The sequence below is a fragment of the Nansenia antarctica genome (genome assembly GCF_963989245.1).
Source record: "Nansenia antarctica genome assembly, chromosome: 16".
Classification (NCBI taxonomy): Eukaryota; Metazoa; Chordata; class Actinopteri; order Argentiniformes; family Microstomatidae; genus Nansenia; species Nansenia antarctica.
The window spans coordinates 20,820,239-20,891,251 of NC_137686.1; the positions used below are offsets into that span (position 1 = coordinate 20,820,239).

The 71,013-nt window shown below is 44.5% G+C and overlaps 6 protein-coding genes across 6 annotated transcripts in view; 5 read left to right on the top strand and 1 right to left on the bottom strand.

Annotated features, from left to right (window-relative positions):
- Positions 1-5,941, top strand: part of mtcl1 (microtubule crosslinking factor 1) — a gene marked incomplete at both ends in the record, with an annotated part of 43,872 nt that extends 37,931 nt beyond the window's left edge. The window contains 2 exons of the mRNA XM_080547016.1: positions 486-2,046; positions 5,708-5,941. Coding sequence (XP_080403142.1) covers positions 486-2,046; positions 5,708-5,941 — 1,795 coding nt within the window. The remainder of the gene's footprint in view (positions 1-485; positions 2,047-5,707) is intronic.
- A 9,521-nt stretch (positions 5,942-15,462) lies between these two features.
- On the bottom strand, positions 15,463-25,710 carry acss2l (acyl-CoA synthetase short chain family member 2 like). The gene is made up of 18 exons (XM_080546637.1): positions 25,457-25,710; positions 24,917-25,112; positions 22,993-23,084; positions 22,398-22,501; positions 21,288-21,360; positions 21,009-21,084; positions 20,529-20,613; positions 20,254-20,391; positions 19,580-19,750; positions 19,315-19,448; positions 18,615-18,747; positions 18,316-18,372; positions 17,687-17,767; positions 17,382-17,490; positions 17,158-17,226; positions 16,577-16,753; positions 16,344-16,418; positions 15,463-16,247 (listed from the first exon to the last, which is right to left on the bottom strand). Exons 1-18 carry the CDS (start codon positions 25,587-25,589, stop codon positions 16,120-16,122), a joined length of 2,031 nt encoding a protein of 676 aa, XP_080402763.1. The 5' UTR covers positions 25,590-25,710; the 3' UTR covers positions 15,463-16,119.
- Positions 25,711-26,959: 1,249 nt separating this feature from the next.
- ndufv2 (NADH:ubiquinone oxidoreductase core subunit V2) lies at positions 26,960-31,587 on the top strand. Its single transcript, XM_080546224.1, has 8 exons — positions 26,960-27,068; positions 27,610-27,672; positions 28,882-28,944; positions 29,222-29,338; positions 29,474-29,642; positions 30,277-30,386; positions 31,071-31,147; positions 31,406-31,587. The coding sequence occupies exons 1-8, from the start codon at positions 27,027-27,029 to the stop codon at positions 31,497-31,499; spliced, it is 735 nt and encodes a 244-aa protein (XP_080402350.1). The 5' UTR covers positions 26,960-27,026; the 3' UTR covers positions 31,500-31,587.
- A 13,092-nt stretch (positions 31,588-44,679) lies between these two features.
- ankrd12 (ankyrin repeat domain 12) lies at positions 44,680-56,665 on the top strand (the record flags this gene model as incomplete). The annotated part of the gene is made up of 12 exons (XM_080546401.1): positions 44,680-44,739; positions 45,303-45,453; positions 46,672-46,743; positions 47,160-47,309; positions 47,512-47,715; positions 47,854-47,996; positions 48,320-48,467; positions 49,789-54,428; positions 54,572-54,670; positions 54,788-54,931; positions 55,066-55,161; positions 55,386-56,665. The coding sequence occupies 12 exons, from the start codon at positions 44,680-44,682 to the stop codon at positions 55,569-55,571; spliced, it is 6,093 nt and encodes a 2,030-aa protein (XP_080402527.1). The 3' UTR covers positions 55,572-56,665.
- Positions 56,666-58,858: 2,193 nt separating this feature from the next.
- Positions 58,859-65,918, top strand: twsg1a (twisted gastrulation BMP signaling modulator 1a; the record flags this gene model as incomplete). The annotated part of the gene is made up of 4 exons (XM_080546249.1): positions 58,859-58,984; positions 63,235-63,334; positions 64,915-65,178; positions 65,737-65,918. The coding sequence occupies 4 exons, from the start codon at positions 58,859-58,861 to the stop codon at positions 65,916-65,918; spliced, it is 672 nt and encodes a 223-aa protein (XP_080402375.1).
- Positions 65,919-67,270: 1,352 nt separating this feature from the next.
- The window catches only part of ralbp1 (ralA binding protein 1), a 7,169-nt gene continuing 3,426 nt past the window's right edge, over positions 67,271-71,013 (top strand). The window contains exons 1-4 of the mRNA XM_080546235.1: positions 67,271-67,322; positions 68,594-68,896; positions 69,617-70,066; positions 70,412-70,761. Of these exons, the coding sequence (XP_080402361.1) occupies positions 68,650-68,896; positions 69,617-70,066; positions 70,412-70,761 (1,047 nt within the window). The 5' untranslated portion in view covers positions 67,271-67,322; positions 68,594-68,649. The remainder of the gene's footprint in view (positions 67,323-68,593; positions 68,897-69,616; positions 70,067-70,411; positions 70,762-71,013) is intronic.

Here is a 71,013-nt window from a genome sequence, read left to right on the forward strand (position 1 = left end):
ATGATCCAAGTTATCGCAGTCTGCTGTTGAATAATTCAGCCTTTTTTTCAAGTGATCCCTTCTGAAATGAAAATGCATTAAGTCGCCTAAAAAAAGCAGGCATGTTTTTAAGCTTTTTGGGGGAAATCAAGTCGCAACAGTGAAGAGTGAGGAGACTGTAACACATTGTTCAGACAAGAGAGATCACAGACATCCCCCACCTGTGCAGAATGCCTCTATGGATATGTCACTGCGCCGGGCGATATCTGTCTAGTAGTGAGAGAAGAACACGAGACATGCTTCTAACCCGTCTCCCCAGCCTCCACAACAGGGGGAGGCTGGCTTAGCTAGAAACCGGAGGCGGTGCTGATTGTAATGCATGGAGGGAATGAGGGATGGTATCAAACATACCCTTCCTCATTGCGTACCATGCATCACAATGAGCCCGTCCTCCGCTGCTCCACATGATGCAGACGTAACTGTACTGTCTCTGCTGTGTCCTCCAGGGCCAAGTCAGTGTGCTCCATGAGTGACTTCCAGCGGTTGATGGACAGCTCTCCGTTCCTCCCCGACAAGAGCTACCACGGCGACAGGGGCGGGGACGACGTGACCCCGCCCCTGTCCCCGGACGACCTGAAATACATCGAGGAGTTCAACAGCAAAGGCTGGGACTTCCCCTCCGGCCCCTCCGGCACGGCTCTGGAAGCCTGGGCGGAGACCCCCGGGGAGGGCTGGGGGGGGAACCCCACTTCAGAATCATTCCAGCAGCCCTCCTGGTTCCTCACCACCAGTGCCACCCTGACCACCAACACCATGAGCAGCCCCGAGCACTGCCAGAAGTCCCCGCTGAGGGGCAATGGAGGCGGGGTTCACGTCCTCCTCAGCCCCACCAGGCTTGGAGGTGCTGAACGCCCCCCCACTGCCCCTGACATGGACCTCCTCTACTCCAAAGGGACCAAGGGCAGAGGGGGCGAGATGATGGGAGCGGGGGTGGGAGGGGTGGACGAGGTGTTCAGCGGCGGTAGGTGGCACCATAAGGACCTGCTGGAGAGCGGAGGGCTGCGTCCCCCTGCCGTCCAGCCCCCCATCTGCCCCACGGTGGGCTACGCCGCCTCCCTGGAGCTGCAGCTCTCCAGGAACCTGAGCGACGACATGAAGGAGGTGGCCTTCTCCGTGCGGAACGCCATCCGCTCCAGCCCGAGCCCGCCGGTCCGGGACACGGCGTGCCAGACCAACGGCTTCACCACGCGGGGCACCCAGACCACCCAGACCATCAGCGTGGGTCTGCAGACGGACGCGCTGAGGAACCTGACCAGCAGCCCCCACCGCTGCCTCACGCCCAAGGGGGGCGGCTCCACGCCCATCTCCTCGCCCTCCCGCAGCATGAGGAAGATCCAGTACTCGCCAGTGGTCCAGAACAAGTTCGAACGCCCCTGCTGCTCCCCCAAGTATGGCTCGCCCAAGCTCCAGCGGAAGCTCTCCACCTCCAGTAAAGCGGACCTGCCCGCCCCCCCCCCACCACGGGCGGCCACCCCCACCACGCCCCAGAAGGGCAACAGTGAGTCGGCCTGGGCGCGCTCCACCACCACCAGAGACAGCCCCGTCCACACCAGCATCAACGACGGCCTCTCCAGCCTCTTCAACATCATCGACCACACCCCTGTGGCCTTGGACCCCTTGCTGAAGTCGTTCACCAAGTCGCCCAGCCGCTCCCGACCCGCCGAACACCCCAGCCCTCCGGGGTGGCCCGAGTGTCCCACGGCGGACGCCAAGACCATCGGCGCGGTACAGGAGTTCCTGAAGAATGTGCGGGGGCGGTCACCCAGCCCCGTCCAGTTGATTGTAGAGACCCAGGGGGAGAAGACCCCGGAGGTGATCAGCATTAGGCAGGACCTATCTGCTCCTCCGGGGTACACCCTGGCTGAGAACGCAGCGCGCATCCTCAATAAGAAGATGCTGGAGCAGGGCTTCAGGGAGGAGAAGAGGCTGGGGGCCGGGGCCCAGGGAGGCTACCCCAGGGAGGGCAGGCAGACCGAGGGAGACAGAGTCCAGTCTGCAAGTATGGAGGTAAATACAGTGTTCATCACTCATTCACTTACTTACTTACTTACTTACTTACTTACTTACTTACTTACTTACTTACTTACTTTCTCTATCAACGTGTTCAAATGGAAATTCATACTATACGGCCTTCGAACATTATAGGGCCTTGACAGCCTTCTTAGTTTCATCACACATTTTACGATACAAAATAACAGCAGCACGTCACTCTAATATGTGGATGATAATTCCGTGCACATGTGTTTTTCTCAGTTCAAAAATATATTTAATAAGGTAGATATACTCTACAGCATATTTCGGTTTCTTTCGTTCTTCTCTATGCTCAGAGTGCTGTTCTCTGGCTCCTGGAATCACTGTGTTTCTGCTTCTTCTCACCGCCCGTTCACTAAGCAGGGTTATTAATGACAGGTGATCGAACAACAAAGACAGTGACCAGAATAGCTGATCATTTTTCAAGTGATGATGACTTAAAACTTAAGTGGATGAAAATTAACTCAGTAAAAGACTGAAATACAAGGGTCCCTAGTATTTAACATCTGGAAATACTGTTCCTATTGCACTCTAAAAAGGGATGGCACTATCTGTTGATCCTTAGAGGCCAATGGGTGTATTGGGTTGTCACTCAAATTAGGTTAAAATCCATTTCAATCCAGTACTGGATTAGAAGACACACTGTACTGTACATTAAAACAGCATAGACACTAGTTTGAAAACACAGCATGCAAGCATTAAGCAACAATCCTACACATATCAATTGTCTGACGTGTGTAGTGTAGCCGAGAGCGTGAAGTGAGATGTTTCCACTGATCTGGTCTAGACTGCGGGATTAGCTTCGTCTGATCTACGATTGTATGGGTGTCTTTGTTTCAGTTTAGCCTTTCCCTCAGTCCTATAGAGTGGAAGATTACTCTACATAGCTTTAATGTACATCACAATGAGCTCTTAAGCACGCAAGATGAAAATAGTGAGTGATAATAATATCTTGAATAGATATCTTGTATTCCCTTCAATGGGTGGTGATGGCGGTACTGTCCAACCCACTACTCCCTGGTACCCCTGTGTGTTTCTTCCAGGTTGTACAGTGAAGGGAGTAGATTTATTGCAGTCTGTGTGGTCTGCTGACTGAGTCCATTGACCTTATCTTTGAAAGGGAACACCTCTGCCTTTGATATGCCAGCTTTATCCTGTGTCCCACTCCTTCTCTCTGTCCTTCTCTCTCTCTCTCTCTCACCTCTGCTGATAAATATCTGCTCCTCTCTCCCCCTCTCTACTCCTCCCCTGGGCTATCCGTCTCCCCTTCTCCTCTCCTCCCCATGGCTATCTATCTATCTCTCTCCCACTCTCCTCTCCTCCCCTGGACTATCTGTCTATCTCTCTCCCTCTCCTCTCCTCCCCTGGACTATCTCTCTCTCTCCTCTCCTCCCCTGGGCTATCTCTCTCTCTCTCCTCTCCTCCCCTGGGCTATCTCTCTCTCCTCTCCTCCCCTGGGCTATCTCTCTCTCTCCTCTTCTCCCCTGGGCTATCTCTCTCTCCTCTCCTCCCCTGGGCTGTCTCTCTCTCTCCTCTCCTCCCCTGGGCTATCTCTCTCTCCTCCCCTCCCCTGGGCTATCTCTCTCTCTCCTCTTCTCCCCTGGGCTATCTCTCTCTCTCCTCCCCTGGGTTGTCTCTCTTCTCCCCTGGGCTATCTCTCTCTCTCCTCTCCTCCCCTGGACTATCTGTCTATCTCTCTCTTCTTCTATGGTACATTCTGATCTAGAACCACAGTGTCATACTAACTGCTCCCTGGGGACTCTAACTCTGCTTGTCTCCGTGATGTAAGTTCCTCTTCCTCTTCCTCCTCCTCACTGACCTCTGACCCCCTCTGGCGGGTTCACAGGTCACATGGAACTCTCACGTCACCCCCCCATCAGACCGTGCATGCGTCACAGGACTACTGCAGAACTTGTGTGAAGCTGTCGGGAGTGGTGTAGATCGATGTTGTTATGGTCATAACATTTGTTTGTGTAGATGTTTGCATGCTAAATATTTGTATGTATTGATCATCTTTTTTTCAAGTTCTCAAATCAGCTCAAGTGACCAAAAGAGTCATCCGACTCTGTGATTGTTCCCGATTATGAATAAGGGTCAGTTGTGAAATCACAGAGACAATATGATAGCATCTGCTTAACATATTATGAGTTTCAATTTGAACAATATACAAAAGAAACAACCATCTTCTTGCCGCGAAAACTAGAAACCCAGTCATATACAGTAGCAAAGAGATGTTGCCAACCAGTAATCAAAAAGACAGATGACTCTGTTGGTCATGTTACACTTTTGCTGCCATACACTCCTCTGGTAAGGTTGTTGTCGTCGTTTGGGGGCGGTGTATGGCCAAAGGTTGAATGTTATCTAACATGACACCATTGTATTTCTAATAGGTTCGTCTGGCTGCTCTGTCTCTGTGACCATGTTTGCTAATGTATGTACCATGATGTTTTTACACATATTTATTGCTGCAGTATGTGCTGCTATTTTCTCCTCTTTTACAGTTTTCTCACCATTCCTCTCACACTAACAACCCTTCTAAAAGCCTAACTGACGACCGACCGACAGCTCTAACACTTCTCATTGGTCGTCTCTGTGCTCTCCCCTCTATGGGCTGTCCTGTGACGTCTGCTTGTGTCTCAAATTAACTGAATGTCCGAGTGGTTCGTACTTAACTAGGCTGCATGCGTTAGGGGGCGGAGTCAATGGGATGAAAGCAACATTGTTTGGTCACATGCTGTTTTCGGTGGGCAACTGGATGCTGACTCCCTGTACATGTAAATGGTGCATGCGAGATGGCAGTTCTATCATTTGACGAGTCACTCGGTAAAACCCAACCTGTTATAATATGGTTATAAATGTGTAATGTAGGCTTTTTATAACAGCAGGTCATTTTCTCAGGTCACTTCTTTTTCTGTGTGTCCATCGTGTGTGGTAGCATATACGCCAGTGTCCCAACTTCCTCCACCACCGCTTCACATCCTAGTCATGTTACTGTCACTGCTGAGTATTTTTAGCAGAACTAGATTTTGCTTTGTGGATTCGATTTCCCCCCCCCGACCCCATCCTTCCTTCAAGATGAAACTTAATGCCCGGAGAAAATGGACTAATTTTAAACCAGGCCAGTGGAGTGCAGTTCCTGTGTGATCACTCACCCAAACTAGCCGGGTACCATGGTGTCACATCACAGTCACACTGTGACCTCACTCTATGGGGGGAGAAATAGTCCACCTCATGCAGATAAAACTCATAACTTCTATGTCTTTCTTATTTTCTCTGTTTTTAACTCATCATTGTCATCACATCATTGTTCATGCTTTGTTTTCTTTTCCTGTCATGGGTAACGGGTTATGTTCCCATAATCATCTATGTCTATAGATTGGATTCATATCACCTGGTCATCATTTGGTTTATTTGATTGTGTTTATTTTAAACTGAGACGGGAACATTGCTAGATGATATATACTCTAAGACTCTCAGTTACTCTCAGTATCAGTTACTCAAATGTTTCTGGATTGGAATAAGGCATACAGTAACTACTACCTTTAACATGAAGCCTTGTCAAAGCCGTCTTTGAACGAGTTGAACATGTTGTCGTCTCTGTCTCTTCCTCTCTAACATGGCGTCTTCTCTTTGGAAGGACCTACCACGCTCTCCGGTGGCCCCGCCCCTGGAGTCCTGCTTCCTGAGACCCGCTCGACCTGCCAACCGCCGCCCCCCCTCCCGTTGGGCAGCACACTCCCCCTCCTCCTCCCCCAGGTGGACCGCTGACCCCCCCCCAGAGCGGAGGTTCACCTACCCACTGACCACAACCACCAGTAAAGCTTTACTGGAAAAGGAGGAGCAACTAGGACAGGAGCAACCTCCTGCATGAAACCCCTCATCCCCTCCTCTTCTTCCTCTTCTTCCTCTCTTCCTCTATCTCCTCCCTCTCTTCTTCTTCTTCTTCTCCTCCTCCACCTGCCTCTCCTCTTAGAGCCTAAACAGACCCAGTACCTCAGAGACCCCCTCTTTAAGACTCAGAGGGGGGAGTTGTAAGGGGGGTTGATACCCAGTAGCACCAGCTGATCAAGAGGAAAAAGAACTGGAACTTTCTAAGAAAAGAACCTGGAATGTACCGTACTGTAACAACAACAACAACGATGACAACAACAACAACAACAAAACATTTCCATAAGAGGTGCCTGTACACACTTGAGTTATTCATAGTCCCATATGTGTGTATATATGTATGCAATACATATATATTTTAATCATATTATAAACATCTTTTCAGGTGTTGAAACAATACTACAGAACAGCTATTGTACTACATAAAGGTTTACACATTTTCTGTCTTTTTACGTTTTCGTTGATTTTTTTACATATACATATTATTTGTTATATTATGTCCCATGTAAATAGGTGTTAAAACTATTTTCTTATGTTGAACATACCTTAATTTCTGTTCCTAGCCTTGGAAGCTTGAATTAAGAATACTAAGTTGTATTTCTAAGAGATGTAAGACAAAAAACTACTTCATCTGCTTCATGTTTGCTGAAGCAGGGAAACATGATGTCAATTACGATGCTGATGTATTTAATTTATTTCTATGTTCAGATGAATGTTCAACTGTGTAAACAAACACTTAGAAGAGGGGAAATGACAACTGAATAACCTTATGCATATTTGAAAGGCAGTTGTACAAATATCAGTCAAATATTTGATCTGCATGCCTTTGGAACACTTAGCATGTACATACAAGCTGTAGTCATCTGTGATCACTCTGGGCTCTGATGTAAAAAAGACAAAAAAACATTGTAAGGGTTACCACGAGCTGTCGTTTTGTTGTCACTTAATTTGCATTGACTAAAGTAAGAACACTTTATAAGTAAATTATTGTATCTATTACGCTGTCTTTGTACAGTTGTTACTATGGACATATAATTAACTTTTTCTTTCAAGAAAAAGAAGGGATTGTGGGAAAAAATGAATGTTTTAAATCAAAAAGTCTATGTCAAAAGTCTAATGATCTATAGTCTGTTTAATTGGTAATAAACATGAATGTGTATTTACAAGACCTTCTCTGATATCGTTTATCTACTGTGAGAGAGCGAGACTAAACTGAATGGGCAGAGTGTAATGGCTTTGAATAACAGAGCTGAAAGTAAAACAAACTAGATGAAGCCATGTGGCTTTAATTATTCTATATTCCTATAATAACTATGCAATAAAACACTCAGCAAACACACGGCAGATAATCTGGCTAGTCTTTCCATGATAAATCAAAAGCCCTATGCCTGAGATGGTTCATTGTGTGTGTTCCTGGCAACAGAGCCTCTGTGCCTTGGCGGTAGAGAGCCCATCCTGCCCGCCTGAGTGGAGCGGCTGTGATGTGTGTGTGTGTGTGTGTGTGTGTGTGTGTGTGTGTGTGTGTGTGTGTGTGTGTGTGTGTGGATTACAGTGCCGATCACAGGATTACCATGGGTCAAAGGGAACACACAGACACAGGCAACGTGAATAAGAAGATTGTGTCCTCCCGCTGAAGTGAAATCCTCTTACATCATGGCTGTACATGTGCTACCTTGCCCCTAATATTCCATTTGTCACACTGGACACATGCAATCTTACCCATGGTGATTTTATTAAATGGAAAATGTCATATAGAGTAAATTTAACATTGGCCACTGTAATCAACACATAGCACCATGCTAGAGAGGTGTCTATAGTGTGTGTCTATATCTGTGTCATAAACCCTTGACTGGACTAGCCTTTTTTTTATACTTGAAGGCTTTCATTGGTAAACTTGAAGCCTTGAAGCCACTAAGAGAGATAAAGAGATAGAAAAAGAGAGAAAGATAGTAAATGGACTGCACTTACATAGCGCCTTTATCCAAAGCACTTTACAACGGCCTCTCATTCACCCATTCACACACACATTTACACACCAATGGCTGCATGTAACCATGCAAGGCGCCGGCCCGTTCACTGGAAGCAATTTGAGGTTCAGTGTCTTGCCCAAGGACACTTCGACATGGAATGGAATGGACTTTATTTGTCATTGCTACAGTACAGGTACCAAACAACGAAATTTAGGAGGGGTGGCTCCCCTGGTGTTAGGAAAGGAAAAAGAAAACACATTTTAGAAAAAGCATAGATGCATAAAATCACAAGAAGGTAAGGAGCTGGTTTACATCAATAAAGGCTATGTACACAATCCACTGTACTATACTGCACAGATAGTCAACTAGGGTTGTCATATTGCACAAAAAGTATTTTTTTTCACATTATTTTAAAGTGTCACAGTTTGCAGGCTTGAAAATGTACATGTTTGTGCCTCAGCACTAGCTGCCATACAATCCGTCCGGACTGTCCTGGGCCCAGAACTTAGGCCTTTTCTGTGTTCAGGGCCTTGACGGCCCTGTGGTAGAAGCAGTCCTTCAGTCTGTTTGTCTTAGCGGCCGGGGTCCTGTACCTCCTGTTCGAGGGCAGCTTGACAAAGTGTACGTGCCCAGGGTGGGTCGGGTCCTTGGAGATCTTGGAGGCCCTCCTGAGACAGCGTTTGTTGTACAGCTCCTCCAGAGAGGGGAGGGGGGCGCCGGTGATCTTCTGTGCTGTTCTCACGACTCTCTGTAGCTCGTTTCTCTCCGCTGTTGTGCAGCTGTGGAACCAGTTGGAGATGCCGAAGGTGAGGATGCTCTCCACTGCGCCGTGGTAGAAGGCCACCAGTATCTCCTGTTTGTTGTGTTGTTTCCTGAGGCATCTCAGGGTGTATAGCCGCTGTTGTGCCCTCTTGATGGTGCCTTTAGTGTTGTCCTTCCAGGCCAGGTCATCCCGCATGTTGTGTCCCAGGAATCGGAGGGTTGAGACTCTCTCCACGCTCTCTCCTTCGATGAGCAGGGGCTGGATCTCGGACTTTTTCCTCCTGAAGTCTACGATGAATTCCTGGGTCTTTGACTTGTTTAGCAGCAGGTTGTTAACCTTGCACAGCTTGCTCAGTTGCTCTACCTCATCCCTGTACGCCGCCTCGTCCCCCCCCGAGATACATCCCACATGTGATACATCCAGACATGTGGCTAGCCGGGGCTTGAACCACCGATCTGCCGACCGTGCGATCATTAGACGGCGGCTCTACCTTCTGTGCCACAGCCGCCCCAAGATGTGTGGGAGAAGGCTGACGAGAGGGGTGGGGGGCGGAGAGAGAGAGGAGAGGAAGGGATGAGATAGAGAGGGATGATAGAGACAGAGAGAGAGAGAGAGAGCTGCAGGGGTTACCTTTCCTGGAGTTATTAAGGTTAATAATTAATGTTACTCCAGATGCGTGCTGGGAGATGTTGATGGCTGTGAGCAGGTCAGCAGAAGGAAGAGGACAGCTTTTACTTCCTCTACGGGGAGAGAGGGCGGTGAGCTACCACTGAATAATTTAACCTGCTGTGAATCTCTCCACAGACAGAAAGACCTCCCAGGCAACTGGCTGTTTGCTTTCCTCAGAGTCAGTGGACCTCGATTTGATATCACTTATCGTAAGGCAGGGGTGACGCCACAGGGGTACAGTGGATAGAAGACACCCCTAACCCCGGATACAGGATCAGATATTACCTGTAACCCACTGGTGTGTTAAGGTTAGGATCAGGGCGTCGGTCAGAGAATCTGATTCCAGATTTGAGGTTAGGTTAGATTTCTACCTTTGAGCAATGACAACAACATCTGTCAGCTCTCTCAGGGTGCGTTCAGTCAGCTGCTGGACTGAAAAAATCAGGTGTAGTGCTGAGGCACAAACATGTACATTTCAAGCCTGCAAACTGTGACACTTTAAATAACATGAAAAAATACTATTGTGCAATATGACAACCCTAGTTGACTATCTGTGCAGTATAGTACAGTGGATTGTTTACATAGCCTTTATTTATGTAAACCAGCTCCTTACCTTCTTGTGATTTGTTTCTTTTTCTAAAAGTTTTTTTTCTTTCCTAACACCAGGGGAGCCACCCCTCCTAAATGTCGTTCTTTGGTACCTGTACTGTAGCAATGACAAGAAAGTCCATTGATTCATTCATTCATTCATTCATTCATTCATTGTAGATATGCTCTGGAAATCTGCTCTGAGGGCTCAGAACACTCTGGTTTCAACTGAAATCAGTTCATTCTCAACGTTCAGAGAGCATCCCGTGTGTGCTCTGGCGCTCTCAGAGCGTATTTACGAATGCACCCTCAGTATTGCATCCATCAACAGGGGCCTGCCAGTATCTTTGAATCGTAATGGCCGCCGTCCATTGACTGAAGGCTGAGACTGGGACCCCTGAACCGACGGCGACAAGTCAAGATGTTGTTCCACATGGTCTTCTTTTCATCTTCTTTTCAGGTCCTTCTCCATGGGAGGACTGGCTCATTGTAATTCCATTACAATTTCATGCATTAAATGCGCCTGTCCTCCGATTTCTACCTACACCAGCTTCCACTGCTCTCTGTGATTCCACTCTGTCCATCCAGCCCCATTCCTAAACTGCAGAGTTAACTGAAATGCCATTACTTCCTCATTAGGTTACCGTTCATACATAGGCCTACATGATGTCCCTCTGGAGAAAGTTAGTGGCGTTTATCAGCCTTCCCTCTGAGAAGAAGCACTGAATAGAATATCACAACATTACACAGCTGTGTAAAATAAGATTATGTTTCGATTTATTACCAACAACATTACTCTATTTATTTAATCCCTGAAATTACATGGCGACTTAAAGCCAGAGCCATTTTGAATAAGACCCAATTAAATGATAAGACACCCGGAAGTGAATTAGGCCGCCCGTCTTCAGATTCTGATGTTTTCAGTTAAGGTTTTAGAAATGAGCGTTGATTGGGATGTGGTTGCCTTTCCTTTGACTTATTGTCATCCTCACACATTACAGTCAGATGATTTTGTCATAGCATTTATAGGGCCATAATAAGCATATCCACTGCCTTCTAATAGGGAATCAAGGGGCAGAGAAATTATTACCCTACAAACAAACACTCACACACACACACACACACACACACACACACTCACACACACACGCACGCACGCACGCACCCATGCATGCACACACACACACACACACACACACACACACACACACACACACACACACATGGCTGTTATTGCTGCAGTGAACCTGATGTGAATTCAAAATGTGTCACTCAGTGAATAATTCAAACCGTAGGATCTAAACACTATCTCATGTCCCTGTGTGGAGTGCACAGTTGAGACCAATTTCAGTCAGCAGGATAAATCCTGCCTGCATATTCTGTTAGAAATCAAGTTCTCTTGGAGGAGGGAACACATTTGACAAATAGATAAGGGAGGATTTTGAAGTGTTTCTCCTGAGTTGAAATGCGATTACGATAATTGTTTGATTTACCACAACAATAACAGGGCAGCTGCGCCTGTATAAATGTGCCAATGTTGTATTATCGGTACTGACATGGTACACACACTTGATTGAAATGTATTAAGAGCACCACACGAGAAACACTTCCACCTTCTCTCAGAGTGATAAATAATGCAGGGTGGTCTGGATGTGGCCTTCATCTCATTTCAAATGTCCTGATGAGTTACGCCTTAACCAATCTCTGTTGGTTTGAAGTGAACAGATGCAACATATTTTTGTCTTTATTTGTGTATTCCTGTGTGAATATGATTTACAGCTGCAGTCTAAATCAGAGCAAATTATGCAGGATTCAGAGTGAAAAGAGATAGTTAAGCTGTGCAATTCTAGGGGCAGACCGAAAGGCAATAGGATGGCTGTATATTTCATATATGCATTTTACAGGTAGTTCAACACCACTATATTGTTATGGTATAAATCTGATTTTTAAGAGACACCCCAGATTCTGTCTCCAGCGTATTTCGAGTTCCCTTCTCCTGCTCTTGTGTGGCGCTGAAAGGGTTAACGGTTTCATGGTTTTCACGCCGACCTGCTCAGCATCCAATCTGTTTCAAAATGTCTCTGAACAAAAACACAAACTGCAGCTGTGTGCAGAGATTTTCAAAAGACTCCCAACTGACAATACAACGCACAACAGTTTTCGGTGGTGCGATTAGCCTGGGGGTTGTCATGCCAACATCACAAAAAGCCTCACTCTCCATCCACCAGGCAAAAGGTTGGGCCCGAGGAGAATTCCCATTGAGAAAAGGCTTTGCCTAGAGGCAGGGTTAGGCCTCCTGGTCTCCTGAGCTTCAGTTATGTCATTAGATGTGGAAAAGGCCTGTTGTTGAGACTTCCCAAGCTCTCCTATGCAGACAGAACTGAAGCTGTGGAGGATGATGCTACAGTGTCCAAATTCTGTGGGAGCGGCACTGCAGAGGCTGGGTGTCAAGTTTTTTGGGTTTCCACTTGATGATAAAGACGCCATTGTATGACAGAACAGACAGCGCCATTGTGGAAGAGAGGGGAGACCGTTTGAACCGTGAATTGAACTGTTGTATATAGAGTCCCGGCTATTCCTCATCCACACACATAACACATAAATATGTCCACAGACATTATGATTTCAGTAAAGCAAACATTTATGAAAAAGATGTACTTGTATGTACTGTAGATCTTCAAAGATGTAAGCAAGAAGGGGTTTGAATAAGAATATGTGGCTGTAAACTATGGGATTCTTATGAGAAATGGCTTGACATGTTGTGAGTGAGGGGTTGATTTCAGTGGGCCTCTATTTCAGTTATACCATCTGTCTCTTCTGAAAAGAAAAAAATAAATGCTACTATCCATTTGCCGCCTCCTTGACTTGTCTTTTGTCTGGCTAATTTGCTTTGGACGTGCCCAGTGTCCTCTACACACAGTCATACAGACACACGCTGCTTCTTCTCGCATTGGGGCTCACATGTTGTTCTCTCTCTCTCATAGACACACACACACACATACATACACACACACATACACACACACACACACACACATACACACACACAAACACACGAACACAAACATACACACACACACACGTACGCACGCACACGCACATGCCCACGCACATGCACATGCACACGCACACACACACGCACACGCACACGCACACACACACACACACACGTATACACGCACATGCCCACGCACATGCACATGCACACGCACACACAAACACACACACACACACACACACACACACACACACTCACCAGGGGGCCTTACACTCCTCTCCCTCTCCTTATGTTGGGATCAGCGGTGCAGCCTGGATGTCTGTGAGCAGCTGAGGCGGTGGAGGAGAATAGCAGAGCCTCTATTGGGCATATGAAAAACAATGACAGAGGATTAGGGGCCGTAATCCTCTAGGGCTTGGGGGGCAGGGGAGATTTAGCAGAATAACGCTGTGCTTTTTCTTCTATTTGCTCAACAGAATAGGATGTAATCTGGGATATGTTTCTTTGGTGCTGTTCTGGTGCTGTGAATGATCCGATGTCTCTGACTGCAAAATCAGGAAAATACATGGGTTTTAAATGATGCCTGTGTTAAACATTTTGAATAGAACACTCTATACTGTTCCTCTGGTTATGACAGCTTGAGTTAGTGAATGGTGTGGTTGGTTGAATGTCAATCTTATTGCATCTACATTTTCTCTAAGGAGATAACCAATTATCTAATTTTCTCATCAGGAGGCACTTCAACATTGAAAATGCCAGCCTTTAGCAAAATCCGGAAAATCTGAATGCCCTTGATGGCTTGCATTGACACACACAGACACACACAGATACACACACACACACACACACACACACACACACATACATACACACACACACACACACACACACACACACAAATATAATCCAATCCTGTTTAATTGAATAAGCGGGAATTGGATTTCACTTGTGAATTTGAATTTCAAATGGTTGGTGGTGGCAAAATAAAAGCATTTTTCTGCTGACAGGGCTGTCCTCTGACAGAGTGATATCCTCATGGGACACCAGCACATACACATACAGGAAACAGCAGCTAATCAGGTAATCACTACAGTTTGTAATATCCTACACTGAACAAGGCAGCACATTTAATGCAGGATATTGCATGTTCTGTGATCAATTCCACCCTTTGCTCTAGGGTACTGACATGATATACAGACAGACCTTGAGATGAAGGGTCATTCCCTGCCTTTTATTCTCCTTTAGAGTGTTAGTTCTTGGTTTAGCCCTTCAATCAATCAAACAACAACATACAGTGGAGATGCCATGTAAATGGAAGGTCCATGCATCACACGTCATATCACCCCATATATTGTATGTGAAGCAACAACAAGGTAACGTAAATAATATTGATCTACGCAGCTGTTTGTTGTGGAGATGCGTTGTGTGATGATTTACAGTTGTGTTTGACCAGGAGGAACGGTGAAGGTGTCTCTAGGGGGGGGGGGGGGGGGGGGTGAGATGGCACCTGATCCTGCAGCCAACATGGCAGATGGGGTGCTATACTGCTATACTGTTGTCATGGAGGAAAACCTCTGCACACACTTGTTATGATTGGGGACGGGCCAGGGACTGGGGACTGGGGGGGAGGTGACAAGACATCACCATGGCAACACACCTCTGCTGATAGAGGTGATGTAATATTGCCCCACGTGATGATGGTACTATGTACTGAATCTCTCTGTGACTTGAAGGTGTGTGTGTGTGTGTGTGTGTGTGACACAGATTAGGCCTAGTCCTGGACTAAATCATATTTTCAATAGGAAATCTCAATTGATTACGCATTTTAGTCTAGGATTAGGTTAAATTGATGTCTGGTAGGGGCGCTTAGGTGGCGTAGCGGACAGCCTCGACCATGAAACCGCAGGGTTTCCGGTTCGATTCCAGCCGTGGACATATCCTGCATGTCATCCCTTCTCTCTCTCTCACCCATCCTTCCTGTCATAATCTCTACTATCTCTATCACAATAAAAAGAAAAATATGAGTGGGACTGCCACTCATATTTAAAAAAAAAATTTGATGTCTGGTAAACCAGCCCATTGAGTTTGAGCAGTAAAACGCCAAATCTTTAGAGAATGTTCAAACTGCTTCCTGACACACTGATGAAATGCCTCTCAAACAAAGTGTTTACTAGTGTTGTTACTATCAGGCCTCTTCTCTCTCTCTCTCTCTCTCTCTCTCTCTCTCTCTCTCTCTCTCTCTCTCTCTCTCTCTCTCTCTCTCTCTCTCTCTCTCTCTCAGCTGGACAGATGTGTTTCATTAGTGTCTCTATACAACAAAGGGGTGAAGAGCTGTGGATAAGTAGAGGCTTGTATAGTGAAAGTGCAGCGCCCCTCTGAGTAGTAGTTCTACCACAAGAGGGTGTCTGTGAGACTCTCAGAGTTCCTCCTTGACTGTCCTGCTCTTGGTGTCTGCTGTGTTTCAAAAACATCATTGCAACTCTATCAAATTAATTCAGACAAGGAAACCATTTCAATTATACACTTTATCAGAACTTTTTGAGGTAACAGGAACATGTCATAAATTGGAAATACATGTTAATGTGCAAATACATGTCATTGAGGGAACTGTGCAAAGCTGACTTGTCTGTCTGCTTAAAATATTGAGGGAATAATAGCAAAATGTCCTTCATCATTTAGAAATAACTCAAGTGAAAAAATCAAGTGTCTGAGCAGCATTTGAAAGGTAAGATGTAATGCAAAAAACAGATTAATCATTTGGAAGACTGAGAGAATGTTATATAGGTCACTGACAAGGAAACAATCTAGAGAATCTGTGTCCAGCTAACCTTAATGTTGGCCCACCTATTATAAAATGCAAATGACATTGCAACATTACAGTAATAATCACTTGGAATTAGTAGGTTCATGTCAACTCAACTCTAAAGAGTCAAAAGAGTTAAAGAAGTGAGAAACTTCTAAGCAACTGCTTCAAGTGGGATTATTCACGGTTGGCATTTGAATTGACTGCTGCCTTTCTCTTTCCTACAACTCAAAGTCAATACATCTGATCTAGGTTCAGACATCTCCAACCCTAATGCCATCACCAGTCCATATCGGAACGCTGAAACTGATTCAGGGACAGCGCTTGGGAGATTCATCAGCACCATTAGAAGGGGGACACTGCCATGGTCTCAGGCTGCAGCCTCACACCGCTGGCTGAAAAGAACCTCCACAACGTTGGGGTCCGCCAGGGTCGAGAGGTCGCCCAAGTCCGTCTCGTTCCGAGCGATCTGCCTCAGAACTCGCCTCATGATCTTTCCTGCAGGAGAATCGTTTAAGTCACAGTCGACGAAAAAAGCACATTATTTGCAATGGGAAAAAACTTGACCTTTCCTTCTCAAAGGATAACACTTACCAGAGCGAGTCTTGGGGAGTCCTGGAGCGTTCTGAATGAAGTCTGGTGTGGCAATTGGACCGATCTTTTCTCTCACTACAAATAAATGATCACATTTTTAAAAATCCATAATGAAAGCCATATGAAATGAAATCCTATCACAAGCACACCTCGTGGCCTACGAAATCTCATAACGACAGATGACGATTAGATAAAGATCCCTTTTTAGCGATTCAATCAATCGTAAACCCCACCTCGTCTCTTGAGCTCCTCCACCAGAGTGTGGTTGAACTCCCTGCAGTCTTTGAGGGTGACGAAGCAGTAGAGACACTCCCCCTTGACCGCGTGGGGCCGGCTGACCACTGCAGCCTCCGCCACTGCCCCGTGCTCCGTCAGAGCAGCCTCCACCTCCGCCGTGCTCATCAGATGACCTGTGGGACACAACGCTCAGGGTCACGTCACTGACAGTGATGGTTGTCTCTCCATTAGTCTAAGAAGAAAGGACAGCCCTGTCAGCAGAAAACTGCTTTTATTCTGCCCACCAACCACTTATTCAATTACAAATAGGGTTGGACTATTTGTGTGTGTGTGTGTGTGTGTGTGTGTGTGTGTGTGTGCGTGTGTGTGTGTGTGTGTGTGTGTACACAGTATGTGTGTGTGTGTGTGTGTGTGTATGTGTGTCTCAATACATCACTAGCAATATCCCAAAAGATTAAGAGTTATCTGACGCTATCACCAATACAATATTGTTTGAACAAATGAGTATGAGTTATACAGTAGCAGAGATACCAAGCATAACTCATAACATGTTGGAAGTGCAAGGTTCAGCCCTGACCTGACACGTTCAGCATGTCGTCTATCCTCCCTGTGATCCAGTAGTATCCATCCTGGTCCCGTCTACAGCCTGACCAACAACACACCAAGGCCATGTGATCGCTGAGGTCACCATCACAATATGTTCTTTTTTTTTTATCAATGTGACTGAATGAAGTCAGAAATGAACCCACCCAATGAAAGAGTGTTAGGGGGTGTTTGTAAGAAAACACTTGATAGGCTTACCGTCACCGGTCACGTAGAACCCAGGGAATTTCTTGAAGTAAATGTTCTCGAAGCGCTCCTGGTTTCCGTACACGGTACGCATAATGCCAGGCCAGGGTCGTCGGAACACCTGTAACGATATCAGTCCATGTCTCTTAGTTTACAGGTAGTTATCAACTGTTGAGAGTATAACACACAGTTAGTGTGTGAGTCTGTAGTAGAGTATTCCAAGATAGTAGGAATAGAAGAAAACACAAGAAAATAGACAACAAGAAATATAAATTCACCACACAGTCCTGCTCTGTACTTCATCCGGCTGTACCTACCAGATAGCCCTCAGCCTCGCCTTCCAGTTCCTCCCCGTGTTCGTTGAGAATGGCGGGCTCCACCCCAAAGAAGGGAAACGTCTGAAAGGTCAGAGGTTTTTCATATGACATTTTTTGAGACATTTGATCATTTGATGTTCTTTGTTCCATTTTTTTTTCTTTGTTTTCCAGGACTTCCCAATCAAAATCATTAGATTACATGGCGAATAAGGTTCGATAATGAGCTCTGTATCGGAACAACAGTATTTTGCATTGTTCACTTCATATATGTTCCAAAGTCTAACCAAATCCTACGGATCTATGGTGGCAAGTCAGCGATTCTAGTCACAGGTATATGAGACATATTACACTGGCATATGACAGCTTCTTAAGGAACCCTTGGCCCACCAGCCTTGCCTTGGAAGTACTAACTTTACGAGTGGATACATAGTGTAAGTAATGTTCAGTGAGAACGAAATGTTCAGTGAGAACGAAATCGTAAACGTCACAGTGCAAATACAGCAGGGATGAAAGAGGCCTTCGTGTAAATAATACGTCCAGCGCGATACGTTTCGGCATCAAGCCTTCTTCGGCACAGAGTATTACACTTTCTCAAACCAGACACATATTATAGAGGCTTTGTCACTTACTGCTGCGCCAGGCTTCAGGGGAGTAGCGGCGGGCAGGGCAGTTAAAACATGACCCCCCTGGAGGAGAGGTCAATAACACAGCAGGTCAGCAAACTTTAGCTTACCAGGACAAATAGACTTAACAACTGAAAATCATCCACTTCTGTATTTCTTGTTCTGTATTCCTTGTCTGATAAAAATAGATTGATTTATAGAACACCAGTTTGATGTTGATTTTGCAATGCCAATGTCCACTCTACAAAGAGAGGATATTGAGAAAGAGAGCCATTTCCAGGAGGCTGTTGCCTAATGCTGCTCACCGTCTCTGTCTGCCAAAACGTGTCGACCACGGGACACCTGCTCTGACCAACCACCTCGTGGTACCAATGCCAAGCCTCAGGGTTAATGGGTTCACCCACTGTACCCAGAATCCTCAGACTTGTCAGGTCGTACCTAGGAGAAAGGCCAGGGAGAGGAACGTGCTTGAAAGTTGTTGTTCTGATGCTCAGATCTAGGATCAGATTACAGCCCCAACAATGGCTATCTTGACCAATAAGGGGATCATGCGAAATGATCTGGCTCTGTATCAGTGGTAAGTAACAACCTCTACCTTCTCAAAGCAAAGCACTGCAGACACGACAGTTCAGGTTCACCAAGAGTGTTGTGTCTCTTATTATCCAATAGATGGCACTTGTAGTGCAGTGTAGGGTGGAATTACACTGCAAAGTAATGGGCCGGTTTTCACACACAAGGCGTAAGCCTAATCATAGACTAAAAATCCTCTTCAATGGAGACTTTATATTGAACGTCTGATTTCGTCCAGGACTAGGCTCAAGCCTTGTCTGTGAAACCGGCCCATTACGTTCACATCTGCACATTTTCCAATGCAAACACATGTTGACCATGAAACAAGCAGACTGAGACGGGGTGTTAAGAGAAGACTGGCGTCGTTGTGGAGAACAAAGGAGAAGGGAGGGAGGCACTGGACCACTGGGATGTCTGTCAGGAGGACGCTCTTACTTCTGCAGTGGTTCTGCTCCATACTTCATGAGCAGGCGAATGGCCGTCGGGGCCGTGTAGAACTTGGAGACTCTGTACTTCTCTATGATCTCCCAGAACCTGCCCACATGAGGGTGGACCGGGATACCCTCGAACTGAAGAACACACATAGAGACATGATAATCAGTACCTACTCAATACTTTGTGTGTTGCGTCTGATATGACGGAATGTCATTGAGAACTGCAAATCAACAATAACAACGACAGTCAATTACTGTGTACTCACAAGTACGCTAGTAGCTCCATTGGCTAGAGGCCCGTAGGTGATGTAGGAGTGTCCTGTGATCCAGCCGATGTCCGCTGTACACCAGTACACGTCGTCACGGTGATGATCAAAGACGTACTTGAACGTCAGCGAGGTGTAGAGCAGGTAGCCCGCGATGGTGTGGAGAACACCCTGTACCGTGCACAACCACAGGAACGCAAACGGTCACATTCTCCACTTCCACCTAGTCTGTGCCAGTGCCTTCCTCTCTCCCTCCTGTCTGTCTGTCTCTGTCTGTCTGTCTGTTTGTGTTGTGTGTGGGTGTGGCCTGCCAGCCTGCCAGCCTGCCTGCCCACACTACCCGCCTGCCCTACCTGCCTAGTCTACCTGCCCTGTCTGCCCAACCTCTCCCTCATGTGCCCCACCTGCCTGCCTACCTGCCAACCTGCCCTACCCCATATGCTGTTCCACCCTGCTTTTCCCTGTTCTCTGCCATTCCCTCATTAAATACCCTATTTACTTTATATACTGTACATGTCCTGACTTTTTCCACTGAAGAGGATTAGTCAACACTAACTGTATGATAACAGAAAAGCCACTCCCAAACTGCCAGGCAATGTGGACACCTGCCTGCGTGCGTGCGCGAGTGCGTGCGTGTGTGTGTCTGCGTGTGTGAGTATCTGTGTGTGTCCTACCTTAGGCTTGCCGGTGGAGCCGCTGGTATAGAGGATAAACAGGGGGTCTTCAGCGTCCAGCCATTCAGGCTCACACTCCTCAGAGGCTCCCCTCATGACATCATCCCACCACAGGTCACACTCGGCATCCCAGGGGGTCTGCCACCATCAGGAAGTAAACAGGTCAGATGACATCATCATCATTTGGACCAACCAATGATGACCACGTCATCAGAACACAGATAGCAGAGTCGATCTGTCAAATTGTTGTGATAACTGTATTATACTGTGTCTACCTGCAGTTTGTTGCATGCAGCCCCACTTTTAATCTTCAATGCTGGGTGTTTCACAACGAGACACCTGTTAACTGACTGTGACGCTCTAAGGAGAGAAGAGGGCGGATGTTATGGTCCCCTTTTGTTTTTGACATTTGCTACCGATAGCTGACAGTGGAACTGGGACTGGTATTAATAACCATTCATCACATTATTGTGCTTATACCCATCGTATGTCCCCTGCGATGGACATCAACAGATGGGGCTTTCCCCTGATGAGTCAGATTCATTCAGTTGCTCGGCAACACTTGCCTTGGAGAGAGAGCGCGTTGCTTTCTCTCAACGGTCCAGATAACATCTGATAACGTGTGCGTGCGTCTATGCAGAGTGTATCAGGGCTGTGACTCATATCACTGGGTTAGGTCTCATTACCAGTGGCTAATGTAAACAGCGGCAGTCATAAACGGGCAGGATACACGTAGCACTGTAAACAGGACCTACCTTTCTCTGCACTTCTCCAGAGCCTCATCTGCAATCTGTTTCAGGTTGATCAGCTTCTCGCCCCTGTACACACCATCTGGCGAGGCAGAGGAAGGAGGGAGAGAGGGGTGGGGTGGGGAGATATTGACATGTTCCGTTTTCAAACAGTTGGGGGACCCAAGCCCATACTTTAATTGCTTTACAACTTAAAGTGCCACAACTCATCACGCATGGCCCGTTGTCGTACCCGTAATAGTGGTTAAAGTCCACATAGGTAGAGTCATGTTAGCCACGTCTTACCTGCAGTCACCAGGATACTGCACTGGGAGTCCATGATCCTGTCACACAGGGACTCAGAGGAGAAGCCTGCAAACTGAACACACACAGAACACAGCAAATCAGCTCAGTGTATTTCATAGGGTGAGAAGAATAGTCATGAGTCATGAGTCATTTTTCCAGGGGAAGAACTTGATTGAGCAACACTCGTTTTTGGCAACGTTTTTTGGCATCGAATATCATTGTCACTAGGGTCTGTATGAACAAAGTTGTTTTCCAAACAGGCACTTTGGCACTAGATAAGATTAATAGTTCATCTCGTTTGACAGGAAATGTTTATATTATGACATAGACTGTGGACTCTACCCCAATAACAATACTTAGCAAATGCCACAGTGTATAAAGCAGTTCTATCATTTACCTTGTGTGAAAAAAGTGATGACTAGCAAATGCAATCACGTTACCCAAGAAAAGCAATAGGATAGTGGCAATAACCAAACAATCTCTGTAATTCTAATTTTGTGTTCACCTTCATGATGAACAACGATCCTCCGAATACAGCTGGACAATGGCTCAGGAGGAATGGTGTCACTTACGGTACCAGTCAAAAGTTTGGACAAACTTCCCCATTCGATCCCCCTTCAAATTAAAAATAGCCTTGGGCCCTTGATAAGAATTAACCTTGAGAGCACCTTGAGAGCACCCAGACAGTATTTATATATACTGCATCACTAACCTTTACATAGATATGTACGGTTGAAAGACTAAAATAGTATTTGACTCAAGTGAAATCATGCTTACTATGATCCCAATTCCGAATTGCATACTGACAGTTATAGTCTGACCTTTATTTCAACCCTTGGCTAGAAGAGCTGTGAACATTGGCTGGGTATGATTGAACCACTGGTGTGCAGGTGCTATCCCCCCTTGTTTTTCACAGACTGAATAGCTGAAAACTTTGCAAGAGAGGGGCAGACAAAACTGACAAGAGCAGGTAACTATGAGAATGCAGGTGTTTTTTCAGGTGAAGGTAGGGCAAGGAAACAAACACAAAGGTGTATGCAACTCCGGAGGAATGGGGAAAAACTAGCTTTCCTTATTATGGTGAGGTGGTGTTTGGAGGAATGTTCTTACCACAATGGAGTGAACAGCTCCTATCCTGGCGCATGCCAGCATGGTGTAGACAAGCTCTGGGATCATAGGTAGGTAGATGGCCACCCTGTCTCCTTTCCTCACACCTTTAGCATAAACAAAAGACAGAGGTTTTATAAAGGCTCTACAACACTTGTGAAGGGTGTATGTATGAAACTGTTCATGATCTAATTATACACTTCTTTGTATACTGTATGTTTTGTGTGGACCCCAGGAAGAGTAGCTGATGTTTGATCAGCTAATGGATCAAATCAAATAAAAAAAAATCGAATCACTAAGTGTAGTGTACAATCAAAAATCAAATCACTAAGTGTAGTGTACATGACAGGGCATAATTATGAAAGATACTGTATGTGGAAACGTGATATTTTTCTAATGTCATAGTGAAGAGGACTCCAGTCTGCACTGGGCACTTTACACCCTGCACTAAGCACCTTATTGTTGTACTGTATTGTTGTTTTGTTTGTATTGTGGACTATGTTTGTTGTGTGTGATACTACAGAGAGAGATGAGGCTGAAGAATGTCATTGTATTAATACATATGACAATAAACTTGAACTTGAACTTGAACTCTTACCCATCTGTTTGAGGACGTTTGCACACCGGCACACCTGGCTCAACAGCTGACTGTAGGTAATAGCCATGTGGTGATCAGGTGAGTTCCCTTCCCTGGAGGAACAATACATTTCTTTATTTTAATATGTATATGCATATATGTTTTTATTTAAATTTTAAATTTAGTTTATGGCATTTCTCCTTTTATTGGGATATAGACCGTAGAGACAGGAAGGATGGGTGAGAAAGGAGGGATGACATGCAAGATATGTCAAGGGTCGAAATCAAACCAGGAACCTTGTGCTATGGCCCCATGCAACCCACATACATCTTGTATACCCTAAAAACATACTTCACTTCAAATACAAGTCTCTTACCAGTCCACAGAAACAATAAAATAATAATAATCAAAACTATTACTTCATTGAATCCCCATTCTTCATATACGTAACCCGCTGTTTCCCTCATCATTCAACAGTGTAATGAACAATGAAGCAACATTTTCTGTGATTTCTAAGAGGAGAGAGATAGGGTGTTCCTGTTGTCATGTTCTGTCTGTCTGTATTAGGTTTGGATGCTTGTCAAGGTGTACGCTTGTACAGTTATGCAGCACAATGTTGCACAAGCCATCGACAAACCAGTCACACCATGGCAGTATGCCTGGTCAAAGCTGGCCTAGTCTGGGATTCTAGTTTGGGATAGATAGCCTTCCAAACTGGCATCAACTTGATACCAAGTCTGTAGACAGTGAATTAAAGTTATACTACCTAACATGGCATTCTATTACTATAAAAACAACAACATACACTTTTATTAACACCTATCCGAACAATGCAACAAATGGAACATGGAAGCAAAGTCTTGGCAATTGCAATTATTGCACCTGGCACCCTTTTTAAGTGAATTGGTGACAGGCTGGTGACAAGATAAAGTGTTTCTAGTCTTCGAAACTCACAGATATTACAGGCTCACTACAACTCATACCCTCATAAACAGTTAACAGTCACATCAATAGTTACTACGTTATTGAATGAGTTTTCAATGAATTTCATTACTCAAACTCAAACTCTTTGTTCCTGTGAGTAATGTGAAAGCTCTCCCTCACCTTTTTAGTTAATAGCTAACACCTTCCTGGTCAGACCCGCATGATCACAATGATCCTTGGCACTAGTAAGGAAATAGAGGCTCTATTTCTTGTGAAATTCACAAACCAATAGGCAGACACTATCTATGATATGCTTATTGTTGCTAACACCTTTATCCAAGGCCACTTACCATTAACACATATTTTGGGTAAATTCATATGACTCTAGTGTTACCATGTACCATGCACCAACCATTGTTGGTCTCTCTGAACCATCCAGTCAAGCTAACGTGACTAGTGAGGATTTTCTTCATGTTGAATCCTTTGAGTTTGATAAGACCATCTCACTGTGAGTTTTTTTGTTTGTTGTTGTTGTGATAATGTGGTTGGTGTGGTTGCGTGAAACAATAAGTACTTTGAAGAAATGTGATTAGTTTAACAGCTTTATCAATTTGGGAGTGATGAAATATCCATTGATAAGATGTTGAAACCAGATTGCATAAGTGCCTGTGTGTGCTGCTGAGCTCAGTATATGAATCCACGTCCCCCGCGGACAAACTGTGGGAACAGGTATTTCTTGTCTGTAAAGTTCTTAAGTCCACAGGGCAAATATCAATGACACCCATTCAAAGAGGTTAGCATACAGTCGATATACTGTACCAACAACTGCTTGAGTTCGGGCACTGTAGTTAATAAGAGACATGCTCTCTTAAGCTGGGGCACAATTATAGGGGTCTATAGTGTTCTGTAGTGTACAGGAGACAGCCCATTGACATTGACTGGAATACTTCACATAGCTTTGTCACACAGTCAGTATTTCATCAGGACATCCATTTACACAAAGTGAACCATGTCACCTTACCAGTAATATGCAACTTGTTCTCCCAGGTTCTTTTCTTGTATATTTCTGTCGAGGACATTGTAGCACATGTTGGTTTTGGCCCCCTCCATACATTTGATATAAACACTTCCTTTAGTCACATCAAAGTTATATTGTAGAATTGGTCCGGTTGGAGGTTTCTTCCAATAGAACTCTCCAGCAACCTCTTTCCAGAACACTGTAATTTAAGAAGATACACACACACATTTTTCTGTAATTTCATAGTTACTGCTTTCAGTGTCTCTCTGTCTCTGTCTCTGTCTCTGTCTCTGTCTCTGTCTCTGTCTCTGTCTCTGTCTCTGTCTCTGTCTCTGTCTCTGTCTCTGTCTCTCTCTCTCTCTCTCTCTCTCTCTCTCTCTCTCTCTCTCTCTCACACACACACACACACACACACACAAGCGCACACACACACACACACACACACACACACACACACACACACACACACACACCACACTCATGAAGGAAGCACACAGCTTCAATTCAATTTCAAGCATATACAATCCTAACTTGTTGACCTACCCTCTGGCTCTTCAATAGATCTTTTGTACAGAGCTAGATAGGAATTGAAATCAGGCACATGTGCATCCTTCTGCAGATCCTCAGGAGGATGATACACTTTCTCCTCAATGTGGCGAGATCCAGGGACAACCATTGTTGACAGACAGACAGACGTACACTACCAGAGTGAGAGAGGAAACTGGCTAATCCGGAATCTCACCACCACTGAGCTGACAACCCTCCAGAGGTAAGGAAGCTACAAGCCTTCAGACATTGGAGCAGTCCTTTGTGCCTGTGTATAGGACCCACCCATAATCCAAGGCTCTGTGTCATTTCCACAGTCTGCTTAGTGCCTAGGCACCCAATGAAATTACTAGTTTTGGCACTCCCACCTTTTCATTGGTCAAGCAAACCCTGGTGTGTTGATCACATTATTTGCCCGCCCAGCAGTAGGAGGTGGAATGCAGTAGGATGAGCCCTGTGCCTAGTGGAGGAGAAGCACAGGGAGGCCAGTGTATTCCTAGAAAAAACACCCTCCCAATGCCATCAACATTAAATTCCTGTGCCCCAGTCAACCTCGTGGGAATATAGCAAACTATTAGCATCCTGAGATTGACATTACATTTTCACAGTAGCATTAGTTTATTTTTGAATCTTGCTATTTAACATACTTTTGAAATAGTTATGATAAACATCATCATCGTTGTTGTTGTTGTTGTTGTTGTTGTTGTTGTTGTTGTCGTCGTCATTATAAGGACAAAGGGTATACATTCTTAGAGACGGCAACACTAGTGTGAGTGTGTATTAATGTGTTAATTAATAATGTTTCATAAACTATTCTTCATAGCAGCACCTTCTTTTGTGAACTAAAGCTAGTAGAGCCAGCCATCTTTTGGTAACCTACCCCCAGTGAAATTATGAACCATTAACCATTTTAATAGTTAAGTCAGTGGTCACAACTGTTCATAACTGATTCAAAGGTTATTAATAAAAACATAACTGTCTAATCATAAACACTATACAAACCCCCCAAGAGGATGCCATAATATAAGTGTTTCTAAGAAGGTGGATAGTTAATGACACACTCACACTACTGTAGATACTGATTTTGCTTCAGGTTTGTTAAAAAATCATTTTTAATCCTTCTTTTTTTTTTTTTTGCTATAACAGATTCAAGTTTAAGTATAGTACTTATTGGAAGAGTTCAGTATACTGAATCAGTATTTATGACAAAACAGTATATGCTGCATATTCTATCACTATAATCTACGCAACACAAGCCAAACATGCTGACGAATGAGTCATTTGCGAAAGTTGACATCAATAAAGGCAGAAAACAAATATATTAATATTAATATATATTATATATTATATATATAATTAATAATTAATATTATATAATAAAACACAATATTCACAATCATTAAAATCGTGTCAATCAGTGATTGATTTACTTGCCTTTAGACGCTTTTCAGACGTTGCGTAAGTAAGTAAGACCATCTCAATCGAGAGCTTACGTTGAAACATCGATCTGTTGATGTCGGCCATTGAAGCCCTCCTCAGTTCATCGGGACAAAACTAAGCAGTGAAGATGTTTTTATCTTCGACAATTCGCTCTGCTGTATCGCAAACGGTATGGTGATAACGGGGTACTAATATCAACGCGTCAGGAATTAATAATCGCTTGCTAGCTCACGTTACTTAGATGAACATTGGAGAGATGTGTTTCATGACACTTCACAAGGGCAAGTTGAGAACGTTAGCGGCCTGTGCTAGCTAGCTAGCTTGCTGGGTGACAGCTAACCTACCAAGGTAGTCTGTTAGCTAGCTTTCATGTTCAATCTATGCAAACTGACCACTGTCAAATGGCAGTGACCCACATAACTGTACTACTCATAGATGTTAAAGCAAAGGGAACATTAGAATCTCATCATGCCCTTGTCAAATACAAATAGGGCTAGAAACGGCTAACTCTTCCTGTCTGAAATAAGCTTACTTAGTGTACTACGGTTCATGTTATTATACCATGTCTGCCAGAATGTTGTATTGACTTAATACACACTAATGACGTATGCACAGCACACATGGAGAGAATGTCAACTGTCTGCATTGGTATTTATTGTATATAACTTCCACCTTCTAGTTCTAACCTTTGTTTTTCTCCATGTTCACAGGCCAGGCAGGTCAGGAGCTTGCATCGGTCTGCTGCCCGGGCTGGAGCTGGTGGCATCTTTCTGGTAAGTGAAGTATATTGCAAACTTCCTAATAGGAGGAATGATACTGTTGGCGTTTGCAATTCAACTGCAGGGTTTCTGGATCAGTGTCTGGCTGCTCTGTGTCCCCCAACTATCATGCCAATATTGTTGAATGAACCATAAAAAAAAGCATTGTTGAATAAAACATTTGACTGTCATTGAGCCATGTCAACCTGCAATGAATATACGACTTATTCTGTTGCCAATTTCATAGGCAAAATGTCTGGTCTATCTAATGAGCCAGTCTTTGATAAACTTTCCATAAACCCTTTCATAATGTAGGCTAACGATGTAACGAAAACATCACATGGTTGTCACACCCAGGTGATGGAAACATGGCATGGTAACTGTCCCTAGATAGAAACGTATGTGTTTACAGTGTGATCTTGGACTAGCCTCGTCTTGCTTTGAGAGTTGATTGACATTAGAATGAGATCCAAAGAGGATCTGACCTGTTTTTACAGTGATGTGTTCGAGACATAATTGAAATGGGAATGGAATAGTATGTCCAGTTCACAAGGGGGCAGTATGTACAGAGTCAGACACAACATCATGCACTAGCTGCCTATGGTACCTCTGTGTTGTTGGATACAGCACTCCCACAGGTTTTCAGGGGAGATGCAAAATAGATCTGGCTATGTTATTTACATTTACATTTTTGGCATTTAAGCAGACGCCTTCATCCAAAGAGACTTCAAACAAATACATTTGTTTGAAGTGAATCATCTATCCATCAGTCATCGCAAGAAAAAGTAGGCTAATCTATGCTCAGGCTAGGGGCCATTGACAGTCATAATGCTAGAAGAAGAAAGAATTAAGTTGTCTTTCTTTTTTTTAATTCTTCTTTATATATATTTTTTTTATATATATATATATACAGTAGAGAAACTGTGGAGGGGATGGAAAGGTCTCAGGAGGGGCAGTTATGTTATCTGTATTGTGCTACCTAACTCTCATAGGTCTTATGGTCCCCCCTGACCATCCTAGTTTGTTGTTTGGGGAGTGGAAGCATTAAACCACAATACCACTTCCTCACAAATCCCTATGGATGTTGTCCTTTAACGTCCAGGTTTTTTTTGTTTACAAAATGATTTCAGTTAGCTGACACTGGTCACTTGGACATAAATGAGTGATTAGTTTGTATTTTCATCAGTGAAATAACTCTTTGACATGTTGTTCTTTCTCCTTTAGCACAGAGACACACCTAATAACAATCCAGACACTCCGTTTGAGTTCACTGAGGAGAACAAACAGGTGAGTGAATGACATCACAGATGATTCTTCAAGACATACCGTACCGAACAACTAGACAAGCACCTACACTATAAAGTGATGGAGAGACTGAGAGCACCGAGCATCACAATAGAAATGTAACACATCAATTTGGTCATATTTTAGGCCTACGTTCTCATTCTAAAAAAGGAAGCTTCGTAGGCATAACTGTTTCTATCCTTGTCAACAACTTCACACCCTCATTACTGAGCAACTGTGTTGTTTATGTTATTCAAACCTCGTCTGCTTCTTTTTTTAGAGGATCGAGGCGATCATTTCGATGTACCCCGAAGGCTACAAGGCCTCAGCCACCATCCCCGTGTTGGACCTGGCTCAGAGGCAGTATGGGTGGCTCCCCATCTCAGCCATGAACAAGGTATCGAGAAGCTTTTGTCTGTTTTGCCAGTTTTTATTTTATTTTACCCATAATTTTTTTATGTAGAACAGAACTAGTGTATGCCATTCACTAGAGAGTGATTGCTTGAATGTTATGTGTCATCTTTCCCCCCAGGTGGCAGAGGTGCTTGAAATTGCTCCAATGAGAGTGTACGAGGTAGCCACGTTCTACACCATGTTTCTGCGTCAACCTGTGGGAAAATATCATGTTCAGATCTGCACAACAACACCATGCATGCTCTGCAACTCTGACAGCATCCTGGAGACCCTCAAAACCAAACTGGGTAAGAGAGCCACTGTTCTTTTCACAGCAGGCACCAAATGAAAACAAAGATGAAAAAAAGATACTTTATATTGTGTTTATTACAGATACACAGATGCGGACAAACATTCAGTACTTACTGATATTTAAACATCAGTGTCTAGCAATTAATTTTGCCCACTAAAAAAGCAAGATGTAGATGGACAAGAATGCATTTTTAAAGCCAACAGAATTCTTCTACTGATTGACCTAGCTGTGAGATCTAGGGAAATTCTATTAGTTGGTGATACTGTTTATCATAATATAGGTAATATATGCCATTTAGCCAGCGATTTTATCCAAATCGACTTACATTGCAGTGAGTGCATACATTTTTCAGTGAATAAGGTCCCAGCGGGAATAAAACCCACAATCTAAGCGTTGTAGGGGGACCATGAGGACCATGACCATCTATCTATCTATATTATATTATACTGTTTATATTTTGAAACTATTCCTATTTTAATTTACCATAAATAGTTATTTTTGTACATTTACAATTTACATGTGTAATAGCCAATGGTTTGGTGTTTTATTGTCAAGATTGTTTCAATAACACAGTTCAAAAGTTGTTCAATCCATGAGGCTAAACCAATTGTTCCCATCATTTCCTTCAGGCATAAAGGTCGGAGAGACCACGCCAGACAAGATGTTCTCACTGATAGAAGTAGAGTGCCTTGGTGCTTGTGTTAATGCCCCCATGGTCCAGATCAATGACAACTATTATGTGAGTATTCTGAGCTTCATTGACTACAACTGTGCTGTAGGGGTGGGCATCGACGATCGATAATTGATCGATAATTGATCGATAAGGATCTTGGTCGATCACAAAATAAAACATTTGGTCGATTTTTTGTGATCGACCAAATGTTTTATTTTGTGATCGACCAAGATCCTTATCGATCAATTATCGATCGTCGATGCCCACCCCTACTGTGCTGCATGAATCACTTCTACATTGTATATGAACAAATGGGTACAATTGAAATACACACTTCTAGGCTACTATCAGCTGTCTGCAGAGAAATGTAATTTAGACGATAGACTCAAATGAACCTGATGAGGATGCCCCCAATTACCTCCCATGGTTGTTCTTGACCAGAATGGCTAATGAATGAGATTCATAAGGGCTCTGATAGACTATTTTAAGGGAAGGCTCCTCTGGTCCATAATGAATGTAATATAAATGCATCCAATGCAGCTGTATAAAATGCACTACTGTATCAATGGCTTTAAGTGCTGAAACTCAAGAAATCTGCAATATGCAACAATTGCAATGCATATTGCAAATATGCAACAATAGAAATGAATTCCCCTTATTCAGGAATGAAGAAGATCATGTTATACTTTAGATCAGGAAACTGTCTGAAATAGGATAGAGTTTAATCTGCTGCTGCCCTCTTGTTGACAGGAGGACCTAACTTCTGCGGACATGGAGCAGATAATTGATGACCTCAAGGCTGGGATTATCCCACCACCCGGCCCTAGGTATGGAAGTCTATCTTAAGTAATTGTATTTGTCAGACAACTCATTTGAGCAGGCTTTTAAACTGTAATAATGCTGTAATAAATACAATAGGATCACATGAAAGAGCACCTTTATGACATTGTTCTCAGTGAATTATGAACGACTAGGCTACTAGCCTCGATGTTACTGACTCTTTCACAAGTACACCCAAGATAGTATCTGTACAAACGCAGCTACAACAAAAAAAATGGATTTCCTTTGTTGTTGACACCTCTCAGGAATGGCCGTTTCTCCTGTGAGCCTGCGGGTGGATTGACATCCCTGACAGAACCCCCCCCAGGGCCTGGTGTGGGTGTGAGAGCAGACCTGTAAAGGAGTACGGCAGACTTGCACCTCTAACTTCACTGTCATGTTCAAAGTGAAAAATAATGTGTAAATAAAATATTATTCATGTACCTGTGCTCTTGGTGTCTGTGTGTATGTCTCTAGCTGGAGATGAGGATGTGATGATAATATTCTCTCTATCCCAAGGTAACATAATGCTGACTTATTCATACATGAGTATAAAGTGGAGGCGTCAATACAAGCACAGCCAAGAATATTATATATATACAGACCAAGGAACAATGTAACTACTCTTGGAATCAAGCTGTCCTCAGCTGCCATATATTGCAGACCTTACTGCTCAATCAACCAGCTAACTGATTTGATTTATTTTTATTGAGAGAAGAAAAGAAAAAAGCTATATTTATAAACATAGAAATACAGTAGGCTACACACCTGCAATGAACTGCAAATCTGTGCAGCTTTAAATGATGCAGTGCTGCTTCGGAGGGAGAGACAGATATGCAATCTCCATATTCAATCCCCCATATGCACTGAGAACCCCCACAACATCCCCCCTCTGTCATTTCCATTCAAGCAGTGATGGCTGGTCGCTATGTCTAGCCACTGCCCCTCCCCCACTACACATTTCCTCTTGTGATTTTAGGTCTGTTCTGCAACAAAAAAATATTCACAACCGCGCATGCGCTGTTAATCCTACATAATGCAAATGTCACTGCGCCACAACAACTGCGAGATAAAAAAAAAAAACATGATGATGCAACACATTTACGGAAGTAACCGAGGAATTCAGGCCCGGCGGAATTATAAAATAACCTTTGGGTGAAACGACTTTTAATGCACCCCACTCCACTCCCAAACAGCCCATAATACCTCTGTGCTTTATTCATCCGACATGTTCGAGAACGTTCCCAGTGGCCGCAGCGCAGAGTGGAGCGGAAAAGATGACGTCAAGTGCCGAGCGTCACCGCTCGCTCCCTCTGCTTAGCACCCCCAGTTCACAAGCAAAATATCCCATCGCACGCTCACTAACTATAAACTAAAATTGTCACCACTATACATTATAAATGCTGACCCAACGCAACAATTCTGGGAGTTATTGATATTTCTAATGGTTTCGAAGTATTTTAAAAATGAGATAAACAGCTTGACATACCATCTCTATCCAGCAGACGTTAGACCGAGCTCGGTAGGGCTCAAATGACCACGTGACTCACCTCCGCCAATCAGATGGACGTTTGCATGACCACGTGACTTCCCTCCGCCAATCAGATGGACGTGTGCTGGTTGTTATGCTGCTGGGCTTTTCTTGGAGACGACGGAGCTCTGAGTGGGGATGTTTTCAAAACCAGCAATAAGCTGGGAAGAGACGTCACGCAGCCCTAGGCTACTGTTAATGTTCAATATTTTAGGAAATAACTGTTTATATAGTGTACTATCTATTTACGGTTGAACTCGAATGAACAGGCGGAACCGAAAAAGCGTTGGAAAGGTGAGCATAAAGTTAAGGAAAAACGGTTTTTGAATGCGCATGAATTAGGAAAAACCCAGTTAGCTTAGCCTAGCTATCTGGCTAGTACAGTTGGACAGCTAGCTAACTTTGACGTAACTGAAACGTTCAGTGAAAATTGAATGTTTTGCCATAGCGCGTGGGTTTATCGTTGTATGTATGCCACGTGTTTCAGATACATGTTTAATAACATGTGTTTATTTACAAGTCATTTGCTGGGGGAGGGAGTGGCGAAGTTGAGTTTGAGTCAAGAATGCCCACTAAAAAAAGCAAGATGTAGATGGACTAAGAATGCATTTTTAAAGCCAATAGAATTTTTCTACTGATTGACCTAGCTGTGAGAGATCTAGGGAAATTCTATTAGTTGGTGATACTGTTTATAATAATATAGGTAATACCATTTAGCCGTGGAGTGGAGTGGAGAATTGTAGCGTGCGCGACTCTATATGTGGAGGGCGAAGCTGAGTGACAACTGGCTGGATAGGCTGCTGGGTCTGGGTGGACAGGGAGGGGAGGACAGGGCTCTCTCTGCTAGCTTAGCACGCTAGCTCACTGGGGAGGGGGGTAATGGGGATAGGGCACAGAGCCTCAGCGGGCTTTTGTCTAACATGGGCATGTTTGGTTATTCATGTACGAATTTTTAAGTTTAAGCTTTAGACATATTTTCCCCTACTCAGCCACTGAGCATGCTCGCTATACATAGGTCCACTTGCTTGCTAAATTCAAATTAGCCCGAGCTCTGTGGTATCGTTACGAAACGTTGCCAGCCAGCCAGTCCTTCGCAGGTTAGCTAACGTTAGCTAAGCTAGCTAGGTCGCATACCAATTTTTAGCGCCCATCATCAGCTGCGCAGTGCTGTTTAAGCTGGAACAACTGTTCTCCGTTCATAGCCAAACATAAGCCACTTTTCTGTGCATATACTTGTCATGCATAATATTTGCACAGTTATAGCTATGCACATTTTAATTGCATAATATGATGGGTTGAATGTTCTTTGTAGATTTAGCTCCTTACAATACTGGCTCCACCGCCAGCTAGCTGAGCATTTGGGGGTGTGTTACTTGCGAGATACAAAAGCTGTCTGTGTTTTGTGACCGTCTCTTTCGCTCTGAAACCTTTTGTTTAGGACTTATGAAAGCATATGTAGCCTGCTCAGTTGTTCAACAGAAGCAAGTGCAGTCATATTCGTTATTTGTTTAGACAGCAATCTAGTAGTAGTAGTTGCATCATTGAAGCCATACATTACATATAATGAATTGAGAAATCTCTAAAGAAATACAATCCTATCCTCATTTTGCGAATTTAAACGTGCTTTCAGTAATATCACCATTGATAGCCTATATGATGGGCAGGAAAGACAATTTATGAATCCTTAAACAATATTTTGTACCACACAGGGAGTCAAGGATATTTGATTCATGTGGTAAACAAAGATCGACATGATAGAGGAATGAATAATGTTTTGCATTTACCTTTCCTATGGAAATGGAGACATGATCACGATGACCTTGGTTTAAGAAGTGTTGTGATTTCTAGTTCCCCTTCCCTCGTGTTGTATTATTAAATCAGCAGCATAGGTCTATTCTTAGCTGTATAGCCTACCTACATGTTAATACATCAACTTGTATTTTAATATCACAGCAGGCATAATGTGAGATTTTAAGAATAGGAAATGGTCTACTGTAAATCCCAGTTTGACATATTGTCAGTCTAATTTAAGTTTAGGCCTAATCCCATTGTTGTGGATACGACATGTCTTCCACATTTAATTCATTTTAGTGTTGTCAAGTGCATAGATAATTCAAAACAAGGTTATAGAATACACTATGATAAGCTATAGGAATTATTCTTATTGAAGAGTGAAATATTCTCACTCGCGTGAACCCAAACTCATGGCACGTTTGATTTTTTTTATTATTTGAACCTTGATAAGAATGACTCATACTTTTCCGCTAATAGACATTGCCCTTTGTGCTCAAGACCTTTCCTTTCCCACGAGAGACCTTTCTCAGCTGCCTGTTAAACTGGCTGGGATGTATTTGAGTCATCTTTTCTGTTAGTATGTATAGGCTAACTTGGACATTTAGGTCTGGAGTCCACATTCAGAATAATTAAAAAGATAGTCTTACAATTTACTTTTTTAAATCAATCTGTTAAGTCACAATTTTAGCCATTGTGTGTCTCTCCCCTCCTAACAGTTTATCTAAAATCAGAAAGAATTATATTAAATGGAGAACATGTAGGCTATATGCACACAACCACAGTGACCTTCTGATTCAATCTGTTTATGTCTGTAGCCCAGCTGGCCCAGTGTGTGACCACACATGACATTTTTACTCATTGATGTAGGTTGTAGTAGTGTAGAGTAGTGAGGTCATAATTGACATTCTCATCACTGTGGTGATCATCCCCTGTGATCTTGAAATGTGTTACTGCTAAGGAAAGTAACTCTAAGTTTGTCTTTCTTATTCTCAGTCAGTGTAGCCTAAGCCTACACATTTTTGGAGTTCCTCTTTTCTGAGTTTTGAACGGATTATATCCCTCAAGGGAAATCCCCCGAAACTGTCAGTTCTTCACGTGGCACTGCTCAACCATGAAAGGTCAAATTGAATGCTTGTTTTTATAACAATGACCCTTTATTCATGTTCCCCAGTCAAAGCCGTGGCATCCATAATTGCTATTAAACAATGAACATAATGAAGCAAGATACTGTATTACAATTGGTTTTCTTTGTTGTTGTTTACTCAACAACACACAGCTGGATAACCAAGCTGCTGTTAACTTGCATATCAAAGGGTCACGCTTTACATTAAGTTGCCCGTATACCTGTGCACTAAATCGGTAATAATGTTGTAATAGCGTTATGCATTAGGCTTAGCAATTATTGCATAGTAATGAAGTTCAGTGGATTATGTTGTTACACAAGTGGATGTATTTACCCATGTTATCTCACTCATCTACGACTGTACACAAATGATTAAAAATCTTTATTAAGTCTTATCTCATGTATTTAGAATTTGACTGCGAGTGAAAGCCTGTACTACTAGTACATTATTACCCTCCTTTAGTTACATCAGTTGGACCTCCACCTTAATTCATAGGGCGAATTAGGTTGTGAAAGTGAAAGTGTTGCTTACGATATGAACGGTCTGTATCTTCAGTTAGCTTTGGCAGGCGTGGAAGTATCTGCGCGTGACCCAGCTGCAGTGTGTGTACAACTGTACATACTTATGTTCATGCGTGTGCGTGTACATGCATGTGCGTGTATGCGTGTTCGGCGAGGAGAGGGTGGAGCGGCGCCTACCGATTACACAACATGTGCTTGCCTTGCCAACAGCAAAACATGGGAAGTAGAGTGTTGTTTTTGTGTGCCTACTAACTCTCTCTGTGAGTTCAGTATCTTAGTGAGTAACAGCTGCTGGCCATGTTGGTGTTGACTTGATACCCGTGCACTTCTGTGGGTTCGTGGAAGCTTGACATGCTTGGGAGCTCAAGCTGGTGGTTATGAACGCAACGAGAGGGAAATGACAGGATCTAATGTGACCAAATGAGCGGATCAATATTAGCGATTTGCTTTGTCATCATTAAGTTATTAGGTGAAGTTAGCCTGCTGCACCACACGTGTGAAATCCATGTCTGTGAGACTAGTGTGCTTGATGGACTATATTGTATTCATTGTGACTTCCTACACCAGTAGCTTACATGCGTAAAGCATAGTTGGAATTGAGTGGCTGCTGTGGCAGCAATGTAATGTAATTAGGTTTGGTAGCCTACATAGTGCCTGAAATTATAGTTTTCAATGCTTTTTGGATGCCTAAAAACATTCACTCAGCTTCATAGTATGGTAATTTACAAGAAACGTTGATGAGCCGTACATACAGGCATACAATAGTGGTACCCCGACCAACTCGAAAATATTCAGATTTGACTAGACTCCCAACATAAAATAGCCAGTTCAACGTCAGAAGTTGATGTGTGAAGTTCCTTGCAGAAGCACACCGGGGGGGGGCTATTTATTCTGCACGCAACGGTTCATGTTCCTGGTGTAGCAGGTTCATTTACGGGCTGGTGGGTACTTCACGGAATGCACATGCCGCTGTCTGGTGTAGCACTACCGCTAGTCGCATTTGATTCATGAATGGGCCTGGGAGTGCATTTCAAATGCCTGCCTGCATTTATAGATAAAGATGAAAACCCCAAATTCTATCAAGTAAAAAAAAATATAGTTCCTGGAAGCCCTTTTGCTTTATTGCTGATTCACCCCATCGGTAGTGGCTAGTGGCACACAACACATTCTTTTCTTTTTTTTTGTGTAAAAAAATAAACGGGATTCATTCCTGTTTATTTTCTGCCTTGTCATCCTATTGGTCGGAGTACAATGTTATTGTCAAAACTCACAGACTGCCTGCCCTGCTCTACAATCGGCTCTACTTTTGAATGATGCATAGCATACATATAATTGTTTTTGGGGGTCAGTTGATTCAGGTCAAAACACTTCTGGTGTGTTCATGGTGCTTTTCAATGTATGGATTTAGTTTAATTGATTCTGTTATTCTACTGAAAGTGTGAGAGGGATAAGAAGCTAGGAGTGTATCTCAACTGTTTCTCAGTCTCTGCTCCAGGAGGCTTCTCCCCAGGTTCCTTGCTTTGTCCCCATGTTGCTCTCGCTGTGGGGATCATGACCCATGGTCCCAGGCTGTAAGAGGAGAATGGAGGTGAAGGTAGAGGAGGCCCGTCACAGAACTACGGCTTAGAGAGGACCCTTGTGAAAGCATTGAGTTGACAGGATGACCAAGAGAGCTCTTTGTGTTGAAGAACACTCAGAGCATGTGAGGGAGTGGTCAGAAGAGTGGTTGAACATTGTTGATCTCTCTGGAAGTGTCGGCTGTTATAAAGGGTACAGCTTAAATGAGCAGCAAACATCAGAATGCGGTTTGATACTGGGTTTTGCTTGAAAATGTATTTAGATCACAAATATGTTCATTGTGATAACAATGTGTTGCTCAGCCCGACTTTGAGAATTGTTTATATCCCAAGGTCTACTCTGGTGGTATTGTGTTTAATAATCTATTGCCAAGCAAGCCATAGCTTAATTTTTACGTCCTACTGTTTACTGATTGAGTGTGATGGGGAAAGTGTGACTCACTTAAAGTATGACTGGACACATTTAGTAAAAAGAGTCAAGACAATTAGTTATAGGTCAGATGCGATGCGAAGCCTGTGATGGGATGGAGATCCTTCTTGATAGGATATACCGTAGCAGGTTTAGAGGGAGGGTTATGTCTCCATGCCTTAATGAAGAGTGACACAACATTTCTCCCTCAAGTCCTCTCTCAACTTAAAACTGCTCCCGTCAAGTCACCCATTTCCCCATAAGGCACCTAATAACTGGGTGTCTCTTAACTGTCGACTGTGATTATGTTTGAGGTAGTCTCAGTGTTTGCTTTGTGGTTGTGTGTGGTCCTCTTTCACTGCAAGGTTGAAGCCGTTTAACCCCAGACAGTTAATGAAAAGGATGTGTTGGTGCGTGGGTCAATCAATAACAAATATGGTTGCTCCACCAAGACCAAAGCTCCACCTCCAGTCCCACTATGGCTGTTTGACGCACACAAATAGCGTTGACTTGCTTAGCATTCCCTAAACTCTGTCACACTGTTCTTAGTCTGGCACTGTTGTTGAAAGTCTGTGGTTGTCTGTTTGTGCAGAAATAGACTCACGCCTAGGTCCCTAACCTTTACCCTAAACTCCCCCTCTCTTTCTCTCTCTCTCCCTCCTTTTTTTAACCCATAATCAGTAGTAAATGGTTCATTGTTCTCGTCCAGTGCTTGGGTATCTGTGATCATTAACCTACATTCAGGGCAGTTGCGGTAGGCTTCTTAAGGCTCTCACAGACTCGCTGACCAGCTTAAAAGGGAGTGCTTCAGTGTGTCATGGCCCGGCTGAGCCTTGTGCCGTTGCTTGTGAAGTTAACCCTGTTTGTTCCGGCTGCTCACTCAACATGTGGTTATAGATTGATCCTTTGCCCCCCCCCTCCCTCCTAGTTATTTGGTCAATTTCAGCCATTGTTTGTTGCATATGAAAGGCATTATATTTGTAGCCAAGTATGATTGAGTTAGGTATTTCCACCTTTTTATGGCATCTTTAGGAACACTCAAGATTTATGTTGTGTGTAGTAATGCTAGAATATTACACCCATGGAATAAAGTAGTAACATAACTCGCTCAGCTCCAGAGTGATGCCTATTACAAAGCAGTTACCAAATGCAATCTGGTAACAACAATACAATGTTACTACTAGATGAATTTCTGTTACTACTACACAGGTTTAGTGGCAATTGTATTGCAAAGTGCAAGTGTTTCTGTTTGTAGTTGGCCACCAGTCAAAAACCTGTATGATGGATGTAGTCCTGTAGCCCTCCAGAAACCTTTAACTTTCATCAACAACTGAAAAACATGGCTTAGTCTCACTATGTGTGGGATAAGACTGTGAAACTACTCATTCCTACATAAGAATACACATTAACACAAAATACATGTCTGGTTCTAAGAAAGGCTTAATGCTAGGGTTATTATGAATGATCCTGTGAATTGGGCATCCCCTACACTTACCCTATTTACTACAAATTACTTGGTAGTTTTCTTGTCAGCTATTGTCTTCTTAGTCTAAACAGAACACAAAGCGTCTAGGAATAGCACTAACCTATTGCTTTTAAAAGGATTCTAATCGCTAAGTGGAATGATTGGAGCTCTGGCTAAATCCATGCACCAGTAGAATGGGTAGTCTATCTATGTCACTAGAATAGGTAGCCTACTGTGTAATGGCAATGGCCGTGGCACGAACGTTGTCCAGACAGACGAGGTGGTTGGGAGGGAGGGGAATGCCTGTCTCTGGTTAGGCTAGTGAGAGGTGAACAGACGCCCAGGGGCATTTAATGTCACTTTTTGTTTGTTTGTTCATGTTGAAATTAACCTTCCATTCAAGTGACCCTGTATAAGACATTCTTTGTGGTGACAGTGACGAGAACTGCAGTTCTTGTTTTTTGTTCAAGTTGGCCAGATGGAAAGCAATTTATGGAGTTAGTGTTTACTGTATTTGTGTGTGTGTGCATGCTTGTAGCTTTATGATTATAATACACTTCTTAGTCACATGGTGATTTAAACTGGCATCGGGGTCATGCTACATATGGCATAATGCCATTACCGTCCTGTGAGATTTCTCTGTCACTTCCATGTAACTACGTAACATACATGTGGATTACCCACCATCACATGCCATAGTATATGTTTTTTCCCCCCCTATTTACTCCACAGTTAAATAATTGAAGTGGACAGTTCTGGGGCAGGGAGCAGATTTAGCGTACCAGCATACATGCATATGTGTGACGGCTGGGTCTCCGGCATTGTTGTCTCCCCTCCCTCTCCCCTCCCTCTCTCCTCCCTCTCCCCCAGTCTCAATAATCAGGCTTTGGCTCCGTCCTACTACTCATTAGGGGGTCGGAGGAGGTGGGAGCGCTGAAAGAGACCTCCCCCATCATTTAGCCTGACAACACCATGTGACACGCTGTTTACTGTCACATGCAGCGTCGTGTGTCTCCTTCAGCATATTATAGGATTGTGTTGTAATGTTGTTACGGAAAAAAGAGGCCTACCACTGTAGGGCATTTCTAGTTCTAGTAGATTTGTCATCATTGTTTTCTTTTTTTTGGCTAGTAGTTTTTGCTCAGGCAAATTGTCTAAGAAAATGAGTCTGAAGAACTTGTGAGTGCAGCCCCATGGACGCCAGTAGAAAGCACATGTAGTTCCCACATGGTCCCCCCCCCCCCATGCAGCACACTGTACTCTGGGAAGCTTGTGTGGAGTGATGGTGGTGTACTTGGTGCTGTGTCAGTCTGGCTATTCTTAGCTCTCTCTCTCTCTCTCTCTCTCTCTCTCTCTCTCTCTCTCTCTCTCTCTCTCTCTCTCTCTCTCTCTCTCCTCTCTCCCTGTCCCATCCTGCAGTCAGTGGATCAGGTTACCGTACTGTGTGCGCAGTCCCAGCTCCCCCCGGCTCCACGCGCACAACTGCTCACGCAAGGACACGCACACACTGGTACCCGCTGTTCTCTAGACGAACATGCTTCAGTTCCGTAGAGAGATCTGGTGGTCTTCAGTGGCTCAGTTGATAGAGCATGGCGCTAACAAAGTCAGACACTGCTGTGTTATTTTAAAAGGAATGGGGATTTGGCATGTTTTGGTGATCTTATGTGAACCCACATGCACAACACTGCCTTTTTGGACAGATGTATTACAGCAAATGTATTCTGTGGTTGGATCTTTTTGGGGTCTTGTTCCTTGAGCATCTTCTGTTTGCATGCTGAATTATTTACTGTTCTGTAGAAGAGGAGGCCAAGGCGATCTCCGAGTGTGCCTGGCTGCATTGGGTCACGTTCTCTCACAGTCTACCACAAACCAAACTCCTTCACGTCTCGCTGCTAGCCTCCTTGTCCTTGCGCTCCTTGGACTAGATTTTTTCCTAGAATGATTTTGAGAACGCACTTATGGCTTCTCCCCACCTCTCTTTCACTGGACCTGCTTATTTCATGGTTATGGTGCGTTTGTGTTTATGTTGTAGTTTGCTAGCTCTGAATTGTTATTACGTTGCTTTGACTGTGATAGTTTTGTGCCTCCCCTCTCGGTTTCTATGATGTTTTGCAAGCTCTATCCCACAGCTCGTATATCCAGTGACCAAACTGTGTTGTCGTTCCTCTGATAGGCTACCTCAATGTCCATGCAAATCTATTACAGCTCTCTCTAGGCCTAGATATTATTGGAGTCTTCAGGATGTGGTTAATCTTGCTTCATAACTGTCCAAGGTTAATGGCAGCGCTTGCAGAGGCTTATGCAGTCCTTAGCCGCTCGTGAGCGTGAAACGCAGTGGATGTGAATGCCAAACTGGGCTGGCCGATGCCCAAATACCTCTGTAATTATGGTCACACCCTCCTCGCTCATCCCTGGGCCAGATTGGAGTCCTGTCAGCGTTTGTTTTCTCGTCTCATCCTAGGGCATCCGTGTCGCTTTAATACCCTGATACGCTGGCCTCTTTACACACGGCCACTGTGGCCTGTTCCATTCTCCCCATCAGCTGTCTAAACGACAATACTGCATATCTGCTGACTAACACACTATCCAGCACGCTGGCCGACAGGCTGGGAGGATGGGTTGATTGTGCAGTAATGCAGTGGTGCATGTTCTACTGTAGACCTAAGGCCTTGATTAGAGGAGCTTATATGACATTTAAAGGACATTTTAGGTCCCCCCTGCACACAGGTATGGGGGCCAGTCAGACTTTGAGCCCCACTGAAGATGTCCAGTTCATTTTGTTTACATGTTGGAGTTGAAATTACACAGTTGTAGTAATGGGCTGTACAGTAAGGTGAATGTAATTCAGTAGGCTAATCCCTTAATGTGCTTCAGGGCTGCTTAGAATTTACAGTGAGAAGTTGAATACGGGTGAAATATTTCAAATGTCAGGAAAAGTTGAGGACAAGCAAGTCAGTTAGGCCCACTGATGAAGAGCTGTCTTCAAAGATTCACACAAGACTGAGCCTTTTCAAACTGGATCTGCCAGCTGCTCAATGATTTGTAAACACAAAATCTTTCAGTATCCCCTCTCAGTTTCAAAAGAGAAATGGAAGGAAATGATGCTGTTCCTCGTGAATAAATGATTGAAGTGGTGTTATGAACATAAAAAGGCCAGTGATGATGTGACATGCAGACAAAACCGAATGAACTTTGTATGACTGCTGCGCATACAGAATCATTTCTCTCCTTGAAATCACAGTACACTCATACCACCCACAGTACCTCTATTCATGTTTGGGACTCCAGCACTACCGTAACCTGGTAACCTGTACCACATCAGAGACCTGGCCGCTGATGAGGTGGTGGAAGGTTTAGTTTCACAGCACACAAGTGAGAGAGCCCCTACATGTGAGGGGGTCCCCTAAACGTGTGATTCATGTGCTGGTTTCTCCCTGTTGCAAGGCCTACATGTCAGTATTGAGAGTCATGGAAATGTCAATGGTTTCCCCACAATGATACTGTGCCACCTGGGGGAGTGATTGAAGTAGGCTTCATCTTGTTCTGAAAAGCGTCTTTTGTTAAGCTAACTTTGTTAGCGTCTGAGTTTTTAAAGGTTAGGCTAGTCTCTACTACAATTGGATAATATCATTGATTGCTCATCAGTGTTTCCCCTACCATTGCCTTGGGGGAACGGAACCCCCCGCCCCCCCAAGAAAGAGGAACTATTACAGACATAGACACCAAACATCTGACAAGTAGGCTAAAATATCTGTTTTTTTTTTTTAAATGCACCCAACCCGAATCTGGCGAGTGGCAAGCCCATGGGCTCGTTGGTAACGTTAGTCCGCCAGTAGTCTCGCATAGCCAGACCTATCTCTCCACACTTCGCTTCGCGCTGGACACACTCGCGTACAAGATTGTGCGTGAATGTGTGCGCGCGACGCAAGAGAGTTTTTTCCAAGGTGAGATGTCTGCAAATGAAAGTAAGCAAGTTGAAACGTTAGCAAATATAATTGCTGAGTGTTCTAACAGAACAAGTTGGTTCAAATTGGTCGTTATTATTATGACTAGAAAGTGTCTGATTAAAGTTCCATGGTGTGTAAAATAGTGTCAAAGAACTAGCAAGCTAACTAGCTAGTTCAGAGGTGATTAGATGAGCTAGTCTGCTGCACACATGCCAGCTAAAGAGCTAACTGGATGCACTTTATTATTTTACTTAAAGTAGATATACTATCTTTCTTATTCTGCTAGAATTGGGCTTTATGGTAATACCATAATGGCATATTTACAGTACATGGACAGTGGATTGAAGCATTGGAAATTTCTGTTTTTTATAGTTGGACATACGATTTTTTTTCCAAAATGACATTATATGACTGCATTGCCCACAGCAATCCAATATTCAATTATAATTATGTTATAAATTGATATGGATCAATTTATACCTCTTATTAGATTATAAATACTCTGGTTGTTATGTTTGCCTTTTGGTTGACAGCAAAAAAGAGAGAGGAGGATAGAGAGGGAGAGGTGGAGGAGAGAGAGCAGGATGGTGCACCAGCGAGAGAGAGAGAGAGCAAGAACCAGGTGAGAAAGTGGACAGGTAGTCAAGACCACATATGTAAGTAGCCTTGAGAACCGATGGTTCTCCAGCCTAATGGCCCATAGGGCAGGAGCCTATCTCCTGTTTCAGTAGCGTGAGGCTGCTTAATGTACAAGTTAGTACACCCCTGGACATGACGCTGGTATGTCGCAGGGTCTTACCCCCTGGGGGGGGGGGGGTGTCCATGCCACGGTCCATGCCACCCCCCCAAGGCAGCAAACCTAGGGGAAACACTGCTCATAGTTTACTTTCATTGCTCTAATATAGCCTTGTCCTTTGCGGGGGGAGGGGGTCACGTGTTTTGGCCTGGGTTGAGGTTTTTATGCGAGAGTGTAGGCCTATTGAATTATTTGAATAGTTCCCCCTGTTCACTATGCGTGATGTGCTTCAGTTGTTTACATCCAGTCAAAACACCAGGCCACTCAGCCGCTTGGACTGTGTAGCATTGAGATTCTTATCTTGCCGTCTCCTCTGGTTTAGGTGCATGATGAACCCACTGGGCCGTAGCTGTCGTAGCTAGTCACGCGCCTCACCATGGCCAAACCTGGGACTGACCGAGATGGCGCCATGGTGGATAAACAGGCGGGGAAGAAGGTAGGCCCTATGTCTTTTTTTTATTTTCTTATTGTATTTAATTTATTTGTCTACTTTAGTCTCATTGTGATGATAAAACATTTTCAAGAGAGACCCGGTCCAAGACTTAAGCTGGGATACAACAATGTTTCAGACAAATTACAGACAGACGCACATAAATTATTAACAAATTACAGACACGTACTGGTAGACATTATTCTATCTCAGTCATAGAGTAACTTCTTGTATTTCGCCTCACCTTTTATCTGTCCTGCCTACATAGTTGAAACAGCATAGGAATAAGTAGCATTATTATCTTCACTGAGCCTGAGAGAAACAAACAATACAATGTAGAATGTTAACTCTGTATGTAAGATGACTATCTTTCCTCTGTATTAGTGTTAAAACAAGCATTAATCTCATCTGATATCAACCCTGTGCTGAACCCAAGGTATTGTCGCCTGAATGGCAGTGTGTGTTAGTTTTCTGAATAGTTTAGGTGTTGGCTGCCAAGTCACAACAAATAAGACTTTTTATGTGGCCATCTTGCAGAATTTGACGTGGATGTTCATTTGTTGTTACAGAGCAAAGATAAGATATCCCCGTTCACCAAAACTCCGAAGCTGGATCGGAGTGAGCTGTTGGGGAAGGAAGGGAAACCCAAGTCTTCCATGAAACGCAAGCTCTCCTTCACCGCCAGTCCGCCCCGGAACGAGGAGCGAGACTCAGACACGGGTAAGGCCTGCTCCTCCCCCAGACAGCCAGCCATGCTACTGGCTCCTTGCCATGTCTCCTCACTGCCCCCTTGTGGCGACCCATAGACAAACATTTCTGGGATGACTTGTACATTTTCCCAACGAATGGACTCGGTGAATGGAAAATTACATTTTAACCAATACAGGGAGTTTGAAAAGCTGTGTGTAGCTGGCGCTCTTGCCATGGGCTACAATTTTACCATATTTGTAGTGATATCAGCCTAATCAGAAGATAGAATTGCAGCTTTTTACGACATTGCAGTCAGATTCTACCTTCAGACTACCCAGTTGTTTTTCTGCACCGATCTATGATAGGAAAGCAGTGAGGTATTTTTGTCCTGCTGAAGATGAGTGGCATCATGTAGACTAAGCTTCATGTCAGGGTCATTGAAACTAAGCCTTAATCTGTGATAATTGCTTGATTCTCTCCGTGCAGCTCCTGTAAGCAACACACATGTTTAGGTTATTACCCTCCTCTTTCACTTTTGCAAATGCATGGACCTAGTCCTCTCATTGCTGTTTCCTCTGTAGTTTAAGTATATGCCTGATCTTGGATCTCTCAAACAGGCTCTGGAACTGACGACATCTATAATTACTGTAAATCAAAGGGCCATGAAGCCCACTCAGTGAGCCATACTTTTGTGCTTTGACATTTTAGCTCTGCATAAATGTATCTGAGTCTAAGGTACACTAGAGCTCCTAGTGTTTTTCATCCTGCAGTTATGCACAATAATGATTTAAGGAAATGGCACAGGATAAGACATTGACTAATAAGCTTCCTAGATCCTCTAGCTAACATACCGTGGGGATTTCTTAATTCCAATTTATCCGTAGACACAGGCATTCTTTGAAGGGTGTTGCTTAGGCTTTTCTTTCGAGACAGGCATAGTGTCATCTTTAATGATGATACTGTTTAAATGATGAAGGCTACAGTAGAGACGGTAGGGAGGAGGGAAGCAGTGTCCGCACCCTGGCTCTTCACTGTCTCCTATGTTCTCATGACTCATAATCTGTGTATGTGCGTGCTTGTCTCTGTCTGTCTGTGTGTGTCTGCGTGTGTGCTTGCTTGCCTGCCTGTGTGTGTGTGTGTGTGTGTGTGTGTTTGAGTGGGTGAGAGAGAATGAGAGAAAGAGCGTTAATGCAGTGCTTTCCCCTGCTCCCTCCCCCCCCACCCAATCCTCTCTGCTTTGCACTGTAGATGACTCAGACCCAGGCCAGTCGAGTGAGACCTGGGGAGAGAGATTAGTGCCTCCCTGCAGGATATACGCAGGTAACTGCTGCAGCCCGGGCCTCCGCCCTGCCCTCCACCACCCACGCCGCTATGCTGTAAACACACTCACGCACGCCTGCACGTGTGTGTGTGTGTGTGTGTCTCCTGCTGCGCATCCACCCCCTGCTGTGTGTCACGCATGTCTGTTGCTAATGTAAAAGGAGGAACCTAAGGAGTGCACTGTAGTACGCACTTGGCTGGCTATGGAGAATTATATTTATTTATTTTTGGTTTAAGGACGCCATGCTCGCTCACTGTTTTTCTGCGGGATCGAGGGATGCAAAGGAAAGGGGGGGGGGGGGCGGTGACGACGACAAGGCTCTGCATCAGCTTGTTGATGGTCTTGCTGGTTTACTGACATGGATATTGTCTTCGTTTTGTTTCTAACTCTGTTACCTTTTCTGAATTGATCATAGATAAAGATGTACCTGACAAGAAGAAACTGAAAAAGGAGTCCGGGGGCAAGAAGTCTTCTACTCCTGTGAGCATTTTGTTTGGCTACCCGCTGTCAGAGCGCAAACAGATGGCCCTCCTGATGCAGATGACGGCAAGGGACAACAGCCCAGGTCTGAAGCCATGCCCGATCCCTTCGTTTCTGCTCTTTCAATATGTTGATTACTCTATCCAATAAGGATGAGTCATTATGTAAAACTGCTAAACCTTGTAAAGAGTCCACACTGTATGTTTTATTGTGTATTTTACGGTTGTGAGAGAGAACACAATGTGCAATTTTAAATCAAGTCTCCCCCACCCACTCTCTGTTTTCAGACTCCACCCCTAGCCACCCCTCACAGGCACTCCCAGCGCAGAAGAAGCTTCCCAGCAGCGTTGCATCCAGACAGAAAGACAAGGTCAATAAGAGGAACGAGCGTGGGGAGACAGCCCTGCACATGGCAGCCATCCGTGGAGATGCCAAGCAGGTCAAAGAGCTCATCAGTCTGGGCGCCGATGTCAACGTCAAAGACTTCGCTGGTAAGTAGTAGCCCAGAGTTTGTATGTATTCCGTGTATATCTGTACATGTTGTTATCTGTACTAACTTACATGCCTACATGTCATTCATGCATATTTTTTTATGTTTCTATTCCTAAAACCCCTTTTCTAATTCTCAGGCTGGACCCCACTTCACGAGGCATGTAACCTTGGCTACTATGACGTGGCGAAGGTTCTGATTGCTGCGGGAGCGGAGGTCAACACTCAGGGTCTGGATGATGACACTCCGCTGCACGATGCCTCCAGTAGCGGCCACACAGACGTACGTATTCAACCTGAAACTCTGCTCTGTCTGATCCTATTCTCTTCATCACTTGCATTACACTACATTGTAAGATAAATGTTGCTACCCTGCAGCTACAATCGTCGCAATTTAAATGTAATGTAAAAAGGCAACTGTCATTTTTATTCTGAAATGTAATGATATATCCTGTTATCAGTAAGAAAATCATTGTCATTAAGAAACCTAGCACTTTATATGCACCTTATTTCATCATTTAAATCAATGTTTTTCCACTCTCTTCTAACTGTTCATACGATGCACTGAATGATGACCTAACCGCTGGTCTATCATGTTTTATATAGATTGTGAAGCTCCTGCTCCGTCATGGGGGCAATGCCTACCAGGCCAACAAGCGTGGGGAGCGGCCAGTGGATGTTGCAGACTCCCAGGAGCTGGAGAAGATGCTGAAGGGAGAGGTTCCCCTGTCTGACCCAGAGGAGAGCTCCTCAGGTACAGCAGTGTTTCCCCTACCATTGCCTTGGGGGGGGCGGGCCGCCCTCCCAACGGAACCCCCCGCCCCCCCAAGAAAGAGGAATTATTACGGACGTAGACACCAAACATCTGACAAGCAGGCTAAAATACCCGAATCTGGCGAGTGGCAAGCCCATAGGCTCGTTGGTAACGTTAGTCCGCCGTAGTCTCGCATAGCCAGACCTATCTCCACACTTCGCGCTGTGCCAGCGCTGGAGAATAATACAAGATTTTGCGCAAGTGTGCGCGCGAGACGCGAGAGTTTTTGCCGGCTGTGATGTCTGCAGATTGAAAGTAAGCAAGTTGAAACGTTAGCAAATATAATTGCTGAGTGTTCTGACAGAGAAAGTTGGTTAAAATTGGTCGTTATTATTATGACTAGAAAGTGTCTGACTATAGTTCCATAGTGTAAATAGTGTCAAAGAACTAGCAAGCTAGCTAGCTCGGAGGTGATGAGATGAGCTAGTCTCCTTGCACACTTGCCAGCTAAAGAGCTAACTGGAGGCACTTTATTATTTTACTTAAAGTAGATATACTATCTTTCTTATTCTGCTAGAGTTGGGCTTCATCATGGTAATACCATAATGGCATATTTACAGTACATGGACAGTTGATTGAAGCATTGGAAATGTCTGTTTTTTATAGTTGGACATACGATTTTTTTTCATGTGAGAGTAAAGTCAAAATGACATTATCTGACTGCATTGCCCACAGCAATCCAATATTCAATTATAATTATGTTATAAATTGATATGGATCAATTTATGCCTCTTATTAGATTATAAATACTCTGGCTGTTTTGTTTACCCTTTGGTTGACAGAAAAAGGGAGAGAGGAGGATAGGGAGGGAGAGAAGGAGAGAGATGGTGTGTCGGCACACCAGAGAGAGAGAGAGCAAGAACCAGGTGAGAAAGTGGACAGGTAGTCAAGACCACATAAGTAAGTAGCCTTGAGAACCGATGGTTCTGGAGCCTAATGGCCCCATAGGGCAGGAGCCTATCTCCTGTTTCCGTAGCGTGAGGCGGCTTAATGTATAAGTACACCCCTGGACATGACGCTGGTATGAGGCAGGGTCTTACCCCCTGGGGGGGGGGGGGTCCATGCCACGGTCCATGCCACCCCCCCAAGGCAGCAAACCTAGGGGAAACACTGTACAGTGTTTACCTATATCAACTAGGGGTTCTCGGACCCATCTGGCTACCTTTTTAATCATGCTTATACTGAATTATACTTATACTGAAACTTAATTAGTTATATTAGTGAGATTTTAATTCTCCTCTCTTATCCTACATCTCAACAGAGTCTGAAGACCCGCCGTCTGTGAATCCATCCAGTGTGACCGACGAAAACATGGAGGATGACTCTGATGCGGACAAGGACTCCGACGGCAAACAGACCACTGTAAAAGCCTCGTCCTCCATGTCCGGACTGGACGAATACGAGTTCAAGGACGAGGAAGAGGAGGAGGATCTGAGCAAGGCGCTGAATGACAAGCACATTCTCAGGAGGGAGTTGCGCCAGAGAGAGAAGGAGGAAAAGGACAGGAACCATTGTGCAGCAAAGCAGAGCAGCAAGGGGGATGGCAAGTCAAAAAGGCCGAAGACATCCCGTGTTCTGTACTGCAGCTCTGACAGCTCCAGTGATGAGATGGAGACCCCATCGGAGCGACGGAGCTCTCCCACCTGCTCCCACAGCTCAGAGGGGCACAAAGCAGATGCCAGGCCTAAAAAAGAGAACCCTAGCCTCGCAGCTGAACAGAAAGACAAGGGCAAAGTAAAGAAGAAGAACAAGAGTCAGAGCAAAAACAAGGAAAACCAAGAAGACGGGAAAGAGAACAGCAAAGCTCTGGTGTTCTCAGTAGCGACCGTGTCAGAGAGCACAGACAAAAGCCGAGATGAAGACTCCTTCAAGATGTCCTTTAGTCCCAAGGACGACTCTTCTGTTCACCTCTTCCACCTGTCTGCAGTGAAGTCTCCCAAACTCAACCACAATATAACTGATAAACAGTCCACCCCTCTCAAACAGGAAAATACCAAGACGTGCGTCTCAATCGGCGACGGCCCCTGTCAGGTGGATGGTGTCAAATACAACCACTACACAGAGCCTGACTACTGCACAGAGAGCTCCAGTAGCAAGGGATGCAAGCACAAGGAGAAGAGCAAGCATCACCAGAAAGACCTAAGTGTAGATGGTGATGATGGAGGCTCCAGTCCTTATAAAGACAGCATTATGGGCAACAGTGTAGACAGTGGTGAAGGTGCCTTACGTAAGACTGACAAAGATGGCAAAGTTGTCAAAAAGCATAAATTAAAACACAAGGAGAAAGACAAGCACAGGAGAGACTACGAGGCTGAGAGGAACCGCCACAGGCAGAAGGAGGTCAGGAAGGACGGCCACAGGAATTTGGAGTTTGACAGGGAGTTCTGGAAAGAGAATTTTTTCAAAAGTGACGAGAACGAAGAACCTCTGCCAGTGAAAACAGAGCCAGACGATGGTGGCTCTCCTCCTCAGAAGACCTTGGACACCTCTCCTTTTAAAGAAGAGAGGGGGACAAAAGAAAAGCACTCCAGCAGCAGCAAGGAGAAAAGGCAGAGAGAGGATAGGGAGAAAGACAAGGCTTTAAAAAAAGAGAAGAAGGAGATTGCCTGCAAAGAGGAGAGGGCAAAGGAGGCCAAACCGAGTGAACGTGACGAGAGGACTGACTGCCACAGCTCTGGGCGTGTTCCTGAGGACTCTCTGCATAACGCCGGTCTGAAAGACGAGCCGGAAGACAAAGCCATAACAGGGATCACAGCTGATCAAGACCAGCTGGAATCCTCTGAAAAAGGCTCGCGCGAGAAAACCGACAAGAGGCTGCCTGGTAAGGAAAGGGAGGCCGAAAAGGCTGATAAGGTTGATAAAAAGCACCCCGACAAGGAAAAGAAAGTCAAAACTGAGCACTCGGAAAAATCGGAATCACAGAATTCCACAGACCGCTGGAAGGAGAAAGAGCGATTGGCAGCCAGCTCTTCCCACTCTTCTCCTGGAGATAAAAACCACAGGGAGAGTGAAAAGCTTAGATCCTTGTCCGTGACAAAAAAGCACGAGGAGAGCAAGAAAAGCAAGGACAAGCTAGATAAGAGGAGCGATAGGGAGAGGCAGGAGAGGGAGTATGGAGGTGGGGAACATAGGGAGAAAGAGAAGACGAGCTCCGATAAGAAAGGAAAACCTCCTGAGAAGACATTGGATCATAGCAAGTCTGATCGCTCAAAGGAAAAGGAAAAAGACTGTGATAAGAAGAAGAAAGAAAAATCTAAAGATGGCTCCTCGTCCTCCAATTCCAACCTGAAATTGCTCTTAGAAGAGAAAAAGGCCTATGTGTCAGAAAGTGGGAAGAATGCCTCCACGAAAATAAAAGAGGAAGTCCCGAAAACGCCAGAGAAAGACCGGGATCGAAGAGACCGGGACCGTGACAGAGACTCAGACCGGCACAGAGATCGGGATAGGGACAGGGACAAAGACCGGCATAAAGACCGATCCCAGCAGGCCAGGATCAGCAAGTCCAAATCGACGGAAGCGGATGTAGACCGGCCCAAATCTAAAGCCTCACCTGCATCCCGCGACACCAGGCCCAAAGAGAAGAGGCTAGTGAATGATGACCTGATGCAGACTAGCTTTGAGCGTATGCTCAGCCTGAAGGACCAGGAGATTGAACAGTGGCATAGGAAGCACCTGGAGAAGATCAAGCAAAAAGAGAGGGAGAGGATGAAACAAAGGCCTTCAACAGACACTGGAAAGCCCAAGAGCAAAGATAAGGTGAAGATTGAACAATGCTTGAGTAAAGAGCTCCTGCGTTCAAAGAGCTCAGAGGGCTCTGATTCTCACAGTAGGGATAAACCCCTGAAGGACAGCATCAGCTCCAGGACCCTCTCCCTAGATGCTAAGACTCTGTCCTCAGTCAGTGCAAAGGTTTTAGCTGGTATGGAGAACAGCCTGAGCAGGTCACCTAGACCAGAGGGTGAGCGATCAGGCCTCATGTCCAGATCTGTGTCCATGTTATCTGTGGCCAGCTCAGAAGACTCGTGTCAGGCAACAACACTCACACCGAGGCCCATTGAATACGACTCTGACCTCACCCTTGAAGCTTCAGACTCCCAGCCGCCTTTCCTGCAGTCTTCCCTGGTCACGCAGTCCACCAGATCGCCGGCCATACATGACAAAGATAGCAACAGTCTTCCTGATGCGGCACAATGTAACAGAACTCCACTTTCAAGCAGACACGAGTCCCCTTACCTAAGGGCTATTCTAGATGAGGACGCCAACTCTTCATCTACCGAGTGTAAACCCTTTGAAAATCTGCCAAAGGCTACTGTGCCTGCTCAACCAAGTGAAGAACCTATAAGTGCTCAGCCGTCAGAAATGTCTGCAGATCCAGAAGAGGGCCACAGTACCGGTAGTCATAATTTGATGCTTCCTAATCTCACTAATGCAACATCAGATGTTGATTTGAACTCTGAGGGTGACGGGAACACTCCAGACATTCATCTCCCACAAGCTTCAGACATAGGAGATCCTTATGTAAAAGAACCCACATTTCCACAGGTTAGCCTTCCACAAGCTAATGGTCCACAGCCAGGTGCAGCTGAACTGAAAGGGCCTGCCACCTCTGACCCTCTCTTACGGCGTGACGTACAGTGTGTCCCTGTAGATGACTCAAGTGCAGAAGCAGAATGTAGTAACACAGATTCGCCCTCTGTGGATATACCGCTTGTCTCGGCAGCTTCTCTGTCTTCTCAGCCACCAACTTCCACCAACACCAAAATCTCCTCGCAGACCAGTAGCCAACTGTGGGAACCCCTCCCCAATAACAGCGTCGAGATGTCACAGCAGGCAGAGACAGATTCAGCTCCAGGCATTGACCAGAAAGATAAAATGTGTGTAACTAGCACTTCGGAAAGCAGAGAAGGCGAAGAGACCATGAGCAGTCTGTCAGGAGGTGACAGGACCGAGAGGATGAGTAGTCCAGTGCCCTCCACCAGCACGCATATGCCCATTGCTAGTGCAGAGGAGTCTACGATGAGTGCCAGCAAAAACTATGTTTTTGAGCCTAAATACTCTCAAGAGGACATGGACTTTGACAGCCAAGACTGTATGAAATTCAGACTTTCCAGTGATGTTGTCACCCCTTGTGATTCTCAGCCTGACAGAAATGAACATGCCCCCTCAACATCATCCCCTGTGTCTCGCTGCGTGAGCCCTGAACAGAAGGTGGCTGAGGAAATGGCCGATGCTCCTGAGAGTATAGAGAAGAGCAGAGTTGCTGAGACAATACAAACAGCAGAGAGGGCAAGTACATCAGCAGAGGGAGGCTGCTTAATGCCTGAATATGCTCCTGAACCTAAACTAGAGCTGTACTCTGAGCCAATGGAGGTGGCTGCACCAGCTGAGGAGAAGTCATTTCCCTCAGTGGGACGAGAGCAGAGTCAGAGTGGGCTCCAGCAAGTCACCCAGACAGACCAGAGTGCCAGCACCAGCACCTCTGGGAGTTCTTCCCCACAGTCCGGAGACAGAGACTCAGATTCCTCCGGAGCCAAGGCTAAGGTCCGTTCACTGGATGAGGAGATGGACTTCCAGGTTACCCACCCACGCAAGAGGAAGATGCCTAAAATGTCCACCTCTTCTTTCGGGGCCTGCCCCTCAGCCCAACAAGGGAAGGAGAAGAGCCAGCAGTCTTTGGCAGCTATTGTGGACTCTGTGAAGTTGGAGGAGATTCAGCCTTACCAAACAGAGAGGGCCAACCCTTACTATGAGTTCCTGCATATTAGGAGGAAGATAGAGGAGAAGCGCAAAGTACTGTTAAGTGTCATCCCTCAACCTCCGCAGTATTATGATGAATATGTCACCTTCAATGGATCCTACCTCTTAGATGGGAACCCTCTCAGCAAGCTCTGTATTCCGACAGTGAGTCAGTTATTTCTCTCATGTTAGTCTTTCTTTGTTATTGTGTGTACTCAAGGATCTCAAGGTGTAATTTGGTGACTAATGCTAATTTTATAGGTATTGTGTAATGATATTCAACTCATAATGTTTGTGCTATTTGACAGATAACTCCACCTCCATCGTTGCCTGAACCACTGAAAGAGATGTTTAAACAACAAGAGGTTTTCCGTATGAAGCTGCGCTTGCAACACAGTATCGAGAGGGTATGCATTTTATTTTTTGCTATTTTCAAATATGATTTGTCATGTCACAGCAGAACACAAACAGACTTCTCTACTATGTCTCTGCTATATTGACCCAACTCTTTTTCTTTCTTCCAGGAAAAGTTGATTGTTTCCAATGAGCAGGAGGTTTTACGAGTCCATTACCGGGCTGCAAGAACACTAGCCAATCAGACGCTTCCTTTCAGTGCCTGCACAGTCCTTCTGGATGCTGAAGTGTACAATATGCCTCAGGATATCCAGGCAAGTGGCATGATGTCACATACTGTAGAATCAGTAAGTTGGCATCAGACAATGATGTGTTTAACAGAACTCAAAACTCCACCAGTCTTGCTATGTTCTAATAACTATCCTCATGTTATGTGTTTGGTTCTCAGGGAGACGATAATAAAACTTCAGTGAGAGATCGGTTCAACGCCAGGCAGTTCATGTCCTGGTTACAAGATGTGGATGACAAGTTTGATAAACTAAAGGTAAGATCCTCGCTCTAAACGTGTAAACAATGTGCTTTCAGCACTCTCTTGTTTTATACAGCATATTAATGTCCTGGGGCATGTTTGGAAATGTTTTAAACTCTACTCTAGGACACTTTATATTGTTAATTTAACAAAATAAAGCACACTCGAGCAGCATCCATCCGTTTCTCATTTTAGGGGTTGGTTTCATGTTTTGTAACTCATCCGTCCTCCCTCTACAGACCTGTCTCTTGATGAGACAGCAGCACGAAGCGGCAGCTCTAAACGCCGTGCAGCGCCTGGAGTGGCAGCTCAAATTGCAGGAGCTGGACCCTGCCACCTACAAGTCCACCAGCATCTTCGAGATCTCAGAGTTCTACATCCCGCTAGTGGAGGTCAACGACGACTTCGACCTCACCCCTATATGATCCGTCAGTCGAAAGGGGGCTCTCGTCTAGCCGACAGGGGAGGTTCACACGTTCAAGGAAAGGAAAAAAAAAACGTGAAGCACTTAGTCTGAATATGGGTGTGTGCCAGGGAGCACTAGTGGTGACCATTTTACTCCAGAGTTCTTATGGTGAAACACAAAAACACCTGCCTCCCAGAGGACTGGCCCTCCACAGGTGACCGACAGATTGCTTATTCTGTACTCTGTACAGAGCCCAGGCCTGTGGTCACCAGTGTCCGGACCACACACTTAGCCCAGGGGTCAGAGGGAGAGGCTGGGGTAGGCCGGGCAGCGCTGGGAGCTGCTGTCTGGTTGTGAGATCTCCAAGGAGAGAAGCATGGAGGCCACCACCTGCCACTGCTCCTCATCAAGCAGGGTTACAAATGAAAAGATTTTAATTCTACTTTGTTTTTAAGTGAGTATTCATACATAATGTACAGACTGTGCTCTTAATTTTCCTTTTTTAACTTATTTTATACATACAGATTGTGCATTTGTAAATAGCCATGTAATTATATTGTTTTTAACTTGTAAAATAAAAATAAGTAATAGATATTTTGATTGTAAACTTTGTTTTGTCTAATGTTTTAATGGACCAAAGTTGGTTTTTATATTGTGTCCTCTGTCGTTGCTGTTGTTGTTATTGTTGTTGTTGTTGGCTTACTCCTAAGCATGTTCAATTTTGTTGTTTTTGTTTTATTCTGTTTCTTTTTCCCATCTGGAGTTCCACACCACAGCTGGTGATTTTTGACTTGTGATTTCAATGCTGTGCATGCGTTGCAGGTTTGTACTTTTTCCCCCCCCCGAGAAGCTGTACCGTGGACTATTGTGAGGTTTACTGAAGTGTTCCAGCTTTTTTGCGCCATTGTTCTGTCCTTTTGCAACACTATGTGCAGCCTCACTCCTTGTGTGTTGTCCGTTGTGTCTTGCGCACATTAAAAAAAAAAGTTTGTTGTGGCTTCAATAGGAAAAAAAAATACGATACTTTTACAGTTTCAATGTGAGATCACAACAAAAACTATTTTTTCAACATAATGCCTTTTGAACAATAGTTCTAAAAATGTCTATTTTAATATTTACTTGTTACATGACATGTACATATTTGTAATATATAATTGAATAAATTTTATTGGTTGTGAAATTCAAAACTTTTCTTGGTTTGCCTTGTCAGTGTTTATTGTTCACTAGTTACTTGCTTTTTTCTTTTTCTTTCTCAGAACAGTAAAGAGGAGGCATTATATTCAAATGTGTTTTCCCCTCTGCGCTTCACCACTTCTCTCAGAAATCAGAATTGTATTCATCCAGTAGGTGGCAACACACACAAATATTCCATTAAGATGTATTGAGCCAGAGTGGAATCCCGAATAGTAAAAACATTTACATTTAGAAATGATGTTTTTTTTATACATTTGGCGTTTTCGTATTATAAGTGAATAAAACATTGTACAAATAATAAAAAACGGATTAAAAAGGTATGCACATTGCTAGGGCTTTATAGACGCCATACACTGGTTAATGCCTACTGATTAAATTACAGGAACGATATAACGGGAGAGGCCGACAACGTTCATATTAAATAGAAATTAAAGACAATAACATAATAAAACATGTTAAGCCTTGAGAATATACCAGAAGTTACAGTTAGTTACAAGTCCTTATCTTTTGATCCGCAATTCTCAGTTGCGCACCAGAGCGCGTCCCAGCGGGGGAACCTACAGAACTATTCAACGGCTTCCGAATGGCCCTTTCACACCTAATGAGCCCTGTAGGGCCCCTATTTATAGCGCTGGAGATAACGGCCACAACAAAGAACTCTCTAATGGGGGGGTTTTATGGTTGCAGGAAAACAGGAGAAATTTGTTTAAAGTCAAAGACAAACAGATCCGCCTATGTTTATTTTATGTACTGTGGTACTTCATCAGGGTCACAGATGTGTCCATCTCCACACTCAAGCATGTTGGCAGTGTTTGTGAGAACTTGGTACACTGCAGACATGTAATCTGGTCAATCGTGTGTGGGTAGCTGAATCTTTCACCTCCCCCCTATCTGCATCGGGTTATCTTGGGACGCCCCCTGCCCTGATGTGTGTCTCACCTGGCCCCCCGTCTCCTGCTCCAGCCCCCCTCTCCTGGGTGTGGAAATGGACGGTGTGTCTTTAAGGCGCCCGTCTGCTTGTCGCTTTGTGTGGCGGAGAAACTGACGCCCTCTGGACACATTATATTATTAGCGGCATAATTCCATCCTGGAAAGTGCAGGGGTTCAAAGAGAATACAAGTCGTCAATCAAGATAAAGTTCCGAACCTTTTGTTACATTGTTGCGGTGAGTTTTGATCTCTTGTGATCTTTCTGAATCAATCTTTTTCTGTTGTGCGTGCGAGTAAAGTATGTCCAGGCAGGCACAGCTCTCTCTGGGTAACAAGGTTTAGGAAGCGATGAGCAAGAGGCAAGGCACATAGGTGCGTTCTAATGAACGGAGCGGCTTAAACTTATTATGGTCTTCACAATCTTTTCTCTGGGCTCATGTCAAAAATTGCATTGCATGATTCTGTAATATAATTTCAGCTGGGAAGATTTCATGTCACCTTATTGATTGTAATTCAACTTATTCAACTGATGTGGCCAGATGTTGGAGCGCATGTCCCGACATTGTTATTGCCTATAACAGTCAATGAATCATATTCAGTGTTCGAGTCCAATAATTAGGCCATAGGCTGTTTTCGATCTTGCTCATAAACGTGTTCGTCGATACGCTAAAACCACCTAACAAACGTTCCATCATGACATGGCAAGTTCTGAGACCCATATGAATAAACACACGAGTTTGTGACAGAGCAGTGGTAGAAAAAATGTGTATCAAATGATTCATTCAGGCTTGCATATTGAGCTTTTAGAACTCTTAGGTGTCTATATGGTTGTTGTTACATTATGTGTTATGGACTAATGTTTCTGTTACTAAAGAGGCCACTACATGTTACTATTATCTGTCATGTGTCCATCCTCAAAGCAGTTTGTGTTTTGTTTTGGATTGTTTTTGCCTAGGCTACTATCATGACTTCAAACTTCACATACATAGTATACTCATAGGGCAATAGCTACCATGCTTTGTCTGCCCGGTATGTCCAATGTCAGGTCCGTTTGTTTATTGGTCTTGGCCTGAATGTATACACACAGTGCTCAACCCTGGTCCAGCCCTGACGCTGGTGTGTGTGTGTCCTGTGTGTTCTCTGTTGATCCAGGTGGACAGAGCCCTGCTGTGGAGCCCTCAGAATGAGGCCGGGTCAGCTGCTCCTCCCAGCCCTGGCTGCTCTCCTCTGTCTCATGTCTGGACTGTCTCTGACTGTCGCCTGCAACAAAGCCCTCTGCGCCAGTGATGTCAGCAAGTGCCTTATACAGGTGAGAAGTGCAGTGGTATAGGGTCAGGACGTTTTCCTGACCATGCCAAGTGACCAGGAAAAACTCTGGGCCCTTAAAGGCTTACCACAGGTTGACTGATGTTGGACACACAGGTGGTACACATGCACCGTAATAGTGCATTCGAGTTCTAAACATTTTGGTTATTAGAAATAGCCAATAATAATATTTGTGCTGTTTTACTGTCATTGCCACCTTATTTGCTTTAATCCAAGAATTGTAATACATAAGCAATTCATAAGCAATAATGAATAAGCATATCATTTTGGGGGATCTTTCTCTCATGTCGCATTGCTGCTATTACTCTGTATAATAATTAATAATTATAATGAATATAAGAATTATAATTCATTATAATTATTATTATTATTATACTGTCTAGTGTAGGTGTAGATGTTTTACAGTGTAGGGTTCTTTTGTCCCAGAATTTGCAGTATTGCCTTGAACAAGGGGGCTTTTTCTTCTCACTCACTGTGAGAATGGAGAAGGAATCTGACTGAGGAAGAATGCAGATAAATTCCTCGGATAAACCGAACACAATCTTGACAACGTTCCCAGAACAAATTGCTGATGACTAGAAAAATGTATCCATCTAACTGTGTTCTCTTTGTGTTCACCTTTACAGTATATCTCCTGCTTTAATGTATTTGTAGAAATCCATGAAAAGGATATTTGAAATTGATCCTCAGAATATATTGAATTGGATTGGTGGTGCAATATTCTCCCCTGAATGGAAGCAAATTCTATGTTTTACATACAGTATATCTCACTTCAAGAGAATGATAATTTGCTAGTCTACCGTGAAATTTAGATCTTCACTGTTGAAAACCTGGGCGTGGACATTTTATCCTACATCACTTTCTCTATAAGATCACATTTTCCTTCATGCATGACGCCTGTCTGCGAAGACTCAGTCTCTCACCCTTCTCTCAACCTCCTTCCTGAGGTTTCCTCTGGTGTGTGTGTGTGTGTGTGTGTGTGTGTGTGTGTGTGTGTGTGTGTGTGTGTGTGTGTGTGTGTGTGCGCGTGTGTGTGTGCGTGCCCACGTGCGTGTGCATATGTGTGTGTGAGCCAATATGTAATTAGTAGACCTGCCCAGCCCATGGGATCTTTATGTAGTGCTGTTAACCTCAGTAACCAGTTTCCTATAACCAGTTTCCTATAATCTGTCTGACCTCACTCACTGTCAGACAGGATTGACCATATATGTCAGTCAGCTGTGCATGTTTTTCCTTGTGGAGAAAGCTCTTTGGTATTGTTGTTTAGCCGAAACATTTTCTCCAATGCTGTATTACCATTAAAAGCTAGCTTTCTCCTACGTGTAACCCACTTGACTTCCAACTGAATCACCTCTGTCAGACCTTATTAGGACAACAAACACAGTAGACTTGTTTAGTTGACCCTTTAAACGCCTGCGTGCTTGGTTGCTGTCAGGGACTGGAGTTATAGTGCTCTGTGAAAGAGAAAGCCACTGCCCTCCCCTCCATACATGCTCCTGGTGATTAGAGGGGTAGCTTGTCTGATGCTCACAGTGGCTTCACTTCAATCCAAACTCATTTGTCTGAATTCCCCAAACCCCCCAGGGGAGGACTGGATAGATGGACGGGCTGAGGGAGAGAGGGGGGACGACAGGGTCATAAGGAAGGAGGCGTGTGTGTGCATGTGTGTGTGAGAGAGAGAGAGAGAGAGAGAGAGAGAGAGAGAGAGAGAGAGAGAGTGAGAGAGAGAGAGTGTGAGAGTGGGTGGTAGGTTCTACTATAAATAAATACACAAATAAAAATAAATAAAAAAGTAATTATTCCTTCTTCTAGCACTGTAACTGCCAACGGCCCCTGGTCCTGTCCTGACCACAGATTGCTTTTTTTCTTTTCTTGTGATGACTGATGGATAGATGATTCACTTACCAAAGTATTTCTTGTGAGTCGATGTTGGATAAAGGCGTCTGCTAAATTCCAAAAATGTCAATGTAAATGGTTGGGGGATAGCATTCAGCAGGCAGCCCCGAAGCCTGTTGAGTGTGCAGTCGGAGGGAGCCGTAGGGCTACTTGAGGCCTGCAGACTGCAGCCAGCTTTTGTCCCGGCCCAGCCGCTAGTAGGGTGGGGCAGCGGCTTCAAAAGTTACACACGAGCGCTCTGTCGGACAAGGCAGCACACGTTCTCTTTCTCCGAACACACTTTCTCCTTCGGCTCCCCCGTTGTGTTCTCTCGACGTATTCATTTTTAAAAGGTATCACTTATTTTGCTAAAGTAAGGGACAGTGTATTTTGTGGTCCGGGGGAAATTGTTCATGTCATTTTGGGGTTATTTCATAATGAAGAATTAGAGAAGAGTTCGACTCTATTGGCAACAGTCCTCTCTGCTTCCATAGGTCGCACCACATTATGTTTATGAGATGTATGTACACACATACATTCTTCGACTTGAGAGGGAGTCATAACAAATGCTTATGTGATCAGATCTTTATCGGAGGCTGGGAGGTAGAGACCTCAGACTGTGGTTATGAAATGTATGACATGCTGTTGACTCTGACTGTGCTCTGTTTATGCTGAGGACATGGTTGCTCAGAGGACATGGAAAGAGAGAGAGAGATGGGGGTGGGGGGGGGGCAGAGAGAATGAGGGGGACAGAGATGGACTGAGAGGGGGACGACAGAGAGAGAGAGTGAGAGGGGAGGGCTAGAGGGGAATAGAGAGAGAGGGACTGAAAGAGAGAGGGGGGAAATAGAGGGGAAGGGAGAGAGAGAGGGACTGAGAGAGAGAGAGAGAAAGAGAGAGAGAGTGTGTTGTGGGTGAACTTAGCAGCCATGTTCTGTGCACCAGGTGTTTTCTTCTCCCCAATTCCCCCCCCCCCCCTTCTCTCTCTCTCTCGCTCGCTCTCTCTCTCTCTCCCACCCCCTCCTTCATCGGTGTGACCTTGACTTTGTGGAATGTGCTCTCTGTTTTGTGTCAGGAGAGGAGGGCTGGCGAGAGTGGAACACTATGCCAGTCTAACTCAGCCCTATTCCTTACCCCTTTGGCTCTTTAGTCTCCATGCCAAAATGTGTTTTTAGTTTGTTGAAAGAATGTAATAGATGCTTATATGTCTTTCTTAGGTATTGTTGTTTTCGTTTCAATTTGTCTTGACTCCCAAGACATTGTAGTCAACTAACCCTAACCTGTTTGGACATTTAAATCGTTCTTTGTTTGTTTACAATTGAGTATTGGATGGAAGAACAGATTTACAATCAGTTTAAGTGGTCCTCGTTGTATGGGAAGATCCTCTGACAATGCCTTCCTTGTATAAAAGGGGAAGTTTGAAATTCTCTGCGAGACAATCTTACAGTTGTGTTTACTGCCTGTAGAACAGCAATGGCCTAGTCGAGCCACACACAAGAGACCCCCTCTTGACCTTACACAGAATCCATCTTAACCTCTCAACCATAGCTTCAAACTCTGTCTCCAGCGCAATTATGTTCTTTTTGCATGCGGTGTGAGAAGATGCATTCATTCATCTTTTAAATGACATGTTATGATTTGGGTTTCTGTGATATTTCAGTATGATACTCTGTAGACTGTTCATTATTCATGCACTTTGTCACAACATTGTGAACCCCATTACATTACATGTATCGGCGACATGTCACCCAACCACCAATTACAGTGTAATAAAGTTTGATTCATGAGCTGCACTTGCCAGAACATGTACAGTATATGTTTATATCCCTTTAAAACTGGGATGAGGGTATCTTTGTGCCTGTGGTTGGTGTTACATTCTTCAATAGAACATACTGTACATGTGATGTAGCTGCCCTGACATAATTGTTAGTGTCCGGTGTTTGCTGCTACACTGGACAGAACCTCCTGTCATACTGAGGGACATTGTAATTGCATGTTTCCTGTGTATGTACAGCATGTGTTGATGCGCTGCACTCCAGGCTCTGTGTTGACATGTGTGTGTGTGTGGGTGTGTGTGTGTGTGAGTGGGTGTGTGGGAGTGTGGGTGTGTGGGTGTGAGGGTGTCCTGCAGTGTCCCTATACTTACAACGCCCGTGTCTGTGTTCTGCATGGATACGATCTCTGTCTGAGTAGTTGCGGTCGGTTAGATCCACCATCACCATAACTTCTGGTGCGGAAATGTATCCTAACATGTCATTTACGTGTGTCTCAGTCTAACCAGTCCGATGTGTCAGTGTATGTTCTGTGTGACTTTCCGCTATGCTGCCTGACACACATGTGTGTGTCTGTCCCATCTAGGAACTGTGCCAGTGCCGTCCTACCGATGGAAACTGCTCCTGCTGTAAGGAGTGCATGCTCTGTCTGGGGACTCTATGGGAAGAGTGCTGTGATTGTGTGGGTGAGTGGCGTATCCAATTCATTAAAGTATACCGCACATGGAATATAGAGTACATCCACTACAGCTCAATCAGTGTATTTGTCAAGAACTACACAATATTGCTCAGTCAGTAGTCCACAGTAGTCCTGGGTGATCCATGCAGTACAGTACACAGCGTCATATTTATCAGTCTGATTAATGGCATTTTGGCACTGGTATGGTGTACAGTTTTATTTGGCATTTTAAAAAAAGTGCAACATCTGTATATTTCTTCTAGAGAGTACATTTGTAAGGAATAACCTACCAGTTGACAAGTACAATAGAGCCCCAGGTTCAGCAGTGGAGGAGTGTGAGTCTGATAGATGTTGAGAGAGTGTGAGGTGAGGAAAGCCAGACACACTAGGGGCCACTGGGAAGTTGGAGGACTCGGCTTGGAGGTTAACTGGGAGCAGCAGAGGGAAAATAGTTTCTCAGGTGCTTAGAACCCCGGGCTGGGATGAGGTTTTATTACACTTAGAGAAATGAAGGTGAATATCGTCTCTCAATTCAGGGGCACCCACATGGAACAGGAAGTCTCCTGAAGGTTCAAGAGATCAAAGGAGTTAGGTGCCAGAGGAGAGACCAAGGGACTGAACCTTTGCAAGTGAACTTTGACCCTACTTTGTATCAGGGACACAGTGGGAAGGCTGGTTTTAGCAGCTCTCAGACACACAATTAACACAACTGATTGTGGATGTGTTCCTGTATAGGTTTGGTTTTCCAAAATCCATCTAGGGTGTGGTTGAGCTTGAAATTGGCCAATCCATGTACTTCAGGGAGTAGTGCAGGGAAACCTGTTTTGACAGACCTATATTACTGTAGGTGTTGACAACCAAGCTTTTTCTGACCTCTTTCATGTGGAAGACATAAAAAAGCGCAGATCAGCGTGAGTGCTGAAACGCTGCTGCTATACAGATGTTATGGCGGTGGAGTATTCCTTAAGGGCAGGCCTTTACAATACACCGAGGATAGCTAGCCTCTAGCAAGTATATATTTCTCATTTATGAGAAATCATTTTTTTTATAGCTAGCACTGTGACCATCCCAAAGTAAATTTCCATTCCAAACATGTTTTCAGTGCCAAAGAGCACCTGCTTTGAAGTACGTATCTGTGAGTGGTTAGGGCTGTGGGTGAAACCCAGCAGAACAGCAGTGAGGAAAGCAACAGTCTGTATTAAGGAAGGTGGAAGGAAGGACGGAGGGAGGGGGGTGGGAGCAAAGGAGGGTAGACCCATGTGTATGCTTTATCTGAAACAGCTGTCTTGGCTCTGCTTTTAGGATTGGTTTGTAATCCAATTCCTCTGTCAAACTACGCTCTTCATTAAATGATTTACCCATTAACTGTAATTCACTTTGACTAATTTAGAGGGTTAGCCAAATGATATCTAAGGATGCAGCGAATGTTATTCAAGGAATTACTACTGTATTATGGAAATTAAAATACACTATTTTTAACTATTTGAATGCAATCTGAGAAGTTTTAACATGTTTATTACTGAATCATTTGATCTTTTGACCTGCAGTTAACACCTCTCTTTCTCTCTCTCTCTCTCTCTCTCTTAGGGATGTGCAACCCGAAGAACTACAGTGACACTCCTGCCACCTCTAAGAGCACAGTGGAGGAATTACATCGACCAATCCCTTCCCTCTTCCGTGCCCTCACTGAGGGTGACGCCCCAATCAACATGATGGTGGTATCTTTCCCTGTTGCAGAGGAACTCTCCCACCACGAAAACCTGGTCTCTTTCCTGGAGACGCTTGACGACCAGCACCAAAACGTCTCTTTGCCCGGCAACAGCATTCACGCCAGCTACGACACTCAAGGTAGTGAACACAGACACAACAGCTGTGGCTTCTTCTTTTGGCAATGGAGCGTCAAACAGCATGTGCATCAACACAAAACTATTTGTGTACAGCTGCAACTTCACATGTAAAACACTGTCAGTTAAACACGAGTCAGTTTATTTACACTAAACGAAACACATGAAAGCAAATTCAGATGCCGACCTTTTACTCTCTATAGTGTTAGTGTTGGTCACTAGCTTTTGAGTGGATTTCACCTGCTCCTCCCTTTCTTCTTCCTCCTCTTCTCTGGTTTGGCTCTGAACCTCTGACCCAGTACTTATTTGCTATAAAAAGACTCAGTCATAAGAGAGCGTTCCCACAGCGCCCAGGCGTTGACTCATTAGGCCTACCAAAACATATGGTCACACTTAGTCGCAGCAAACTAATTATCCACAGCAGTAAAAATAACAACTAAACAAAACATTGGGCGTTAATGATGACTGCTCTTAGCAGGCTAGGCTTTAATATGAGGATTTAAAGATGTGGTTATGGATAACTAACCCGTGTACTCTTTTTTTTCTTCTGTGTTCCCTGTCCCAGATAACATGTGTACAGTGGTCTACTTTGACGACTGTGTGTCCATCCGTCAGTGTAAACTATACTGTGAATCCATGGGAGGATCCAAGTATCGCTGGTTTCACAATGCCTGCTGCCAGTGCATCGGACCGGAGTGTGTGGACTATGGCAGCAAGTCTGTCAAGTGCATGAACTGTCTCTTCTGAAGTATGGGAACATACTGGCACCAAATGTGACAGCAGCTGGTGAAAGTGGGAACCAGTCGGCAACCGACCAAATGTTCAGACTTTTATTCTGAAAGATGTACATTGTTACGACTTGTTCCCGCATTCACCAGCTGCTGTCACAAATTTCTGGACCAAACCAGAGGACTGAGGACAGGAAAATGTCTCTGACATGTGTTCATATTTGTCTGAATTAGATTGTAAAATATTCCACTCCACCACCAAATTGTTTTTTATTCTGTCATTTTTTATACACATTTCACTGTATATTTTTAGATGTGTCTTGAATAGGTTTTTACTCAAGGTCTATAGTGCATTTTTACATTTATGGTCCAGTAAATTCCCATCTTGTGCCAAATAAAAAAAATATTTGGTGACTTGGTATGTCTTGTGATAAGTGCATGTGTTAATATATTTAACACCAGGGGGGAAAGCTGTAAACTAGCCACAGTTTTAAGACAGGGTGCCCGTGAGCATCCAACCCAGTCTAATCTTAGCTTAATGTTACAGAGTCAGGAAGTGCATCATTTCCTGGACAAACAAAGTTGTTATTATATACTTCGAGTTCACAGGTGTTCAAGCCCGAGCGAATCACGTCTGTGCCTCACTCTAATAGTGAGGGGAAAGAGAGCGTTAACTGATGGCAGTCTTTTTACTGCTACAGACACACAACAACCCGTCTTTTGGTGCCAGCACAGTTTCAAAGACTGTAGGGTGTTCAGTCACTGATTCTGTGCCCAGTTGGCACCAATAGACTACGGGCCAGACACACAATGAGGCTTTGTTTGTCTTTATATGACATTGAATCACATGACCCCATTTCAGCATGGCGAGGATGTGAGATATAAAACATCTGCCAATGGAAAAAATAAAGTAATGTTGTCTCTATTATTTGATGTTTGATGACCTGACATCCTCGGAGCTCTGAATACAGCCACGCTATTGGGGAGGAATGACGTACGTAGATTCCTCTTGCATCCTGATTAGGAATGTGAGAGATTACAGGAGATTATGAAATCAAAATGGATTATTTTATGTCCCCAAAAGAGGAGCACATGCTTCTGATGAGAGTCATGCTACTATTTTAACACCCTTTTTTATGTAAGCATGCTGTCAAGTCATTGCAACATTATTGTATCAGATCAAAAACACATGTCTCAGTTATTCATATGTTTGACTAAACCATTGACATAATAGGTTATATATATATTATAGGATTTATTGAACAGACTGTAGAACAATATGGATATTGTAGTTTCCCCTTCAATTCCATCCTAAACTACAATTCCCATAAAGCACTTCTGGTTCTCACTGCGCAGACTCACGCTGGTTTATTTGGTACACAAACAGGCAGCAGGAAGCTCCGCTAAGGAATTGACCGAACAGGTTAGTTGATAAAGTTACTCGTCCGATGTCTTTTCAAAGTCAAATTTGAACACATACGGCATTAGCTAAGGCTTAGCACTTTTAGCTCGTGATGATTTATTATACATAATATGTGCCACTGTTACCCATGATGACGGATAGCTGGCTAGCTTCATGGCTAACTAATCATCAGTTGATGTGTACAGTAACGTTAGCTAGCTAGCTAGCATATGGGCCTCCCTCCATTCAAATATAAAGCGAAGTGGTGACAAGTTTGTACTTCATTTGGTCCTTTTTTACTAACTGATGCTTGGAATAGCTTGACAGCTTGCAGATCTGACACGATCTGGCCACGATTATTACTGTGTTATTGGTGAATCTGTGTGGCTGTTGCCTTGAAGAAGGGTGAGTCACAACGTCAGTGCTTTCATCATCAGCCAGGGTGAGCTGTGGGGCATCAATCCATTCATTGATGTTTTAGTGGCTAAAGCCTTCGACATTGCTGCAATCATTTTCTAACAATCAATATGCTAGTCAGCTTCGTTTCTAGAGCTAGCCTACATCATTTCTTTAGAGTAAGATAGGCTACAAACATAGCCTATTTATTGCTGAACATTAGTTATTTTGTATTGAATTGACTGTACAAACATCAACCCTGGCTGATGGTCTGTAGTGTGGAGATGTGTCAAAGCAAGGCAGCCCAGGGGATTAGCTGCAGATCAGTGGATTGACCCAAACATGATTTCACAGGATATGCTTCTTTGCTTGCACATCAGTCTGATAGGATGAGGAAGTTACTGTCACTTCCTTTTAGGCTGGTTCCATCTTCTCTTTATCAGAGTCAGGTCAACCAGTAACTAATTCATTTGTGGGCAGTGGTAGATTGTCATCCCTTTAGAATGATATAAAACAGTTAACACTGGAAAAGATCTGATTTGGTTGAAATGTGCTGGTGGGCGGTGCGTTATAGAGATCCGAAAGAAATCTTTGTTTTTACAACAGAGCCCCACCTGGTGGGTAGACATTGATGTTGCACCTGTAGTTTCATTGTTGCTGTTCGGTTGTTCATATCCAGGGAATTATTGAGTTGTTATTAGAATGGTATTGCTAGGAGCATTCTACTAATGTGAAATAGGCATAGTAAAAGTAGTGACAAAGTCTGTTCTATATTAGAACCTGATGAAGTGCTAAGAGAAAGCTAAATCCAAACAGGTCATGCTGCAGAAGTTCACCCGCCAAAGATGATATTGTACCGTGGTGTATTACAGAGTGTGTCTGTCTGCCCCCTACAGGTGTGATGGAGAGGTGACGTGTCCATGCCCAGAGGAGAGACTAGGGCGGCACAGCCATGACAGAGTGCTTCCTGCCCCCCAGTAGCAGCCCAGTGGAGCAGCGGAGGGCGGAGCATCCAGGGGGGGTGGCCCGCACCCCCAGCTCAGAGGAGATCAGCCCCACCAAATTCCCCGGGCTCTACCGCACGGGCGAACCGTCGCCCCCCCATGACGGCCACCACCATGAGCAGCCAGATGCCGTCTCCGACGACGACAAGGAACACGGCAAGAAGAAGAACAAGTTCAAGAAGAAGGAGAAGAGAAGTGAGAGCCAGACTCACCTTACATTCATGTGTTGTTCCCATATGAGGTGTATTTAATCAAAACAAGATGACATGTGTTTTATAAGACTGCCCCACCACCATGTGCAGGTTTAGGTCAAACCACTCTAAAAAGAAAAAAGAAAATAGCAGTACCTCAATGCCTTTTGTTTAGAACTGCCCTTGTCGAGTGAGAATGAGGAATATTGTCCCCCTCCTATCTCTTTTATCATGGTTTTTCCATGACTAATTTTAGCTGTCCCAGGGCATGGAGAGAGAGGAAGAGATGGACAGTTTGAGGGCACACCCAGTACCCAGTGAAGGTGTGTCTTAGGCAACGGCCCGTTAAAAGAGTCCCTAGCTGGGAAAACACGCTATAGTGAGAGTGATCTGAGGAGGCAACAGGCTACTAACGATCTTTGTCACCAGTTTGTCGCAGTTCCCTCAGAGGAATGAGGAAATATCACAACTCTTAGGCTTGTTGAGAAAAAAAAAAGAGAAATTTTCAAGGTGCAGAGGGATTTGTGCTAAAATTGGTGGCTGACCTCTTTTCGTCGTCCCCTCTCTCCCCCCTCCTCTTCTACCTTCCCTCTCTCTTTGTCCTTCTTTTTTAACCATAGAGAGGTCTGTGGTAGCAGCGCGCGAAAGACGGATAGTATGTTGCCTGTAACCTAACCTTCTTTCTGCTCTTTTTATCTCTCTTTTCTTTCTTTCCGCTCATCAGCGGAGGGCTATGCCGCCTTCCAGGAGGACAGCTCGGCAGACGAGGCGGAGAGCCCATCCAAGATGAAGCGCTCCAAGGGCATCCACGTGTTCAAGAAGCCCAGTTTCTCCAAGAAGAAGGAGAAGGACTTCAAGGTGAAGGAGAAAGGACCCAAGGAGGACAAGGTCAAGGACAAGAAGTCCAAGGACCTGACGGCCGCGGACGTGGTGAAACAGTGGAAGGAGAAGAAGAAGAAGAAGAAGCCGAGCGCCCCCGAGGCAGAGCCAGTGAGCGCCCACCCTCCCCCGGAGGTCCCCACCCTCCTCAGGCCTATCTTCGGCGCTCCCCTCGCCGAGGCGGTCAAGAGGACGGCCCTCTACGACGGCATTCAGCTGCCTGCCGTCTTCAGGGAGTGTATTGACTACATCGAGAGCTACGGCATGAAGTGTGAGGGCATCTACCGTGTGTCAGGTATGGACGGCTCTAAAGACTCTTAACAGTTCCTGTGTGTCTAAAAAAAAAAATGTCTCAACTGAAGTGACCCACGAATAATTTAAACATATAGGGCCGGTTTCAGAGACAAGGCTTAAGCCTAGTCCTAGACTAAAAAACATCTTCAATGGAGATTTTACATTGAAAGTGTGATTTAGTCCAGGACTAGGCTTAAGCCTTGTCTCTGAAACCGGCCCATAGTGTTGTAGCAATGCATGTTGATCATAGCATCACAGTCTTAGCCCTAATGAGCCCACTACTAATAACAGTGTGCTACCGCTAAGCTAACCCATATAAGACCACTCCTCCTCTCCGTCTTCTCAGGCATGAAGTCCAAGGTAGATGAGCTAAAGGCAGCGTACGACCACGAGGAGTGCCCCTGCCTGGAGGAGTACGACCCGCACACCGTGGCCAGCCTGCTGAAGCAGTACCTGAGGGAGCTGCCGGAGAACCTGCTGGCCCGCGAGCTGGCCCAGCGCTTCGAGGACGCCTGCGGGCGCCAGGCCGAGGCGGAGAAGGTGACGGAGTTCCAGAAGCTCTTGACGGAGGTGCCCCCGGGCAGCAAGCTGATCCTGTCTTGGCTGGTCACACACATGGACCACGTCATCGTCAGGGAGACCGACACCAAGATGAACATCCAGAACATCTCCATCGTCCTCAACCCCACAGTGCAGGTCAGAGAGGAGGAGAGCTGATAGAGAAAAGATGTGTAGAAGAGGAACTAGAAATGGAGAGGAGGAGGAGGAGGAGGAGGAGGAGGAGGAGGAGGAGGAGGAGAATGCTGGGGATGGAGAAGGAAAAAAAGACAGGACAGTCAGTATAGGTGGAGTTAGAAATGGAGAGAAACTAAACTAAGTAAGATAGATAAGAAAAGAGATTGTTGAAAACATAAGACATAAAGGGGTTAACAAGAGAGTTCAAGCGAG

What these genes read in the sequence shown, in the direction of transcription:
- ndufv2 (XM_080546224.1), top strand. Translation starts at nt 27,027, where the DNA reads ATGTTTTTATCTTCGACAATTCGCTCTGCTGTATCGCAAACG. An exon ending in GCTCTGCTGTATCGCAAACG is followed by an intron (nt 27,069 to 27,609) that starts GTATGGTGATAA and finishes CCATGTTCACAG; the next exon opens with GCCAGGCAGGTCAGGAGCTT. An exon ending in AGATCAATGACAACTATTAT is followed by an intron (nt 30,387 to 31,070) that starts GTGAGTATTCTG and finishes TCTTGTTGACAG; the next exon opens with GAGGACCTAACTTCTGCGGA.
- acss2l (XM_080546637.1), bottom strand. Translation starts at nt 25,589, where the DNA reads ATGGTTGTCCCTGGATCTCGCCACATTGAGGAGAAAGTGTATCATCCT. An exon ending in GAACAAGTTGCATATTACTG is followed by an intron (nt 23,085 to 24,916) that starts GTAAGGTGACAT and finishes TTGTTCCTCCAG; the next exon opens with GGAAGGGAACTCACCTGATC. An exon ending in CAGTATCCTGGTGACTGCAG is followed by an intron (nt 21,085 to 21,287) that starts GTAAGACGTGGC and finishes CTGCCTCGCCAG; the next exon opens with ATGGTGTGTACAGGGGCGAG.